Source organism: Peromyscus maniculatus, chromosome X, assembly GCF_049852395.1.
Source record: "Peromyscus maniculatus bairdii isolate BWxNUB_F1_BW_parent chromosome X, HU_Pman_BW_mat_3.1, whole genome shotgun sequence".
NCBI lineage: Eukaryota > Metazoa > Chordata > Mammalia > Rodentia > Cricetidae > Peromyscus > Peromyscus maniculatus.
The window spans coordinates 21,161,938-21,233,446 of record NC_134875.1 but is presented as its reverse complement, the minus strand read 5'-3'; the positions used below and the strand labels follow the sequence as shown (position 1 = coordinate 21,233,446).

The 71,509-nt window shown below is 42.2% G+C and overlaps 3 protein-coding genes and 1 long non-coding RNA gene across 5 annotated transcripts in view; 2 read left to right on the top strand and 2 right to left on the bottom strand.

The window, feature by feature from the left end:
• Positions 1-9,738, top strand: part of LOC102919483 (cancer/testis antigen 55-like) — a 17,107-nt gene extending 7,369 nt beyond the window's left edge. The window contains exons 3-5 of the mRNA XM_076562988.1: positions 3,046-3,187; positions 6,254-6,366; positions 7,132-9,738. Of these exons, the coding sequence (XP_076419103.1) occupies positions 3,046-3,187; positions 6,254-6,366; positions 7,132-7,323 (447 nt within the window). The 3' untranslated portion in view covers positions 7,324-9,738. The remainder of the gene's footprint in view (positions 1-3,045; positions 3,188-6,253; positions 6,367-7,131) is intronic.
• Positions 9,739-11,976: 2,238 nt separating this feature from the next.
• On the bottom strand, positions 11,977-47,183 carry LOC102918869 (synaptonemal complex protein 3-like). Of its 2 annotated transcripts, XM_076561701.1 has the most exons (10): positions 46,881-47,183; positions 31,279-31,372; positions 20,653-20,792; positions 19,976-20,039; positions 19,684-19,718; positions 17,164-17,281; positions 15,219-15,318; positions 14,697-14,795; positions 12,416-12,520; positions 11,977-12,293 (listed from the first exon to the last, which is right to left on the bottom strand). In XM_076561701.1, exons 2-9 carry the CDS (start codon positions 31,308-31,310, stop codon positions 12,437-12,439), a joined length of 672 nt encoding a protein of 223 aa, XP_076417816.1. In that variant the 5' UTR covers positions 31,311-31,372; positions 46,881-47,183; the 3' UTR covers positions 11,977-12,293; positions 12,416-12,436. The 2 variants fall into 2 exon arrangements, with proteins under 2 accessions (XP_076417816.1, XP_042125059.1); XM_042269125.2 differs by lacking the exons at positions 31,279-31,372; positions 46,881-47,183 and adding an exon at positions 25,753-26,034.
• LOC102919170 (mRNA decay activator protein ZFP36L3-like) lies at positions 41,983-44,757 on the bottom strand. Its single transcript, XM_076562072.1, has 2 exons — positions 43,643-44,757; positions 41,983-43,216 (listed from the first exon to the last, which is right to left on the bottom strand). The coding sequence occupies exons 1-2, from the start codon at positions 44,472-44,474 to the stop codon at positions 42,996-42,998; spliced, it is 1,053 nt and encodes a 350-aa protein (XP_076418187.1). The 5' UTR covers positions 44,475-44,757; the 3' UTR covers positions 41,983-42,995.
• A 1,945-nt stretch (positions 47,184-49,128) lies between the features above and the next one.
• LOC143270795 (uncharacterized) lies at positions 49,129-50,408 on the top strand. The gene is made up of 2 exons (XR_013048028.1): positions 49,129-49,427; positions 50,032-50,408. It is a non-coding gene; the product is annotated as an uncharacterized LOC143270795 (long non-coding RNA).
• Positions 50,409-71,509: the final 21,101 nt, after the last annotated feature.

Genomic DNA, 71,509 nt, shown 5'->3' with positions numbered 1-71,509 from the left:
AATAAGGTGGAGAACAATTGAAAAAGATCCCAGTGTGGACCTCCGACTTCCACACATAGAGGCATGAACATCTCCCAGCCACCGCTTCCCAGAAAACACACACACACACACACACACACTTCACAAGGACAGGATAAATCAACAGTTTCTCCTTCTAGACCGTCACATTTGAGCATGGATTCAATCACTCTTACTTGTCTTTTCCTAGGAACATAGCAACAGAAGTCCACTCACTCCAGACAGGGCACCAAAACAGACCAGTGTTTCTACCCAGGTCTAACTTGGGTATATAGTGAACTTATTGGAGTCTTACAGGGGGATTGGTTATAAGACAACAGGTGACTTCAAGTCAGCTCTGTCACCAAACAGTGCATCCTAGCATTCATTGGTGATGACTTCTAAAAGCTGCCCCCCTGGAACTCTCTGGACTTTCAATTCGGAGGAAATAGCTACAATAGGAGTCATTTACAATAAGACTAGGCACAAGGGGTGTGGAAAGCTGGGAGGAGTGGAGGGAGGGAAGGCTGTGGTCGGGATGTATTGCATGAGAGAAGAATAAATAAAAATTAAAACAATTAAAAAGGAAACAATAAATACGGGAACTGAGGGAAAAGTCATTTGCAAAAAAACAACATATGGATCTCTTAAACAACGCAAACACATTATGTCCCACAGACCAAATCAGTTCAGGTACAAGTTCATGCATGTAGTCTCCTTAATTTTCCCAGTTCATTCCATGCCCCAGGGAACTCTTCAAGAGGCAGGACAAATCCAGCTGGGTGCATTCTGGCCAATCTGCAGCATAAACTGTTGCCCCAGGATGGAGAGAGCAGCTTGAGCTCTGGGTGAAGCCCGAGGCTGGGGGTCAGAGGGGCAGGGATGAGTGAGGAGTAGGGAGGTGCTGGGTCTGTGCACTGGTGTTCTCTTCCTCACAGAGGACCTGATAAAAGAGCAAGACGCCCATGTTTGCAAGGTAACAAAGTCTAGTTTGCTGTCCCAGGTCACACGGGCGTCCTTGAGGTCGCAGACTGTGGTTGGCCCTGCATGGCTCACCATAGCAGCCTCAGCACAGCTTCCTTGGTGGCTTTCCAACAGCATTGCTTGCTTTTCCTCTTCCTTCAGCAGGGTATCACTCCCTACCAGGGCACTCAGGGGCTCTGCAGGCTTCAGGAGCCACAGCAGATGTGAGAGCAGGACCTGAGCTGGATCAGGAAACAATAAAGCCCAGGGACACTAGATGCTCATAGCGTGGGCTAGCAGCTGTGGGAGCTCTCACTGGAACATTTTGAGCATGAAATTCTGCTCCTGAGTGCTAATCCTACATGTATATATTTATTAGGCAAATAGGTAGTGTATTAGATTATAAGTTGTATGTCCAACTGTGTGGAGTGGAGCCACTAAAGTACGGCATTTCCTTTCTGTGGAATGTCATGTTATCTTTTAAAAAGTTAAAGCAAACTGACTTATTTGTGCTCATTTGGTTATATATTTACTACACATGTGTAATATTACATTTTCCTTTAAAATAGTGTATAGGTAAATAATCTGGAACAAGGTAGGTATGAGTGTTATAGTCGAGGGAAGAAAGTTACAGACCACTACACATGTAAAGCCACATGGGAGTCCTTTAGTAGCTGACAAGGAGAGCAGACTCTTGCCATAAAGAACTCTTGGCCTGAAGCCCAGGGGTACAGAGTTCATAAAGGCAAAAAACCACAGTGATACCATTGTCAGGTATAGGTCAGGGGGACCTTATTATATTAGTTTTGGTTATGCATTAAATAGATATTTTGGTTATACATCCAGGCTATGGTGAAAGTCATAGAAAGTCCCTAATGTGTGGCCAAGATTGATGTGACTGTTCAGGCAATTAGGGATTGAAAATGGCCTGAGCAGACACAAAATGGAGTCAGGGCAAGATGTTGTTATCTTGGTCACTTCATGAGAACATGGCCAGTGGTTATTGCATAGGAAAACGATTTCGGAATTATGTATCATTTTCTTGCTTTTCTATTTTTTATATTTTATATGCTGAACATACCTTATTTTTGTAATGAGAAAAATAAAACATGAGGTAAAGATGATTATAATCCTAAGAAATGAGAATTTAGATACCCTCCCCCTCCTTTTTTTTTTTCTTTAGATACAGTCCTAACTTAACTGTGATTTTTAGACCCTCCAGCCTTGGTTGTTTTCTTCCCTGTCATGGGAAAGTCGGCCTGACCCTGCTTAGTTTCCAAGATCACATGAGACTGATAGTATTTAAGGTGGTATATACCTCTAGATTTATTTTCTCAAATTTATCTTGACATTCTTTTGTCTCCCTAGATGCTCTGTTCTGGAATCTTAGTGTTCATTTCCCTCCTTTTTCTGGATTGATGCTGGCTTATCAATTGCAATCAATGTGGCATACCAATGCAAGATGCTAATGATAAGAGAAGCTAAAGATTGATTAGTGAAAATTGTGGCAACTCTATTTTCTTCTCAGTTTTCCTAATCTACTCTAAAACTACAGTAAAAATGATACGAAGCGGGCCGGGCGGTGGTGGCACACGCCTTTAATCCCAGCACTCGGGAGGCAGAGCCAGGCGGATCTCTGAATTCGAGGCCAGCCTGGGCTACCAAGTGAGCTCCAGGAAAGGCTCAAAGCTACACAGAGAAACCCTGTCTCGAAAAACCAAAAAAAAAAAAAAAAAAAAGAAAAAAAGAAAAAAGAAGAAGCCGGGCGGTGGTGGCGCACGCCTTTAATCCCAGCACTTGGGAGGCAGAGGCAGGTGGATCTTTGTGAGTTCGAGGCCAGCCTGGGCTACCAAGTGAGTTCCAGGAAAGGCGCAAAGCTACACAGAGAAACCCTGTCTGGAAAAAAAAAATGATACGAAGCTCAAGCATCATTCCATCAGCACATGCCAATTTATGTGCCAGTTGTCTATGATCATTATTTTAATTATTGAATAGATTTTTAGGGTAGAATTCAAAATTTTTAACTTCAGTTTGTTTGAAGTAACCATTTTTATTTTATTTATTTGTTTATTTACTATTTTCCAGGTGGATGCTTACTGTGATGGCCATGGTGATGACCCGTCAGCATCTCACATGACAGTGTCACTTGACTGTATCACCTCTCTAATAGATGATGCTGACCATATTAATCACGAACTATTTTTCTCTCTAGACATTGTCTGTAAAGGTACACTTCACATTTTTATTTATTTACTTATTTTCTGGTTCCTTTGAGACAAAATTTCTCTGTGTAGCCTGGCTGTCCTGGAACTTGCTCTGTAGACCAGGCTGGTCTTGAACCCACAGAGATTTGCCTGCCTCTGCCTCCTGAGTGCTGGGATTAAAAGCATGCACCATCATCCAGCTCGTATTTTTAAATTTAAAATTAGGTGTCACTCATTTGAAGTATTATGAGTTGGACTAAGGAATATCTTCAAATTTGGAACATGCTAATTTGACAAGAGGATTTTGTATTACATCTAAGACTGCAGTACACTTGGGTCTTTGGATGTATTGAACTCAGCCCCGTGCTTGTTAGGCAAGGTCTGTACTACTGAGCTGTGTTCCCAATCCGATACTTGGCTCTTATCAGTGGCACTTCAATATTTGAAGTGGAATGTTGGAGTTTGAAAATAAGGTACAGCAAGGGACATCAAAAAAATCTCATACTATAATTTGTTACATTTTAATTTATTTGGGTACACTAATATTTGTGCAGCTTTTTAATTTTGTAGGTATTTCATTTCTATTCTAACACTATTACATGAGTAAAAAGATATTTCATAATACTTCAAGTGCTTTAAAATAAGGCTCAGAAAAAGCCCTCTCTCTCTCTCTCTCTCTCTCTCTCTCTCTCTCTCTCTGTATTCAGTCTATTTGTATTTATTGTTTCATATCTAAAGCAATGATGTTAATTTAAAGAGACTATTGGACTTTTATTTGGCTCAATTGAGAGTTCTAAATATTGAGGGCAGAAGACAAAATATAGAAGGCTTCATTAAATCTTTATAAAAAAAGAGAGCTCATAGTATCATTGGGAGAGACAGACAAGTGACTCCATTAAAATACTCTGTATGAGCTGGGTGGCGGCGGTGGCGGCGGCGGCGGCGGCGGCGGCGGCGGCGGCGGCGGCGGCGGCGGCGGCGGCGGCGCACGCCTTTAATCCCAGCACTCGGGAGGCAGAGGCAGGCGGATCTCTGTGAGTTCAAGGCCAGCCTGGTCTACAGAGCGAGATCCAGGACAGGCACCAAGACTACACAGAGAAACCCTGTCTTGAAAAAAACCAAAAAGAAAAAAAAAGTCTGGATGCAAAGCAACCGTGGCAAAGCTGTAAGAACGGCAGTGAGGGCAGAAATTCGAGAAGGCTGACTGGGCTGTGCACTGTTCAGGCTGGACTTTATACCTTGCCGTTCAGTGTCTGCGCCTTTAACGATTAAGTTGGAGGACGAAAACAAAATGAAAAATAATAGTTTGATGCATAATGAAATGCAAATCTAATGAAATGTAAACTTGATACCTTTATTATTATAAGGCTTCCCCCCACCTTGAGACAGGGACTTCCTATATTGCCTAGTTTTGTCTCAAACTTCTAAACTCATGACATCTTCCTTCATCAGCTTTCCAGGTACCAGGCTAGATTTTGAAAGATGAATGGAAGTAAAAATAAATTCTACTCACTGTAGCTTAATCAGGTGCCATTTAACTTGGATAAAAAGAGTGATATTGTCCCAGTATACAGAGCTGCTTTCTACCTAACCTTTCTTGAATGTAAGAACCTGAACTTGATCTTGGTTGTTATCTCAGGAACCCTCCCATGATGACTGCTTGGTGGTGTCTAGAATTTTACAACATGTGTCCCCAGAAATTCTCACATTTCAGAGGAAAGGGTCCCTGTGATTGCTAAGTTCCAAAGATAATTGATTAGCCTGTCACTTTACTAAACAGGAAGTCATCAACTACAGGAAGGATGCTAGAAATACTCTTCTCAGAGTGGAAAGAACTTGCACAGGTTTGTAGTGCAAAGGATATGACTAAAGGTGCTGAAGAGAGCAGGAAGAAATGATGAAGTGAAGTCCCTGAGCTATAAATAGAGGATAGGTCCCAAGGCATAAGTGGGGAGATCTACCTTTGTGAAATGGAGTTAGTCATATTAGCAGACTTTTTTAGGGTAAGAAAGACTGTGACTAAAAAAGTTTTGCTGATCACTAGCACTGGAAACAAATCTTAAAGGCCCCAGCCAGTCATATATAAAATTATCATAATAAATGCTATTAAATGAATACTATGAAACCCAGTGAAAATGGCAAACAGTTCCTTATTGTTATTGTTATTATTATTATTGTTATTGTGTGTTGCTAGAAATCAAATCACATGCTAAGTAAGCTACAGCCTCAATAATTTCTTTAATGAGACACTAAAAGAAGGCAAATCCTGTAGTTTTGCCCTATACTGAGGAATGTTCTTTTCTTCCTGTTCGTTAGACAGAGATTTCACTACCTCACTTTGTTTTAGTACTGTTTTTTCTTATAAATGATACATGTATGTGAGTGTTATGCCTGAGTGTATGTATATACCACTGCTTGAATGCCTGGTTCCTACAGAGGCCCTGGAGCTGGAGTTACAGGCCTCTGTAGCCTCCATGAGGTTGCTGAACACTGAACCCAGGTCCCCTGCAAGAATAGCAAGTACAGCCGGGTGTGGGTGGCACACACCTTTAAACCCATCACTCGGGAGGCAGAGGCAGGCAGGTCTCTGTGAGTTCGAGGCCAGCCTGGGCTACAGAGTGAGTTCCAGGACAGCCAAGGCTACACAGAGAAACCCTTTGTTTAAAAAAAGAAAGAAAGGAAGAAAGAAAGAAAGAAAGAAAAGAAAACAGTAACTGCCTTTGACTGCAGAACCATTTCTTCAGCCCTTACCTTTTACAAAAATTGTGTCTATTTTTATTTATTGTGTATATGTGCATTTGTGTACACCACGTGTATGTGTGTGTGTGTGTAGGGGCACCTGCAGAGATACCAGAGGAGAGCACAGATAAGCCACAGGTGGCTGTGGGTACTGGGAGCTGAACCTGAGTCCTTTGCAATAGCAGTAAAATCTTTGGACCATCTGTCCAGCCCTGGGGTTCTAAATGTTAAAAATGTACTTTAGATGCAATAGAAACTGTGTCAGGGATAACTTCCCAGTAAATGGTGAAATGTCATATTCCCCAAATAAGATGCCCTTCTAACTTGATTTTCTCCCATGACTGTTACAGATTTTGAACCTTATAAGGGTGACCTGGTAGAAATTGAGTTTTCTGAGCAGCGAGACACACAGAGCAGAAAGGCCATCTTGATGAAGCCTCTGAAACACCATCATGTAAATGAGGTAGTTCATGTGCTGTACTTCCTTTGTGTCCTCTGCTTAGCTTTCATTTAGTGATCATTTTTGCTGCTCAGGATTATATTACAAGTGTTGGGAAATCTAAAATAATAGCTTTACCAAAATGAGCTTCTTTTCTTATTAAAAATACTGTCATTCTGAATGGAAATGATAAGAATGTAGTACATATGATGAAAATTGAAGTGTATACAGTTTATCTGGGAGGCATCAAAATGTGGTAAGAGCAACAAAACTAGAAAAACAGTGATGAGGTTTCTTGGAATTGTTAAGAAAAATGAGTGGAGTGTCACTTGAACCCCTCCGTGGTATGTGGGTATGATATGGGTAGTAAAAACTGAAAACAGGTTGGCTTGTACTCATTTTGTACCATAAGAAAAATGAAGGAATGTGCTTCTAATGCAACCGACAAAGTAGAGGAAAAATGATAGTCCACTTAACAACACATTCCTTTCTCACTCTTTGTTTTTCAAACAGTCGGCCTTAACTGGAAGTGAACAGTCGTTGTGGGTAATATTTAAAACAAAATTCTCTCAGCAGAGACCTGGTGCTCATCCTCAGGGACTGCTTTCATTGGCCTGAGGTTGGATCTGGACAGGGGTGTGCTTACACAGCACCTAGATGTTGCTATTGTGTAACGTAGGGTGGGAATCTATGATGGGGTGAAGGGGTCTGCTGGCTAGAGCCAGAGAGAAAAGGGGCAGAGTCTGTGACCATGATTTCTCCACTCATTGCTGCCATTTCTCATCCCAGGTTTGTGTTACCAGAGTAGATGGAAGAACTGGGGTGCTGGAAGACACCATCTTTTTCACCTTGGATTCTCTTAAACTTCCTTCTGGATATGTGCCTCAACCAGATGATATTGTCAATGTGGTTGCTGTGCAAAGCATTCAGTCTCAGTATTTGTGGAGAGCAGTCGTAATGGCCCCAGTACAAGGAACATAGGAACCAAGCCTTTTGTATTTCTTCTTCAGTGTTATTTCTATGTGTAGTGAAGGGCCTACTTTAATGCAATAGTTTGAATTAGTAAGCCAAAATGTATGTTAAATATGTTTTTACTTGAAAACACCCTAGTAATTTTGTTGGAAGTATGGACTCACTTTAGGAAGGTGCCTGATCTATTCAGAGACATACCCAAACTGGCTTTCGTGTACAGCAAAGGAACAACACTTCATATTAGGTTAAATTCTGTTTTCCATGGTCAGGAATGTATTATGTGCTGCTAGTGGCCTTGTTTGTCCTTTGAGTAACATGCAGAGGGAGGCCAGCAAGTGAATGTGTATAATTTAAAGACACAGATGCCTTCAATTCTGATTCCCCTTATGCTGTGTACAATGTTTACTTTTTCCATAGCATTTTTAATTTCCCACTGCCTACTCAGTTTGTTAAATTTAACACCAATCTAATAGAGCCCATCCTTCCATGTTAGAATGCTAGATTCATACATACAGGGTTTTTGCTTATCCATTAGCTTCTCAGCCAGTGTCTGATAGTTGGAGCAGACCACATATTATTAACTTTAATAATAATAAATGAGTTGTCTGAGCAGCAATACTTTTTACCTGTGGTTAACTTGCTGTTCAGTAGCTAGGAATGAAATCGTTACATATGCTATTAGTTGTTTACTTGCTGTTTTTTGAAACAAAAACATTGCTGTCTGGGGTGTGAATCAGCTTCCATGATCTCATTTGTGGGAGAAGTGCAGCCTATCCACAGACAAGAATTGCAACAAATCCAAAGCACCATGAAGGAAGGGGACATGGCTTACTCAAGCTGGAGGCTGCTTCTAAGATTCCATGAGATTCCTTGGTTTTTCTTAACAGCATGTACCCAGGTGACTGTACTATTTCGAAGCATGTATCAGTGTGAAGTATCACTGGAAAGGACTGGTGAGCTCTAACACTGTCCTAAGAGTTCACATTCCACCCTATGCCACTGGCCCTGAATAAGTTTGATTAGGAATTTGCCTTACATTTCTAGTAGGCACTCTGTTGTGGGATAATCTTTTTGTACACTGTAAAGATGTGTCTCTGCCTAAGGTACCTGGTTGGTTTAATAAAAAGCTGAACAGCCAATATCTAGGCAAGAGAGGATACGCAGGACTTCCTGGTAGAGAGAGAAAATTGGAGGAGGAATCTAGGTGCTCAGATATTGCTAGCAGACTTGGAGTAAGTTGGACATGCCAAACTGAGGAAAGGTAAAGAGCCACATGACAGAATGTAGATTAAAAAAATAATGGGTTAATTAAGTTATAAGAGCTAGGTGGAAACAAGCCTCAACTCAAGGCCAATTTTCTTAATTAGTGCAAAGTCTCTGTGTCGTTATTTGTGAGCTGGCAGTCCCAAGGAGAAACTACTATGCACTCCCTACGGCCCTGTGGATTTTACTCCACTTTACAATTAAGACCACAAGACTGAACTGGTTCAGTCTAAAGTAAATTCTTAGTAACTGTGTTATATATCAGACAGTGACCTAGGCATTGGAATAAAATCAAAAGCACCCATGTACAAGTTTTAATGGAACCTGACTCATGTCACTTGTCTCTTTTGTTTCTGACCCCAGGAGCCATAATATAGGAGAGGAAGGCAAGTGGACACTCCGAAAGCTCCAGGTCCCTGTGATTGTCATTTTTAAGCAACCCTACACCTTGTAGAAATCACAGTGAAGTGATGTGGCCCCTGGTGGGTCAAGCATGTCCCAATGAATGGCCCTACACCCAGGAGTATATGGGCTGCACAAATTGGGTCGAACTGGTTATTTAAAAAAGAGAGAGTATGAAGTTGAGGGGAATATGGGGATAGGGATGGATCTGAGAGAAGTTAGGGGAAGGAGTGGTGGTGAGCATAATCGAAATACACTGTAGGAAAGTCTCAAATAATTCGTAAAAATATTTTAAGTGTTATGGTAAAAACAATCATATTATGCTCCCTTGGTGGGATGAGTTTTGTTCTTCTGTACAGGCTGGAAATTTGTGTATCCCATTTATTACATTAATGAATGAGTGTTCTATTCGGCTTTAAGCTATTCATACCAAGGTACTTTCACCTATATCCTGAACCAGTATAATGTACTACATAATATGTGTCCCTTTATTTAGCTACTCCCTAAATTGCTCTTTTGGATGGTTTGGAGATTTAAGACTGAATTTTTGGCTACACAGATAACAACTGGCCATTTACATTGCAGCAATATCATTAACCCCGGCTTTTTAAAAGTTGGCGTTTAAGAAAACACAAAGGAGCCAGGTGGTGCACACCCTTAATTCCAGCACTTGGGAGGCAGAGACAGGCGGATCTCTGTGAGTTCAAGGCCAGCCTCGTCTACAGAGCCAAGGCTGTTACACAGAGAAATCCTGTCTTGAAAAACAAAAGCAAAAAACTTAAAAAAAAAAAGAAAAGAAAACAGAGGAAAAGAGGAAGGTGGGCTTACTGAAGAAAGAGTATTTTCAAAGACATGGACTACCATATGCCATAGTCAGTTGATAAATTAGGGAGAGTAACAAGCATGTACTTTATATATGCATAGTGAAGAATGATAATATACCTTAAGAAAAACATACTTACATTAATTAAGTACACAAAAACCACTCTAAAGTACTTATTTGACTTCTGTAACTATTAGTAAAACTTAAGAAAAAGACTCCTTTGAAATTTGATAAGTATTTAAGATTCCTATTTCATGAGGGAAATACAGCAGTGAAAAATGAGGCAGGAAAATAGGGTCAGACACACATGACTGTGAGTCATAAGGAGATTACAGTAACTGAAAAAAATAACATCCCTCTGACTGCCCCAAGGATTGTACAAAACCCTTCCAGCAAAGGACATTAATCACCTAAACAGCCAACAAAGAATCCACCCTTTCAGAGAACCTTTACTTTCCAATAAAAAGCACCTGGACACATAAAATGGGGCTCTTGAGCCCCACACTTATTCAGGTCCATTTTTGTTCTATGCAGCATATTTTATGTCTTTATTGTACTTCTAATAAATCCAGACATTAATTATCACTACCATGTGTCTTGCTCAAATCTTTATTAGAGATGAAAAGAACCTGGCCTTTTTGTCATGGGTGATCCGAGAGATTCCCTCCAGTAACAAGAGGGAGACAAGACATTGGATGGATCCCAGTAGCACAGAAAAAGGAATTAAACTGCCCTCTTAATCTAATTATGCACTAATGGTGAAAGACTATTCCTATATAGACTACACTAGTTTAGAAAAGGATAACGTGTGTGTGTGTGTGTGTGTGTGTGTGTGTGTGTGTGTGTGTGTGTGTGTGTTTTAAGTTGGAGAACATTCACTTTAAGATGAGGATGGGTTATATAGGAAAAAAAATAAACATGAAAATGAAATAATTGTTGCTTTCCCTCTAATGGGTTTTTGTTTAAACATTAACGTACGTCTCAAGTTTCACATTTTTAAAAATCACATATTTTTTAAGTTTCTCTGTAAAAATATACTTTTTTTTTTCTTTTTTTGGTTTTTCAAGACAGGGTTTCTCTGTGTAGCCCTGGCTGTCCTGGAACTTATTCTGTAGACCAGGTTGGTCTCAAACTCAGAGATCTGCCAGGCTCTGCCTCCTGAGAGCTTCGGTTAAAGGTGTGTGCCACCACTGCCCAGCTCAAAATGCATTTAAAAAGGCAAATTATTAAGCTATTTATGTTTGATAATAACAAAACTCCCAAACATTTGTTAACATTAATATTTGAGACTTTGAAGGAAATTTATTTTTGAAGATAGATGTAACATCCTTAAACAATGAAAAGTAGCTATACTCATAATATGTTTTGTTTTTGTTTTTCATGTTTTTTTTTTGTTTGAGACATCGAGTTTTACTCTGTTGTCCTGGCTAGCCTGGAAATTGCTTAGATAGATCAAGCTGGCCTCATACTCAGAGATCTGCATGCCTCTGCCTCCTAAGTGAGTGTTGGGAGTAAGGCGTGCATCACCCTGCCCTCATGATATACTCCTAATCATTACTAAGGACATGTGCCATTTAACTGCAGACCAATCCCAATGACATTTGATGCCCTGTGGAAATGAAATTCTTGAATGTCTTAAAACTAGTAAACAGGCAGGGCATGATGGTACATGCCTTTAATCCCAGCACTTGGGAAGCAGAGGCAGTCGAATCTCTGAATTCGAGGCCAACTTGGTCTACATAGCAAGTTGCAGGCCTAGAAGTCTGCATAGCAAGACCTTGTCTCAACAAACAAAAACAAAACCTAGTATAAATTCTCAGCTGGATTACTGTCTTAACTGTTTAACTCCAAGATATGAACACAAGATCTTTAACACGTGTTCTTAGAATGGGCTATGCAATTCAGTTAAGTATGGAAAATTGATTGGAAGGTTTTCTCCTTAAATAACAATGTAAACTAGTAATAGTTGTACCCACCTTCTGTCTCAGGTACTTTAGAGGGTGAGGTGCAAGGTTACCTGAACTTATATTTGAGCTTGTTTTTTAGTTCAGTGTTAGACGCCTTCATGGCAAACGTGATAAGACTCTGTCAGAAAGATGAAATAAAACCAACATAACTTTCTATACCTGACCTTTGTACCTTTGGGACTGATATACTAAATACTAAAGTCAATATCCAAACAAATCATTTTTATTGAAAATATTAACAATTTCATAAAGAAAAATTCACTGTAACAAAAGAATTAAAACCTTGACATACAGGCATAGTTGATACTGACATAACTGGATTTTATTAAAAATAAAGTAGGACAAGGTAAACAAGCTAATGACTAAAAGACCTTGCCATTTAAACTAGAATTGATCTTAAAGCATGACTCTTAGCTGGCATTTGAACTGCATCATTTAGGTTTAGGTTCCTTCTCCAAATATTCTTCCCATCAAAACAGCATGGATTGAAGAGACTGTCGAACATTAACCATCTCTTGCTGCTGCTGTTCAAGGAAAAGAGATAGTAAACAGGTTTATTTCTTAGTTCAGTGTCATTCATACATCAGAAAATAAAATATTTCTGTGCTTTCACTAATTCAACTTTCCAACTTGATATTCAACTTACAGATTCTTTGATAATTTTTCTTCACAGCTTATTCAGTTCTTCTTTAATTTCATTTTGGATACCAAGAAACATTTTGTCATTCTCCTTCTCCAACTCTTCCAAATTCTAAACATAAAAGGCTAGTTTAGTCCTATGACATTTTTCATCTCAAGTTTTAAATTTTAAAATAAAATTTAAAGAGAATTTTAAATATCTAAGTAATGTACATTATTTCAAGTCAAAAAATTCTAATACACAAAGATCCAAATTCCTACTGTTAAGATGCAAAATAATTCAGACATCAATCAAATATAATTATAGAAGATACAGTGGTACACTTTCCTCAAGAAATAGTTTTAGTGAATGTTAAGGTCAAGCCAGGACCAGGAGAGGGGAGAGTTGGGCTTACAGTATCAAAAACTTGGCAAGTACCATTGGGAGGACTGAGCCTGAAGGCTAGCATGTGCAATATAGACACTTTCTCTTACAAAAAAAGAAAATGAAAAATATAGAAATAGAAAGACCACAGGGTCTCCTAAGCAAACATCACAACTGTGAACATTTCTAGTAATTTTCTCAAACATAAGGCTACAATCTACTTAAGACAAAAAGTCAATGTAACATGATGTGACAATGAATTAAGAAAGGGAAAAATAATCTATAGTATGAGATCATTTTTCAGATCGTTAATAGCAAAATTTATATTTTTGTATTTTTGTTTTGTAACAGTATCTCACTTTATTGACCAGGCTACCCTCCAACTGTCCATCCGTCTTCAGCACTACTATTGTATGAATGTGCTATCCATTTAAAAATGATAGTTTAAATCTTTCCTAATCATTTTCTAATGAGTTATCCATCACCAACCAAATGACAAGTACAAAAGTGCTATGGAAAAAACAAGAGGATAATACACAATCACTCTTTATTTCCAGAAAAATAAACATTTAAATAAAAATAACACAACAACTTTATATTGGGAATGAAAATATAGCTTTCTGTAAATATAAAGTAGAAAGTGGGAAATGCTTACAGTTTACTTGACAAAGGAATCAATTTTATAATAAACGAAATGGAATTAAAAATATCTTAGGGGAAAAGTATAACCAGACAGCAGGTTCAGAGAAAACAATTATGTAGAGAGGTGTATTAATGGACAATTAGAATAAAGGTAACTTCAAGAGATTCATGGCATGGTGTTTTTCAGAATACACAACTGAAAGTTATTAGATCACAGGAAGAAAAACATGTTTTAAAAATACAACATGGCGAGACCTATGAAGGATGGACTGAAGAACAGGGGAAACAGCTTTCATAGTAGAAGCAAAGGATGATGAGAATATCAAATACTATAAGCTAAGATCTCAGCAATAGGAGTTAAAGAAACAACTAAGCATTATGGAAATTAAATGGTAAAATTCTAGTAATAACCGAATGTGAAAACAAAGGCTATGGAGAAATTTAAAATTATACTAAAGTTCCTCACTAATTGTAATGTTTGGTGATATTATATAGGAGATACCTTTATTAGTACTAAATAACAAACTGTTTTTGGGGAATATTAGAGCAAACAGGCAGGAGCTGTATTTGGAAAACACATAAAATAACTGTGTAGAAATTATTTTAAGGTTCTTTAAAATATTTATTTTAAAACTATTGTTTATATATCAGCTTACTAGCATATACTTAATTCTCAAGGAAGAAATTTGAATCTTTATTATTCTGGGCTAACAGGGCTATAAATTGATAAAAGTTATTTTAGCCACTGGAATAATTCTAAAAACTGACATGCTAGAAAATACTTGCCTACTGAATTTCCAAACAAAGTTTAATTTAATTTGGGTCCTTCCTGAGGCTGGAGAGAGGACTCAGTAGGGAACAGCACTGGATGCACTCCCAGAAGACCTGGGTTTGATTCCTGGCACCTACAAGGCAGCACACAACTTTCTGTAACTAGTTCCAGGGGATCCTTTGCCCTAACTCTTTAAAAAGTATTTCTTTTGAGCCTTTCCTATTTAATATATAGTAAGATTACAAAGATGATAGAAATGATATGTAGACTTTCTCTTTCCAGTTAAACAAAGAGCAATGAGTAAACTTGAAGTATGACTATTAATACATGTGAAGTATATAGCTATGCAAAATTCACAATTTACTATCTTCTGTCTTGAATAAGCACCATAAAACCATTAGAATGCTACATCTCTAATTACCACATCAATTCAAAATGGAAATGGCCTTATTCTTGTAAGGAAAAATGTGCATTATATATTTAAGACCATATTGTTATCACATAACATACCTTTAAGAACTGTTCATGTACTTGTTTAATTGTTTTCAGTCTCTGGTTCTGAACAAACCTATATTGTTGAAACATCCTTACTTCCTGTTGAAATTCATTCTACAAATACAAAAGGAAAAACTATATTAAGAGTTGGGTAAAAGTTGGTTGTTGTGGGCCTCACACATGCAAGGCATACACTGTCCTGAGCTACAGCTTAATCTCTAAAATTTTAAATTTAGAAAAAAATTATATTTTAAACTCAGAAAAAACATTTTAAAATGACTGCCTTTCATAATTTTCTTTAATAACCATTATGCATAAGTTTAAATTATGCTTTTATCACTAACATGTTATGAACCTCCTTCATTAGCTCCTAAAGTTACAGGCCATAAAATAGGCAATTATTTTCAAGACATCTTTTACTCTTGGAAATCTCAGTCTCTAGACAAGCCTGGGTTTGTTTTGCGCAATTAACACAATAATGGCTTCTCTATTCTTGAGATTTATTTATAGTAGATTAATTATAATTGTGATACCAACCATTAATTTTTTCTCGTTTTCTTTCAAGTTCTGAAAATCCAAATTCCATTGCTCAAACAGATCCATAAATGACTGAGCAGAGTCTTCATTAAGCTTTGCCCTGTAAAACATAATGATGTTACTTCTTATTCTAGCATGAAAACAACATTCAATAAAAAAATTGAATTGAAACACCATCATAGCATAAAAAATAATAGCAGTTTAAATAGTATGATGGAAAACTCAGAAGTGAAATTAGATTTTTACTGATTCCAGAAGTACTTTTTCTTAACATTAAAGTCCCCTCTCTTACAATGGCTTTTGAAAACTATGGAAGTTTTATCATACATATCTATTTTCAAAATAATATTATCTCCAAATAGTTTTTCATTGTTTTCTACTGAATATAGAGTCTTAAAAATATTAAGTGATTTACTGTGGTGATCTTGTGTTCCCCAAAATGTTGTGCACCCTAATAAACTTATCTGGGGTCAGAGAACAGAACAGCCACTAGATACAGAGGCTAGAAGGTGGCACACACACCTTTTATATATATATATATATATATATATATATATATATATATATATATATATATATAAATTATATATATATATATATTTAATTTTAAATGTCGAATGTCATTTCTTGAAGGGGGTAGGAGGTCTTAATTACAGGCTTACAGCACAATGGGAGGACCCTGGAGGGCAGAAGTTCGCTACTGATGTTTTACAATCTTGCATCTAAGCTGTTAATGCCCATTATTCAGGATACACAGACAAGGAACTTCCCTTAAGCATTCAGGAGGGTGGAACCTGGCAGGGAATTAGCATTGGGAGGATATGAAGGTCAAGGTCCGCAAGCAAGGCAACAGTTACCCAAAACGGGGGCCAGGGTCCTGCAGGTCCCCCTTTTATTTAAAAATTAGCTTCTGACTTGGGTTGTGTGGGACATCAGCAGGTCACTTTACCTGTCATGGAGACGCCTGCCCAGGCCACACAGGTGCACTGTCTTAGGTTGGTGAGTGCCCTCCCAGGCATTATCTGTCTCTGAATACTCATTATCATACTGGCTCAATCGTGTGTGAGCTGCATGGTTAATTGCTGCCAAAGATCTCAAAGTGGCACTGGGCTTACAATCTGGGCACACACACCTTTAATCCTAGCATTCCCAAGGCAGAGATCCATCCAAATCTCTGTGAGTTCAAAGCCACATTGGAAACAGCCAGGCATTTAATCCCAGGAAGTGATGGCAGGAAGCAGAAAGGTATATAAGGTGTGAGGACCAGGAACTAGAGGCTGGTTAAGCTCTTAAACTTTGAGCAGCCAAGTTCAGCTGAGATCCATTTGGATGAGGACTCAGAAGCTTCCAGTCTGAGGAAACAGGATCAGCTGAGGAATTGGCGAGGTGAGGTGGCTGTGGCTAACCTGCTTCTCTGATCTTCCAGCATTCACCCCAATACCTGGTTTAGGTTTGTTTTTATTAATAAGAACTTTTAAGATTCATGCTACAATTTACAAGCAAAAATACCTCACTAAGTTCCCCACTCCCCATTTTGGCACAGCCACAATTTAGTACAAAGCAAGAGCTAAGTGTTTAACATGTTCAAATTGACCTTTTTCTACATCAGTAGCCGTGGTTAACTATCTAACAATTATTAGATTCTATTCATCTAAACTTTATTCCACTAATTTCAAGACTGAATATAAAATACCGAAGAAGTAATAAACCTCCTCAATTGTTACTTAAAGGAGAAAAACATAATCTTCACTGGCTTCTATGAAGCAGCTCTATAGAGGCAGGAGGTCACAGAAGCACCTGCCTAGAGAAAACTCAAGTCAAATATTTTTACTAGAGACTCAAATAAACAGAAGATGACAGCATTTTTCTTAAGTGATTTACATCAATATATATTAAGAATAGGTACAAACATGGTTTTTAAGAAAAAAAAAAGAAAAAACCTTACAATGCGTCTTCATATGAATTCCAAGTTTGTTTCAATTTCTGGTCAATTCCTTCAGAAGACTCTTTGATATCTGTTTCCATTCTTTGTCTCTTAGCATTAAGAGCATGGTTAATGTCAGCTATATTAAAAATTAATGTTAATTAGAATTCAGTGTTGAAGAAAATTATTTGTTCCCACTTATTCAAGTAATTATAAATTTGAATAATGTTTATTCATCAATAACAGAAACATTTAAAATTAAATTTAAAAATAGCATCAATATGATACAACTTTCATATTTTGAACATCTAGGATTTTGGATTTTCTGACCAGGTCTGTGCAATCAGAAAATTTTATGAAAATATTCCAAATCCAAAACTCTGAAATCTGAAATATTTCTAGTCCCAAACATTTTGAATAACCATATGGCAATCAGGATTTTCCTAACTGAAGATGTTTTTATTTATTTATTTGTTTGTTTGTTTGTTTTTTTTCGAGACAGGGTTTCTCTGTGTAGCTTTGAGCCTTTCCTGGAACTCACTTGGTAGCCCAGGCTGGCCTCGAACTCACAGAGATCCGCCTGGCTCTGCTTCCCGAGTGCTGGTATTAAAGGCGTGCACCACCACCGCCCGGCTCCTGAAGATGTTTTTAGATGTTTTTAGATGACACAAATGAACTAATAAACAAAACAAAGGGGAAGTGTAGACTTTATCTATGAGAAAATAATTAAATAAAGGCTAACTATTTCAGAATTTATAAAACACTCTACACTGGAAGGGTACATTTGCCTGAATTCTTGTTAGAAAGCATGAAATAAAATAGCATATTAAAAATATAATCTAAAAAAGTTAATTAAATTATTAAAACTATTTGTGAAAGAGATAGTGAATGAGAAGCTGGGGATATAGTTCAGTTGGTAAGCACTTGCCTAGCATATCTTCTTTGGTATGCTTTGGTTATTATTTACACTTCATTAAGCCTTTATAGGGATTTTTACCCCTATGTACAGCAAGCAGTTCATATAAAAATTTAAATTTCAAATAGTCTGTAGTAGCAAAAAATGACAGCACACACTATTAGTTCCAGCACTAGAGCGGCAAAGGCAGGCAGTTCTCTGTGAATTTGTGGCTAGCCTGGCCTGCGTACCAATTTCCCGGCCATCTAGAGCTACATAGTGAGACTGTGTCTCAGTAAGAAAAAAGATTCTTTTTATCAGTTACTTTCAATAACCATAACAAATTTCTATTATAGAAATAATTTATAGTTTCTGCAGCTAAATAAAATTGTTTCATATAATAAATAAATGAAAGAGATAAATATGTGAAATATATGAAAGAGACAATCTCAGCAGTTATAATACAGTGAAACAACAGATTATAAAACATGTATCTTGACACCACTAAATACAGGAAGGACATCTTTCAAAGAAGTTGATTATAAGAGTAATGCTTAAAGGAGCCTAATATTAACTGTTTTCGTAGGTGTTATGTGTGGGGGGTGTTATGTTTTCATCTAGGTCTGTGCACCACAAGCCTGGTTCCCATTGAGTCCAAAAGGCAGCACTGGATCGCCTTGGGGGTGCTGGGTATCAAACTGGATTCCTTTGGAAGATCAGCCAGTGCTCTTAACTACTGAGCCATCTCTCCAGCCTCTATTAACTCTTATAAAACAGTACTGTCTCCTTGGTTGGATTTGTCTGTCCCTGTAATCCCAGCACCTGTGAGGTTAAGTCAAGTGATCTACAGCATTAAAGCCAGGCTGTGTTCCATGTGAGACTTTCTCAAAACAAACAAGTAAACAAATAAAAGTGAATATTATCCCTAAGAAAGCTCATGTAACTTATCCTTAACATATTTCTTAAAACAAGGTTTTTAGGTTCAGATTTTAAACCTATTGGCTATCCAATTTTCACCTTAGATTATAATTTATTAGAATGAAAACAGTAACAAGGAGTTATATTAGAAGCTTCAATTTTATACTGTCTACCCTAAAGAAAGGAATACAGTATAAATATTAGGAAATAAATTGAATAAAAAACTGATATAAAGAGTAAAAGAAAACTGACATATAGAAATAGTACACCACTTAGTCTGTTCAAAGAAGTATAAAAGCTTTTCCTATTTCTTCTTCTGAAATTCCATTGAAGTCACCTATGTCTAAAAGCATCATTTTTACTTCTCTCATCATGGAAAACTATAAGGAAGAATATCTATGATGCTAAATCACTAATATTTATAAAAATCTTTTGGCCGGGCGGTGGTGGCACACGCCTTTAATCCCAGCACTCGGGAGGCAGAGCCAGGCGGATCTCTGTGAGTTCGAGGCCAGCCTGGGCTACCAAGTGAGCTCCAGGAAAGGCGCAAAGCTATGAAGAGAAACCCTGTCTTGAAAAACCAAAAAAAAAAAAAATCTTTTAAATGAGAATAAAGCACATAGTATAAATGAGGAGGCGTATAGTATACTAGTTAACACATATTTTATGTAAATTATTATGTGGTTTTAAACAATTTTATAAAAATATAAATATCTCCAAAAACATACCTCCAAGTTTTCCAAGAACAACCTCTACCTTTTCCCTATGAAGAAATCACATTTTAAAAATATTAAAGCTAGCACTGACGTTCAGTAACAGAGTATTTCCCAAATATTCACAAAACCCCTGTTGTATATCAAACATAATGACAAACACTGTTTAATTAAGGATTTGTAAGATATAATAGTTTGGAAGAAACAGCAAATATCAAGTATTTTATATATACTAACTGTTACAATAAACAAAACAAACATTTCTTAAAGTACATTATTCAACAGACAAACATTTTTAATATATTACCCCATATCTACAAACAGTTCTATAGGACTTTTCTTCCCTTGTGAATCACTTGCTGAACTCTGTACTGTTGACAAGAAAAAAAATTAAATTAAATATGATTATTTTAACAAATTGCAACAAAATAGCATATTTGAGTTTCTTTCAGACATTTTGACAACTTAAGCTTTTGTATTAGATATATAAATACAAAATTTTCTTTGAAGGTTAGATGAAGTTAAATCATGATTCATGGCCTTTTGTCGGAAAAATTTTGAAGTCTTTTTGGGATAAGATTACATAGCAAGTTATGTACTATTTATTGATCACCATGTTAAGACTTCAAAGGCAAGAGACACTACATGCATTTCTAGAACTTCGATATGGGGATATGGAGATCAGATGAGAGTAAAGTACACAGAATAAATTAACAAATTTTAAGTGTATTAGATTCAAAACAAAAGAACTGGTGGACATTATCAACACTCAAAATTTGATACCTTTAGTTTTTATGTTATTATTAGTATTATTATTAGTATACACACACATCAGTGTGGAGGTCAGAGGACAGCTTCCTGGGGTAGATTTCTTTCCTTCTACTGTGTGGGTTCTGGGGATCAAACTCAGGTCTTCTGGCTTGCATGGCAAATATTTTTACCCCTGAGCCAGCTTGCCGGCCCCCACCATTTGACATCTTCTACCTTGAATATCACTCCTCTGTGAAGCACTGAGGTCTTGATCATCATCCTCAAAGTTATAAACTGAGGGCTCTCCCTCCACTGGTGTGCTTTCAGGCTCTTCAGAATCCCTTCGTGGATAGGGAAACATAACTGTATATTTTCTGTTTTAAAGCACAAGAAGAAAAACAAATCTCTCAAACCATCTGAATTCAAAGGCATTGTTTAAATAAACTGAGAAAATTATCATATACAATCAAGATGGTCTTATTTGAATAAACTGCTAACAGTTTTCTTGATTTATTGGATCCAAAGCAAAAAGTTTGGCAATTGGCAATGTAAAAAAGAAGTTAAGCTGGGCGGTGATGGCACAAGCCTTTAATCCCAGCACTCAGGAGGCAGAGGCAGGCGGATCGTAGGCCAGCTTGGTCTCCAAAGCAAGTTCCAGGAAAGGTGCAAAGCTACACAGAGAAACCCTGTCTCAGAAAAAAAAAAAGAAAAAGAAAAAAGAAAAAAAGAAGTTAAAACAAGGGTGGTTTAACTTTGACTACAAATGTTTGCACCTATCCACTCGATGAATTGAATTTTGGTCTCATTTTTGCCAGTTCTTAATGAATTAGAACAAATATGTATGGTTGTATGTCATTTTCAAAGTAAAATCTATACTGCTGGCAAAATAGACCACAAGCATGCCAAAATCTCCTCCTAGGAAATAAATCTTAAAAGGTAAAATTGTATAATGCTGGGGATATAGCCCACAGGTGCAGTTCATGCCTGGCATTTAAGAAGTCCTAGGTTCCATCCACAGCACAACCCTACCACTTGGGGTTGTGGGAGCAGTCTTAGTATTTGAGATACCAAAGATTGAAAGTTTAAGGCTAAACCAAGCTAAGTCAGCCTGGGCTACAAAGTAAGATCCTTTCTTACAAAAACAAAACACAGAAAAAGCTCAATGTGGTGATATACGCCTGTGATCCCAATATGCAAGAAGTTTAGAACAGAGCATCATCAGTTTTAATTCATCTTGGCTATACAGTAAGAGCTTTGCTTCTCCCTCTCTTTCGTGTTCTAGGCCATGCTCTCCTCACTCACTCCCTACTGTCTATCTCCTTCTAGTTCCTCCTGTGCTTCCCTACCTCTCCCGTTTTGGCCTCCAACTGCTCTCCTTCCTACCACAACATCCATATAGTACTGAACAAACTTACTAATAGTGGAGGAAAATGAAGAAGGGTCCTCAGGTTGTTTCTAATGGATCTGGGGCTGACCCCAGAAATACAGAGATGGCCCCCAGGCCATTCCTGGCCTTTCAGACCCTACTGAGGACCCCTTTCTCCTCCTCACCATGCCAGCTCCCCAGCTCTACCATGGCCCCCAGAACCTCTGCTGCCCTGGGCCCCTTGCCATTCCTAGCTCCCTATCTCTTAACGACAGTAGCTCTGGGGCCCCACACTCCCTATTTGCCCCTAGCTCCTTCCTCACACTGAGTTCTTCCTTGTCTCTAGCTCCTACATGCCTTTCAGTCCCTCAGTTCTTCTTCACTACTTCTAAGGACTCACAATCCATACTCAGTCTAGCCTGTCATTGCCCTCCATTCTCCTTGCCCCAGCCCCTCCCCAGAGACTCCATCCTGATAACCTCTTCCCAGCTCTCTTGACCTACAAGCTCTCCCTAACTATCTTCCTTATTCCTACCCTCTCCCCAGTTCCACCTCAGCTCATATACTCCCCAGTTTTTCCTCACCCTAACTCTTCCCCAGTAACCTCTCCATGGCTTTTCTTCACCCCCAGTTCTTTGCTTCTATCTGCCCCTCAGTTCCTCCTCACCCCATCTCAGCTCCTCCCCTAGTCCCGCCAAAGCTCCTCCTCATCCTTATCCCCTATTCAGGTCCTCCTCCCAGGAAACCACTCCTAGCACCTAATCCCCAAGGCTTGCCCAGATCCTGACCCCAGCCCTTCCTGAGCTTCAACTCCCCAAGCCCCTCCTCATCTCATTCCCTCCTTGGTCCCCATAGTTCCTCAGCCTCTTCTCACCTACAGTCCCTCCCAAGATCATCCTCACATCAATCATAGCTCGTTCTTGCTCCTAACATTCTCCCAGCTCCTCCTTACCCAGAACTTCTCCCCATCTCCTCCTAGCCTCCTAGCTCATCTTCACCAATAGCCAATTCCCTTGCTTCTAGTTCCTCCCCAGTTATTCCTCATCCCATGTCCTCCCAGCTTCTCCTATCCCCTAACCCTACTTACTATTCCTTACCCCAGCTCCTCCCCAACATCTAGTTCCTCCTTGTTTCTTTCATCTGCCCAGCTCCTCGCCTCAGCCCCTCCAAAGCCCATCCTCACCCCTAACTCCCAACTGGCTTCAACTGACACCCAGCTCCTCCTCACTCCTCCCCAACTCTTCAACCCCTATTTCTTTCTTACTCCTCACACCTCCCCAGGACCTCACCCCAAGTTCCTCCTTGCTTCTTACCTCTTCCCAGCTTCTCTTCACCCATAACCTCTGGCCAGCTCTGCCTCAACCCTGACTGTTCCTTGTTTCTAGCCCCTTCTCAGTTTCAACGGGTCACTCCCCAGCGACTTCTCACTCCTTCCCAATTCCTGCTCAAGCCATCATATTCTTTCTTTTTCCTGAAACCCTCCCCAGCTCATCCTTACCTCCAACCTCAACCCAGATCCTCCTCACCCATTAGCTTCTCCTTCCTCCTGGACTCTCCCCAGCTTCAACTCGCCCACAGCACCTCGTGAACCCTCTCTAGCTACTCCTCACACTTTTCCAGCTCTTCCTCCCCGATTCCCTTCTTGCTCCTCACACCTCCTCAGGTGTTCACCACTCCTAACCCTTCTTCAACTCCTCACCTCTAGCCCCTCCCAGCCCCTCCTCACTCCTAGCCTCTCTCCTCAGTTCCTCACCTCTAGGCCCTCGCAGCTCCTCCTCACTCCATCTCATCTCTCATCTCTAGTTCCTCCCCATTTCCTCCTGTCTAGCTGCTCCCCGGTTCCTCCTCTCCCCTATCGCCTCCCCAGCTCCTCATCTCAGCCTGTCTCTAGATCCTCCTCACCTCCGGAACTTCCCCAGCTCCTCTCCTCTAACTCTTCCCCAGGACTTGCTAACATCTAGCCACTGCCCACCCCTACGCAGCAATCCCTCGCTCTTTCCCAAAGCCTCCTCACCCTCCTGGAATCTTCATTATCCTTAATCCCTCCCCAGCTCATATTCATTACTTCTAGCCCCTCCACAGCTCCTGCTCACATCTAGTTCCTTCCAAACTTCAACTCATTCTCAGCCTGTCTTCTGCCTTCCCCTGCTCCTCCATACCCCTCCCCAACTCTTCAGCACCCATTTCCTCCTCGCTCCTCACTCTTCCCCAGGTCATCCTTATTCCTAGCTCCTCCCCACCCTCTAGCTCCTCATCACTCCTAACCTCTATCAGTTCCTAATCCCCAGTCCCCATTTACCCCTAACTTTCTCCTATTGTCTACCAGGTTCCTCCTCTTTCCCAACCCCTCCCTAGCTTCTGAACCCTAGCCCTTCCCCACCTCCTCCATACCTCAGTCCCTATTTCCTCCTCCCTGCTCACCCCTTCCCAGATCTTCTTCATCCCTAGCCTCTCCCCAGCTCCTCCTGGCCCATCATTCCCCAGCTCCTCCTCTCTAGTCCCTCCTTAACTCCTCTTTACCCTCCCTCCCCAGTTTGGACAGCCAGCCTCTCCTTTCCCCTCCCCAAATCCTCCTCACTGTATTTCTTCCTAGCTCCTCAAGACTCTGTCCCCAGCTCCTCCTCATCCCCAATTTCCTCCTTGCTCCTAACCACTCCCCTGGCTCCTTGTCACCCTTAGCCCCAATGGAATGTCAACTGGCTTCCAGCCCCCCTCCCTCTTCATCCTCAATCTAGCTGCTCTTTGCTCCTAGACCCCCTGACCCTCCCCGCTTCGAGTTGGCATTGGCGGGGACCTCCCGATCCTCCAAGTTTTCCTTCCTTCCACCTAAGCTTCAGCCTGCTCAAGGCCCAGTACTCCGCAAGGTCACCTCCTCCATTTTACTGTCAGAGGCCCCGACGGGGTTCACGGCCTCCTCCATTTTACTGTGGAGACCCCGACGGGGTTCACGGCCTCCTCCATTTTACTGTGGAGGCCCCGACGGGGTTCACGGTCTCCTCCATTTTACTGTCAGGGGCCTCGACGGGGTTCACGGCCTCCTCCATTTTACTGTGGAGACCCCGACGGGGTTCACGGCCTCCTCCATTTTACTGTGGAGACCCCGACGGGGTTCACGGCCTCCTCCATTTTACTGTCAGGGGCCCCGACGGGGTTCACGGCCTCCTCCATTTTACTGTGGAGACCCCGACGGGGTTCACGGCCTCCTCCATTTTACTGTCAGGGGCCCCGACGGGGTTCACGGCCTCCTCCATTTTACTGTGGAGACCCCGACGGGGTTCACGGCCTCCTCCATTTTACTGTGGAGGCCCCGACGGGGTTCACGGCCTCCTCCATTTTACTGTCAGGGGCCCCGACGGGGTTCACGGCCTCCTCCATTTTACTGTGGAGGCCCCGACGGGGTTCACGGCCTCCTCCATTTTACTGTCAGGGGCCTCGACGGGGTTCACGGCCTCCTCCATTTTACTGTGGAGACCCCGACGGGGTTCACGGCCTCCTCCATTTTACTGTGGAGGCCCCGACGGGGTTCACGGCCTCCTCCATTTTACTGTGGAGACCCCGACGGGGTTCACGGCCTCCTCCATTTTACTGTGGAGGCCCCGACGGGGTTCACGGCCTCCTCCATTTTACTGTGGAGACCCCGACGGGGTTCACGGCCTCCTCCATTTTACTGTGGAGGCCCCGACGGGGTTCACGGCCTCCTCCATTTTACTGTGGAGGCCCCGACGGGGTTCACGGCCTCCTCCATTTTACTGTCAGGGGCCCCGACGGGGTTCACGGCCTCCTCCATTTTACTGTCAGGGGCCCCAGGAATGCCAATGGGAATTTTGCCTCCCAGGTAAAATGGACCCCGGCCTCCCTAGAGAGGACGCACTCCTCCCCTCCTCATACTCCTTCCTTCTCACACTCCTCCCCCTACACTCCTCCCCTCCTCACACCTGAACTAACCCCCCTGGATGAACCAGGTTTACCGTTGCAACAAGTGACCACATTCACAACTCCAGTCTGCTTCAGCCAACAGCTCTGCTTCTGAGGTAACGGAATTTAAACCGGAGCCGGCTCAACCAGGAGCTTCGTTGATTGGCTAAATGCTGTGAGCATGCGTGTAAGGGCTGCTAGGCTCTTTCCAGAGTGGCAGAAATGCTGATGGGGGCGGGGCATCCTGTGGTGGGGAGGGGCCTTCATGGGTGGGGCTTGGGTATGGGTGGTGGCTGCTAGTGTGAGAGGCTGGGCTTTATGTGCAAGAGGCACGCCCCATGTGCAAGGGGGGGATTGTGGGTGGGGGCAGGGTAAAGCAAGCACACAAGGGGAGGGGCTTGGGTCGTGTGGGACAAGTTGGGGTGCACTAATGTGGGCCGTTAACCAGCCCATTAGAATCTTTTCAAAAAGTTACATTTATTTGTGGGTGGGACATAAAACAGCACTGTGTGAAGGTTAGAGGATAACTCGGTGGAGTCACTCCTTTCTGTCCATCATTTGGGTCTCTGGGATCAAACTCAGGTACTGACAGTAGAAACTTTTACCTTAAAACAATTTCTAACAGGCCTGCGGCTTCTCTGAAAATGGAAAGGTTTTGGGTCTTCCAATTGTACAAGTCACTGGTAGAGAAGACGACATAAACTATGAATAGGGAAGGAACTGAACTTCACGCTTTTCCCCTTGGCACAACTGGAAGAAATACATCCCCCTTCCCTGGGCTCAACTAGCAGTTTAGGGCAGCTCCGGGAACTATTTCCTCCTCCCTGCATGTACTCTACTTAGATGGCAGGGGACCCCTTGGATGAGAAGCCGGGCCCCTCCCCACTTCCACACAGAGAACAGGACCACGACATTGGGACCACGAGTAGTAGTCAAGCCACCAAGGGAGCCGAAGTGAGCACTCTGGCGCAGGAGGGGCGAGGAAGGTCAATTTCCTCCAGCAGGGATAAGAGAACAGGTACAGGTTTGGGGTTTCTCTGGGCAGCCTGGCTGAGTCAAAATAAGTTGGGCACCTCCTACAGACTAAACTTACCTCTGGACATGTTCAGACCAAACAATACCCTTTTTCCTTTTGGGTAGTGGTGTTGGGGTGCCTTCAGAGCACAGGGTAGCAATCAGTCAGAGAAGGACATTCCCGGGGCCCTGGACTATCTCAGATTGTGCACCCCTAGAAGTCCTCTCTAGCTGGTACACTCTTCCCTGCTCCTGAGAGTTCCCTAAGTGTTAGGATCCAGTCTCTTTGAATTTACTGGAGCCTCTAGCATACTACACAAAGCCTACGAGAGACGACCAGACTTTGATCTCCTTGATGGTGAATCCTGTGAAAAATTATCCAACTCTGTTCTAGGAACCTGAGGTCAAGATGCCCCAGCTAATGCAGCTTCTGTTAAACTGATGCTTGTGCAAACCTCCCCTCCCAGCTAATGCTTATCTTAGCTTCTGTCAAACTGATTGCTTGCAGCAACCCCCACCTGGACTCCCACTCGCCAGCGCCAGCAGCTGAGCAAGGCACCAGGATGTGCTTTTTGTCTTTAAGAAACCCCTATCCTAAACACTCGGTGTTACACTCAGGTCCTGAATACCTGAGGGTACTTCTAGCCAGCTGAAAGAAAGACTTTCAACTGACTAAAACTGTCTGAGTGGTCATTTCTGATGGGCTCCCTGTAACTGTGTGTGTGTGTGTGTGTGTGTGTGTGTGTGTGTGCGCACGCACACACGCGTGTGCACACACACACACACACACATTTTGACATAAGGATAAATGAAGAATGAACATAACTTAAAAAATCAGAACACTTCTGTTATTTGTAACTCATGCTCACTTGGTATTGTCAGATTTCTTAATTTTGCTATTTAAATGTATGGGGAAATGATATTTCTTGTAGTCTTTTATATTTCTCTAACCATGCACACCTTTGGTTCTAAAAACTTGTAGTGGCCATATGCTTACCTATTTCCTCAAAATACCTGTTGTGTTTTTTGTATTTAAAAATTGGTTGCTATTATACTTCTTACTGATGAATAGTTCTTGTTTCTGTTTTCTTGCAGTGCTTGTGAGCAAATCCATTTTGGGGGCATGCTAGGTAAGCACTTGCATCACTGAGCACCAGTTAATTTGGAGGCCATTATACTTTCTTTAGGTGATTGTCTATTCTTTCCCACTGGTGTTTGTGATTTTCTTTAAAAATTTGTACTAGATTTATTTTTCTATTTTATATGTGTATGTAATTTGCTTACATGTGTGTATATGCACCACATAAGGGCCTGATGCTCACAGGGGTCAAATCCACAGGGACTGAAATTACAAATGACTGTGAGTCACCACATGGGTGCTGAGAATCAAACCCCTGTGCTCTGCAAAAGCAGTAAGTGCTGTTAGCCACTCGGCCATCTCTCTAACCCTGGTGTTTGTATTCTTTATGTTATCATCTGCTAACTTGATTACTGTCTCTTTGAACAGTATGCTTTGAACATTTTCTTTGGCAGTTCTTACATATCTTGTTTGAGAGACTGCTTAGGGCAATGGTTTTTGTTTTGTTTTGCTTTTTGTTTTTTGTCCGAGACAGGTTTTCTCTGTGTAGTTTTGGTGCCTGTCCTGGATCTCACTGTAGACCAGGCTGGCCTCAAACTCACAGCGATCCGCCTGTCTCTGCCTCCCGAGTGCTGGGGTTAAAGGCATGTGTCACCACCGCCCAGCTAGGGCAATGTTTTTCTAGTTTTCTGTAGAATGCCATGTTATTAAGATGAGGAATTTCTTTAATCTGTAAATTACTGTAGGAAATGTAGGTATTTAACAACGATATTATTTGCAAGCAATGGCATTTTTCTTTCTTACTTTTCAATTCTTACTCCCCCTCCCCTTTGATTGTATGGACTAGGTGCTTTAGTATGAACTACTAGTTTATCAATATTTGATGATTCTTTTTAAACCCATTGTTAAGAACATACTTATGTCTGGGCATTGTAGCACATTCCTTTAATCCCAGCACTCAGGAGGCAGAGGCAGGCAGGTCTCTGTGAGTTCAAGGACAGCCTGGTCTATAGAGCGAGTTCCAGGACAGCCAGGACTACTCAGAGAAATCTCATATTGAAAAAAAGAAAAAGAAAAAGGACATGTTCTGTGTTTCCTGTTGATGATGAGGCCTTGTGTAGGTCTTTGGTAGTTTCCCCCTTTGAGTGTTTACTTTCTGCTTCTAATTTGCTATGAGACTTTTGCTTGTTCTTTTGTTGTGTTTTAATTCAGAATTATATTACAACTCACTGAATTGTATTTCTATATGCATTTGGATGATCATATGTTTTTTTCCATTTAAGTTGCTAGTGTGCTGAACAAAATTTATATATTTTCCTACGGTTAAAGCAAACTGATTGCACATTGCTAGATTTGTTCATCATTTTGTGCCTATATGTGTGACAGAGACCAGATGGATATTTTCTCTTATTTTGTTTTGTTTAGTTTGGAATTAAAGTTCTGAATTGCTTGCTCCTTTTTCTTTCCTCCAGTTTTTTTTTTTTTTTTTGAGACAGGGTTTCTCTGATTAACAGCCTCGACTATCCTGGAACTCGCTCTGTAGACCGGGCTGGTCTCAAACTCAGAGGTCTGCCTGCCTCTGCCTCCCGAGTGCTGGAATTAAAGGTGTGCGTCACCACTGCCTGGTTCCTTGAGGTTTTTCTATATTGAGGCTTTTATATTTTAATTGTGAATCTTGCCCCTTATTTTTCTCTTTATTTACCTTCCTTATATACCTTTTGTATGTTTAATTTTATTTTAGAAATGGAGATCTTTATTTTATTTCACTTAATTTTATTATACTAGATTACACAAAGCCATTTTACAGATGTATGTTATACACTTTGAGCATATTCCCCTTCACACCCAACTATTCCTCTTCTGAGCCTCCTTCCCCCATTAGATCCCCTTATAGCCTCCATTCTTCCTCCCACTTTCTTATTGTGTGTGCAGACATGATTTTATGGATTCATGATGTCTAAGACCCACAGATAACTGACTTCATACACTTATCTCTTACCACAATGGAATTTTTCCAGCCACCAAAAATTGCAGTTTTTGTGTTTGAGTACCTATCTTCTTTCCTTGCTTCCTTGTCTCATTTACTCCTGACAAAGGAATGCAAACACTGTAAGGCAGACAACATTTTCCTATAGTACGAGGATCTCATTTAATAATCACAGCATGCCTTACTACGAAGACTATCGTTACCCTATTGATTTAACTGATCTCTTTACAGGGCTGAGGAGATGGCCCAGTCAGTAAAGTCCTTACCATATGAGCATGAAGACCTGAATTCTAGCCTTAGAAGCCAAGTAAATATGCCAGACAATGCCTGTATTTGTAATCACAGCACAGAGAAGGTGGGGATGGGCAGATTCCTTGGGTCTCTAGGCAACCGGGTGACCTTGCTTTGGTAACCCAAGGCCTGTGGGAAGTCCTTTCTCAAAAAAAATGTAGACATTGTTCCTGGGAAACAACACTTGACTTCTGGACTCCACATATACACATAATACACAAATTTGTACATACTTAATACACAAAAAGATTCCACCTTTATTGTGCACTGTATTTCTGTGATCAATTTGTCAAGTATTGAATCCCCTTGATCTATTCATGTAACAGAACCACTGTTAAAACAGCAGAGACTCTTTGAGTCCCTTAAGGGGCATGTTCCTTGAAGCCCACTTCATGGATTGGTTGAGAATGTCACTGGCGTATTCTTTTTTTTTAAGACTTACTTATTTTTATGTGCATTAGTATTTTTTTTACATTGCCAAACTTTTTTTTTTTTTGGTTTTTGGTTTTGTTTTTTTTTTTGGTTTTTCAAGACAGGGTTTCTCTGTGTAGCTTTGCGCCTTTCCTGGAACTCGCTTTGTAGACCAGGCTGGCCTCAAACTCACAGAGATCCGCCTGCCTCTGTCTCCCTAGTGCTGGGATTAAAGGCGTGCGCCGCCGCCGCCGCCGCCGCCGCCGCCGCCGCCACCGCCGCCGCCGCCGCCGCCGCCACTGCCGCCTGGCCCCGTGCATTAGTATTTTTCCTGCATGTATGTCTGTGCAAAGAGTGACAGATCCCCTGGACCTGGAGTTATAGACAGTTGTGAGCTGCCATGTGGCTGCTGTGAATTGAGCCTGTCCTTTGGAAGAGCAGCCAGTGCTTTTAACCCCTGAAGCATCTTTCCAGCCCCATCACTGGTGTATTCTTGAGTTGCCACCTTACCAATAGCAAGATACCCTTTCTTGATATCTACTTTGTGGAAGAATTTGGGTCAGGTACATGTTAGGAAGGAAGAGCACAAGAGACTAAGGGTGAAGGAAGAAAATGTAATAATTCCAAATAGATTCAAAGTCGATTGATCACTATAGTTTCCATACAGTTCTTTACAACTCCAAACAGACTATCATAAATTAGCATAAACTCAAGTCTGTGGGGAGAACCCTAGCTTGGACTCCTAGCAATAGTGGATAAGTAGCCTGAAATAGCCATCTTCTGTGAATAGATTGGTACCTTGCCCAGTTGTCATCAGAGAGGCACATCATCCAGCAACTGATGGAGGCAGATTCAGAGACCCACAGCCAAACATTAGGCGGAGTTCAGGAATCTGGAAGAGAAGGAGGGGGAGAAAGGAATGTAGGAGTTAGAGGGGTCAAGGACACCACAAGAAAGCGGCTCACAGAATCAACTAACATGGGCTCATAGGGGCTCACAGAGACTAATCCTCCAACCAGAGAGCTTGCAAGGGATTGATCTAGGCCCTCTGCATGTAAGTTACAGTTGTGTAGCTTGGTCTTCTTATGGGATTCCTACACAGTCAAAGCAAGGGCTGTCTCTGACTCTTGTGCCAACTTTTGGGACCCTATTCCTCATACTGGGTCACCTTGCCCAGCCTTAATACATGGGGAGGTGTTTAGTTTTATTGCAACTTGATATGCCATGTTTTATTGATACTTACCCTGGATGGAGACAGAAGAGGAGGAGGACTGGGGATGAGAAGTGGGAATAGGGGTAGAGGGACTGGGAGGGGAGTGGGGAGAGACTGCAGCTGGGGTATAAAATAGATAGATTAATTAAAAAGAATTAGTATAAGCTCACTCTGTAATTTACAAGTACATAATGACCAGAGAATAAATTGTTATCAAAAGAATATGATATTAGAATCCAGCTACTGCTCAGGCCACAATACCTAGCATAGCCTTTCCCCTTTTGTAGATATAGGCAGGCCTCTCAGGAGACATAATCTTTTAGTAACAAACTTATACATGCCAAAATCTCTCATCTGGAGAAGTGAGTTTACATTAAAGGGGGTTATGGTGGCTACATATCCTTCTGCCTACCTGTTCCTTGCCTCCTGCATGGGAACCAGAGAGCTGGGCTATAGGCCTGTACTGTGAAACCTCCCTCATCCTCTAAAATGTATAAGACTTACACATCTGCCATGTGCGCCCTGATTTCCTCTCTTCAGAGTACCTGCCATGTTGTCTGTCTCTAGTGCTAGGGCCCTGAACTCTCCTACCATACTGTTGCCTATCTGTTTTTCCATGGTATTAATAACTTTTAAAATAAACAACTTACTTCCCAGTAATATGTCTCAGTGTCCCTCTCGAGTCCTGCCAAAACTTAGTTACTCACTATCATAGAGCTATATAGCTGAATGGAGGCCATAAACCCTGGTATTGATATTAAATTATTAATATTGCTGATGTGAAAATATTCCAGTGGTTTCTAGGTGGTCAGCCAACCTGGAATTCCTGGAGTAGACCACTTTGGTCACAGAAGTTATTTGGAAGAGCAACTGAAGTTAGTTTGCTGGTTTTGATTCAGTTTCTCATGAGGCACACAGCACAGCGCATCTTGCTATTTTATATCCTATTTGATGCCAGCTTGGTTACTAGAATTTTTGCTGACCTCAGTAAATGAATTAGAGGGTATTAAATTGGCAAAGTTTTTTCCCCCACAATTATTTATCTCAGGAGCGGTTACACTTTATTTTCTAATCCTATTCCCTGAGTCATTATTTGCATGCTTTTTTTTGGGGGGGCTATATTTGGAAATAACTTCACAAATAATCCTGAAGAAACACATAGGGTGGGTGGGGGGATCTGAATTCTCACCTCATTCTCTCCTTCTAACAGGCTATAAAACCAGGAGTAGGTTATATCACCTTAGCTTTGGGTGTCCTCATTGATAAAAAGCAAGTCTTGGTCAAGACAGTCATTTTGTTTTTGTTTTGTTTTGGTTAGTGTTTCATTTTTTTTGAGACAGGGTTTCTCTGTGTAGCCCTGGCTGTTCTAGAACTTGTTCTGCAGACCAGGCTGGTCTCAAACTGCTTGCTTTTGCCTCCCAAGTGCTGGGATTAAAGGCATGTGTCACCACCGCCCGGCTAAGCCAGTCATTTTGAAAGTCTCCCTGCAGGCCTTGTGGGCTTGGGGAGGGACTTCATGCTAGGACTAGGCAGCATGGGCAACATTCCTTCTGTAGCATACATTGCTACAGATTTTGTCCCCTCCCCAATTTGTGTTGAAACTTAGCCAGAAATGTAATGGTATGAAGAACTGGGTCCTTTGAGGAATGATTTAACATGAGGGTAGAACCTTTGTGACTGGGACTAAGTTGAGCTTAGAAAAAGCTCGATTCGGGGAAACCATTACTTTTCCATTCTGCCTCTGGCATTTGAAAACTGGATTTTCCTCCACTCCAGAAGGCGCCTTATTGAAGGTGTTGTGTTAGAAGCAGAGCAGCCCTTAATAGACAACTGTACTGCTAGTGAATTCAGTTTAGGATCCTCAGACCCCAGGTATACAATGAAAGAAATTTCTATTCTTCAAACACTATCCAGTCTCACATATTCTGGTATATTAGCCCAAATAGATTTAGGCCCATTCTGGTCTGCTATAGAATTTCACTGGAACTAATTATTTCACGGCTTTAAAGGATCCGAAGGCAGCTTACTCCTTACTTCTGTGCTAATAATATCGTTAGATAAATTAGTCTATGAATGTTTTATGATTCTGTTGTCTATTGTGATCACTATCATATTTCTAGTTAGGTGTAGATTCTGTAGAGACAAAAAGGCCAAAAATAAAAAGCAAAATTTCCCATTTTCTAAACCGTAACTGCTTGGAGCCTACCTAATGATCTGGATGCCTTAGACAATTAGAGACTAGCTTCTAATTGGTCCTGGTGTCTCACCCTAAATAGAGTCTCATGAAGGACATGACATTGTAAATGTTATTATCCCCAAATAGTGAGCTGCCTTCTTGAACTCTGTTAATAAAATCCTGCTCAAACGGAAGAGGTAAGGGCAGATAAATTTCCTCAACTGTAAGAAAAGGATCCAACCCTTCTCAGAGGAACACTTCTCTTTCTCTGAGACTTGCCCACTGCGTTCCTTCCACAGTTGTCCATTCTCTTTTTAGACATATAAATTTAATCAGCGGATTTTATTGTCATAAAGATTTCTTTATTTTGTTTTGTTTGTATGACTGTTTTGCCTGCCTGCATGTCTGTGTGCCGCTTGTGTACCTGAGGGCCACAAAGGTCAGATGAGAGCACTGGATTACCTAGAACTAGAGTGAGGAATGGCTGTGAGCTACCATGTGGGTGCTGAGAGCTGGCCCCAGGCATCACCGCGAGACCAACAGTGCTCTTGACTGCTGAGCCATTTCTCCAACCCTTAATGTAGGTTAATAACAAACTCATAGGACCAGCACAGAAGACAAACAACAGTAAAATTATGTATTTACATGTGGCACAACTAAGAAAAAATACAGTGAGTGAATGGCATCTACTATATGATAAGCACTATTTATTTGTTATCAATAAAAAGTTTGTTATTGTAAAATCCACATGCTGGCACTGTCCAGAAAAATTTCACAGGCTTATTTATTTGTTTGTTTAGATTTGTTTATTTTATGTGTACAGGTGTTTTGTCTGCATGTACATGTGTGCACCACGTGAGAGCCTGGAGCCTGTGGAGGTCAGAAGGGGGCATTGGATTCCCTGGGACTGTGGTTATAAATAGTTGTGAGCCACCATACGAATGTTGGGAGACCAGCTAGTGCTCTTAACCACCGAGCCAGGTCTCGAGCCCATAGGTTTCTTTCTAATAGCTATCAAACTGAACAGCAGAAACGTTCGCTATAACATTCTGACTTGCATTCATTCTTTACACTCAGCATTTATATTAAAGATTCTTACAAACCCAAAAGAGGGGAACTGCTGTTGATCTCCCTCTCCTCTTTTTCACCCAGCAAATCGTACGTGTATGTAACTTTTGACCCCGTGGGGTGGGGGTGGGGGAATATCTAACATTCAGAACTACTGATAACAAGCCAAGGAAAAAATATGAGAACGAAACTTTTCCCTTCATAGCAGATTCTTGAGACATTCACTACATACATAGCATGCTAACTCAATGGCTTTTTGGCATGATTGTTACATGTTTGGCCCAGGTAGCACACAGGTTGGCAAATTCCAAAGATGTTCCAGATAGGCCTCAAAGTTCAGTTCTGTTTTGAGGTCCTGAGCAATTTTTCTCACCAGATGCTGAAAGGGGAGTTTGGGAACCAGAAGTCCAGTGGACTACTAATAGTACTGAATTTCATGGAATGGCACAGTATCAGGCCTCTGATGATAAAATTTCTCAACTGTTCCAGCAGAAGAAGAGGAGCTTTTGTAGCCAATTCTTTCCTGGGTGCTTTACCAGGAGTAGATTTTCAAGCAGTCAGCTTTGTACAAGTCATAGTAGAGAACATCCCTACTTAGCCTTCCTTTGGGTGGAGAGGCAGTGGCTAGAAATATCCAGTGTTTATTAAAGCTTTTATGTCAATTCTCGCTATGAGAGACTATGTAACAGAACAGTTCATTATATCCAGATATCTGTTCTATTTAGCCACAGAATAAATTCTCTGCTTTTATTTTTTGGTTGTGAGCCTAGCCTTTAATGGCTGAGCCATCTTTCCAGCCCTAATTCTCTGCTTCTATAATACCCACATACTTCCTAAATTTGATTATGTGACACTTTCCATTCAGTACCTATCACCACCCCATCAAACAACATTCTCTGCTCAGAAAGAAGCTGCCCTGGTTAAGGGAGGAATTGCAACAGGGCGAAGACATATCATTCTGATTTGGCAGGAAAAGTGAGGTGGGGAGATGATATGGAGGTGTCAACTTGCCATTTCTTAAAATTGGTGGCACTCTAAGGAATGGTGGTGCCAAATGGATCTGTGCTGAAGAACACTCCTGGAGAGCTAAAACTTGGGACCCATGAGAAGAATTAGACCGTAAAGACAGGGGAAAGAAGCTAGAAGTGACAGAAGACATTCCTTAGCTTTAACCTTTACCATCAAGAAAGTAAAAATTGAAGATTCAGTGTGCAGACACGGCCTTGATAAAGGGCCAGTTCAGAGTGTTCTCTACCTCTGAACTGCTTTCTTTAGGGAAGAGTTTTTTTTAAAAACAAAACAAAACAAAACAATGAAAGGGCCTCTTGTAATCTCTCTCTTGCGGGTATGGGACATAAGGATGGATGGAATCAGTCTGAATGATGTGGAAATAGAAAAACTGAGTAATATAACTAAAACCTCCCCAAGACAAAGGTTTTATAACCTGAGACAACATGAAGGAAAGAAATCCCTGGCGTATATAACCTACTAGTGACGCCTGGTTTTCACTAGCTGAGTTTCCCACTAACATCAGGGACTGGAGGACGAATGAAGCCAGTGCAAGCATTATTGGAGAAAGTGATTCGTCTGCCCAGTTGGAGAGGCTGTACAGACTGTTCATTGGAGAAGGAAGAAAGACTGGTTCAGCAAGGGACTTAGCACTGGTGAAGACCTTCACGGGCTTGGCTCTGCCCCATCATAGGTGGTAATCTTTCTTAGTATAATGTGTGATTAATTTTTGAAAATTTCATAAATTCCAATATATTTTGGTCATATTCAACCCCATTCTTCCCCCTAACTCTCTCCTGGTCCATCCCCTATCTTTTTAACCCCTCCCAACTTCATGTCTACTTTTGAAAAAATTAAATCCAGTTACCCTCCTAATGTGAATAACACAGTGAATCTAATTTGTGTTCCCCATATACCCATGGGTATAGGAACATCCACTAGAGCATGATTGACCTACTAGGGGCCACATCCTTAAAGAAAATTCTTTCTCTCTTCTCTAACAGCTATCAGCTGTCAATAGGTCCTCAGCTGGGGGCAGTGGCTCATGAGCTTGCTGCAACCGTAGTGGAATGCTGACTGGCTTGATTTTATGAATGCTTATGCAGGCAACCACAGCTTTTGTGAATACGTGAGTACGTTGTTTTGTCATGTCCACAAGACACTGTTTTGTCCTACTCCTCCCTGACCTCCACCTCTACAATCTGTTTGCCATCTCTTCCATGACTGTCTCTGAGCCTTAGGCAGAGGGGATGTGCTGGCTAGTTTTATGTCAACTTGACACAAGCTAAAGTCATCTGAGAGGAGGAGACCTCAATCAAGAAAACATCCCCATAAGCTCAGGCTGTAGGCAAGCCTGTAGGGCATTTTCTTAACTAGTAATTGATGGGAGAGGGCCCAGGCCATGGTGGGTGGTGTCATCCCTGGGCTGGTGGTCCTGGGTTCTATAAGAAAGCAGGCTGAGCATGCCATGGGGAGCAAGCCGGTAAGCAGTGTTCCTCCATAGCCTCTACATCAACTCCTGCCCCCATGACACTGCCCTATTTGAGTTCCTGTCCTGACTTCCTTCAGTAATGAACAATGATGTGGAAATGTAGGCCAAATAATTTCTTTCCTTCCCAACCTGCTTTTTGGTCATAGGGTTTCATTGCAGCAATAGAAACCCTAACTAAGACAGGGGGTGTGATATTGATGATTAGACATGATCTTTGTAAGGTATAAGAGGCTATTTCAGATCTTAATGACATAGATTGACATTTGAATGGGGTTCCCAACATACCGAAGCATACCGGAGGGAGTAAACAACAACAACAACAACAACAAAGTAAACTATGGGACCTACTGTGCAGGTTACTGAAAATAAAGGGTGTCGAGATTTATGTTGATCTAGAGTTCCTAGGGTAAAACTGATGGAAAACTAAATTCTGTGCTTGAGAGTGTTTGGAAGGCTTTGAGACACCCAATGGCAGCTCGTCAAAAGGGTAAAAGAAGGGATGCTAAACCAGGGGTATACATGTGGTTCCCTCCTACTAAAGATTAAAGAAATTTCCTGGGATGAGAAACGTACCAGCTCCTTCTCTAGTAGGGTGGCCAAAGTGACCCAAAAGTGAGGGTAGCCGTATGTAGCAACCAGAAGCTCAGTGAATTGCTAATTTTTTGGTCCCTTGCTAATTGTGAAAAACACTTGGGTTTTTATAAACACTGGAGTCAAATGGACTTTAATCTACAGTAACCCCTAAAAGCATTGGGAGAAACAGGCAGAAGTTGAATATAAGAATAGAATAGTGCATGTGAAAACTACTAGGTTTGGTTCAGGGGTGAGCAGTCACCCCCAATTATATGCTATAGTGCACAGTTCTCCCCTGCAAGAGAATGTACTGGGAATGAACTGTTGCTGGGACACACACCACATACCCCCTTTGGAGAGTTTCTCTTGAGAATGTATAACTGTAAAATCAGTTATACAGAGCTAAATAAGGTACTTTGGCTATCCATGCTGCTGTACCTAATATCACTCTTTTGATAAAATAACTGATAAAAGTGATGGAAACTTTCCATCCTGTGTTGAACCTTTCTAATATATTATTTAACTATTCCATTAGTTCCTAATTCTCCAAACTAATTTTCATTCACTTTGAATGAACTTTCTGAATACTTCTCTTAGGTGGTCTTTGTTATGGGATAGTGACCCTGGAACTTGCTTTGGTATCCCATCCACTCTCTGTGAAAAGGTTTCATTACACTGCTGATATAATGTTAAACTTTGAGAGCCTTACAGGTTTCAAAAAGCTTGTGAAAAGACATACAAGTACACTTAAAGAAATGAAGATGAGACATCAATCTACACAGAACCTTCTCTGCAAACTTTGCCCACCCACCAAGTCGTGTGCAGGGCTTGGCACAGCCGTGAAAGTTTGGGATAGGGAGATCAGAAAGGCCTTTAGAGACGGACGGCCTTACTGACAGAGTGGCATTTTTAACAAAGAAGCAAACAAAGTGTTCTAGAAACAAGCCAGTTGAATAGGTAAGGAAGAATGAGTCAGAGAAAGGTAAAGTCATAGGCCATAAACCATGCCCCTATCTGGCTTGTTTAATGAACTAAAGGCCATTCTTCCCAGGGTAGAGATAAAGGGGCAAGTAGAACAGTCTAGATGTCAGTGAAACTCAGAGGACCCAGAGCTTTACTAGGAAAATGAAGGCTGACATTACCATTTAACTCAGCAAATGTGATAGCTGAGTATCTACTTGTTCTCCAGTCAGTGTTCACCATTGCCAACAGGCTAGTCTGGGCTTCCTTACAGACTGGAACTGTGTTTTGTACAGTCTTAGCTGTGGGCCTTGACCACATATGGTAAGAACTCGCAAGATATTTTCCCCTGTGTCTAGGAGATCTTTTCGTTCTTGTTTCCTTTAACCATAGCATGAGGCTTCTAGAGTATTCTGTACTTGAAAGAATTCTTACCACACTGCACTATTTCTACCCATGCATGTCTATCTTCCACTACCATGCATTCTGTGTCTTGCTTTATTAGTTATTTCTTCTTTCTACCTAGGCAGGTTCTCCCTATCCCACCAGTATCCAAAAGCTTCACCGCCTTGGATTTTCTGTATTATTTGTATCAATGTTTTCCTTAACATTAGCAGTCAGCAAAACCTCCCAGATAACTTGTAAACATGGTCTCCACCTCTAGAGTTCTTAATTGAATGTGTCTAGAGTCAGGCCTCAGAATGCCATTTCCTTTCTTTAGAATTCATAATAGTATTAATTTTGGTGTTTTTTGTTTTTTTTTTTGTTTTTTTTGTTTTTTTTTTTTTTTTTTTTTTTTTTTTTTTTTTTTTTTGAGACAGGGTTTCTCCTTGTAGCCATAGCAGTCCTGGAACTTGCTCTGTAGACCAGGCTGGTCTTGAGCTCAGAGATCTGCCTGCCTCTGCCTCCTGAGTGCTGGGATTAAAGGTGTTTGCCACCACCATTGGCTCATAGTATTTTAATGAAAAAAATATAAAGCATATATATCTTTGTAGCCAAAGGCAGAATGAATTATCAGCCAATTTTATATTAGGACACTACCATATGCATTTAAATGATTGAAAACCATTACTTCTTTCACATTCTAACATCTTGAATCAGGGCCTGGGAAAATAACAAAGCACCTGATGAGTATGTGTAAAGACTAGCGTTCAGATCCCCAGTCTCCATGTAAGTCATGTGGGCATTGTGGCCCCATCTGTAATCTGAGGCCCCATCTGTAATCTCAGGACTCAGGAGGCTGAGACAGAGATCCCTAGACCAAGCTGGCTAGCCTGAATAGCCAAAATGGCCATGTTTGAGGTAGAGATGGGGGTGGGGAGACAAAGTTGAAGTGTCCTGAAAGGGACACCCCAATAGCATCCTTGCCTCCTCTATTTCCCTCTTTAACCAAGTGGGAAAGAGATGAACACGGAGAGACCAAGCTTCTGTAATGGACATTCGGCCAGCTGGGTGTGCATTGCAAGCATCCCTGTATTGCAGGGACAGAGAGGAGAACCTGGACGGTGCTGAGTCAGATGTCCTCTTGGGCCAAGCAGAGAGCCTAGTATACTGCCCAAAACATGTTTTCCCCTAGTGCTACCAGATGCCACCACTGACTATGCCTGCTACTTCCTATTTCCTGTGGAGCCCAAGGCTAAGGTCTTTGGGCAGATACTTAAACCAAAAGATGACCCAAGAGACTGTGAATGAGACTAGTACAAGAATGTTGGCCTTCACAAGCAGAGCCCCATCTCCTTAGGGTCCTCTATACCCATCCCACCTTGGTAGCTGACAAATACCAAGCTGGTTAAGAGTACCACCATGAAGAGGAATAGCGTGAGTATTTACAGCCAGTGGTGAGAACTGAAAGCCTACACTCTGTGAAGCTTTTATACACACTTGGTTGCTTAGCCCCAGAGGGATGATGTTCTAACTATAGTAGACAGAGCCAGCCAGCAACCAGGTCCTGATGAATTTGCAGTCGCTTGGGGGTGAGAAGCTACTACTGTCTCTGGCCTTCCTGGTAAAAGGTGTGAAGTCACATCAGTAGGCAATCTTGCAGGCCTCTGTAGGAATAGTTGTAGCAGATTTCAAAGTAGTAGTCATTCAGTAGGAGGCAAGAGCAGAAGCTGTGCCCTGATCTCTAGGGTCTATGCTGCCCCTGGCAGATTACAGAATCCATAGCTCTAGCCCATGGCCCCTGGCTCCTGTCTCACTATTGAGGTTGTTTCAGCTCTCAAATTATTTTTAATTCCTGCATTAAAAGAGAAAAGCGAGGACTGATGAGATGGCTCAACAGGTAAAGGTGGAGGGCAAAAGAGGGCATCTGATCTCCTGAACTAGTTACAGACCTTTGGAAGCCACTGTACACATGCTGAGAACAGAACTAGGGTATTGGGGAAAATCAGCCAGTGTTCTTAACCATTGAGCCATCTCTCCAGCTCACATTTGCATTCTTACTTGGACAAGTCACCCACAGCAGAAACAGATGACACGGCTGTCTCATTCAGTAGTCACAAGAACCTTATGGAGCAGAAATGGTTATTGTCTTTATTTAACTGTGGATAAAGGCACTTGCTGGCAAGCCTGATGACCAGAGTTCAATCCCCAAGACCCAAGTAGTAGAAGGAGAGTATTTTCACAAATAATCTTTGTGGTCTTCTGACCTCCACACACTCTCACCCCACAAATAAATAACTTTCTTTAAAATCATGTGTTATTTTGACATTTATATAGACATGGAAGGAAATTAATGAAATGGTACAATATCTTAAGTTAATGGGTGGGGGTTTGTGGGGTCCTACTTCTTTGAGCTGTACTATTAGCTCGGGAATGAGTCTAAGAAAGGGGGAAGGGTCAGTATCATCAGATGTGTGACCACAGGGAGAACGCTAGCTAAACTCACTGTATCACAAAGCAAAACAGAAATACATGGACATGGGGAAGGGACCTGTGTGTAGGGGTCCCGACAAGGTTGGGAGGAGATAAGGGAGGGGGAGGGGGACAATAAGCAGAATCATTACACACATATGAGATTTTGAAAGAATGCATTTAATAAACTATTTTTGTTTATTTCCAGTAAAATTACCAAGTAAGGTTACAAAAGATATATATGACTATGATATAAGTACATACTCTTCACATTTTACCAGTTAATAATGGTAATCATAATATAACATAAGAAAAAATGCATATATGCTTTTCATCAGCTAAATAATCAGAGCGTGAACAGAACTCTCAGCATACACTCCTAACAAGACTACAAACAAATGGTTTTCTTCATATTGACTTGTGGCACAGCAGTGCAAATCAACTCAAAACACCTAAAACCTAAGCAGTTATTCTCCAACAATTTAAACGAACCTCTTCCCAGGGCTTCCAGAAAGCAGATGAAATAGTCTTAAGCTATTCATCCATTAAGTGGTGGCAATAAAGCCATTCTCAATTTTTGGAAGGCAAGCTTTTCTCACCCCCAAGACATTTATTGTTTTCAAAAATCTACAAAAACAACGACAGACTACAGAGGAGCTGAGGTTACTATCAAGGCATATTCTTGGCAAAAATAATGGATTCTAAAAGTATGGCAAGGTGGTAGCCAGCTGGCTTACTAGCACTTGTCTGAGACAAATATTGAGTCATTCCCTTCAAGGTAAAAATTCCCACATCTGGGATGCACCTAAACTTTTCAAGAGAAAAAATAAATGGTACTAGGCTGATGTTTTTTCATAGTGTCTCAAACTGAGACCTAAATAAAGGGTATGGGTTTTTATTTGTTTTATCTGCGCTACAACTGCACATTGCTCAACACAGTTTCTTGCCTTTTCTTTTCAACAAGAATTAAATTCCCTAATAACAATGAAAATAATAATAATAAAAAAACCCAAACAAGAAAACCGAAACAGAGGGATGGGGTCTCTTCCAACATAGAGTTCAAGAGCAAGCTTTCAGGGAGCCCCTCAAATCTGCCTGTGGCTTTGTCATCCCTCCCCCTCATCCCTGTATAGTCTCTCCCTCATCACTGGCACTTTTTTTTTTTTTTTGCCTCATTTATCAGAGTCTGAGAGGCGACTGAAGATGGGCAGACGACGGCTGGGATTGGTTCTGGGAGCTGCAGAACCACTCAGGCTGCTGGAGCTAGAGTAACTCAGAAGGCTGTCGAAGCTGTTGGTGCCCAACAGGGAATCCAGGCTGCTGATGAGCATGTCAATCTCTAGTGTCTCGGACTGGGCGTCTGGCGGTTGGGGGCCCAAGTGCGGCACAGGACCTGTGGCAGAGGTGGTGTTGGCAGCTACAGTTGCAGCAGGGGCAACTGTAGTGGCTGTGGCAGTGCCAGGGGTGACTAAGACGGCAGCAGCCATGGGGGCAAGGGCACTCGGGGATAAGATAGTGGCTGGAGGCGCCACGGCAGGCATCGGGAATTGCGTGGGAGCCACCAGACCCTGCTGCTGGCTCCGACAGTAGGCGGTGGCATTCGCATTAGCGAAGTTGTGGGGCTGGAATGCCACAGGCACAACGTAGCCACCCAACCCCTGGCCAAAGACTTGGGTATTGTTGGCACAGGTATTATACGGGACCCCACCACTGAGGGAGAACATAGCAGCCGCAGAAGCAGCCACAGAACCCGAAGCCACAGCGATACAGCACGTCGCAGGGATAGTGGCTGCAGGGTACGATAAAGGCAGAATCATACCTGAGCTCAACTTCTGGTAGTTGAGCAGCGGAGGCGCCTCAAGAGGTTGGTCTTGACCGGATGGTAAACCCGAAGAGTTGACAGAGCTGACGGTCTGCGATCCCGGCTCCGGGGTCTGCGGTCCCGGCTCCGGGGTCTGCGATCCCGGCTCTGACTCCCTGTTGAAGTCATCGGCGGAGCACGGCTCCCCGGAAGAGCTCTCGGAAGGGCTCTCGGAAGGCACAATTTGTCGCCCACTCCCGTTATGGATGAAGTGGCAGCGAGTGCCATAGGGGCAGAAGCCACTGCTGTGGAAGGTGCGACAAGGCTCCGTCTTGTACTTGGGGTGCCTTGACAGGGTACGCAGCTCTCGGGAGCCATGCGCGAACTGGCACTTGTGGCCATACCTGCAAGTGCCGCTTTCTTCAAAGGGCCGACACAGCTCGGTCTTGTAGCGCTCCGAAGTGACCGTGGAGCTAGAGCTACTCGCCTTCTGCTGCGGAGGCAGCCGCTGCTGCAGGCTATGCTGTCTGTTCGCTGGGTGGAACTGCCGCACAGCGTAGGCGCCTGAGGGCTCCCGGAGCGCTGTGCCGGTTGCCCCCAACTGGCCATTACGGCGGCGGCTGTTAGTCCCGGTCGGAAAGTTGGGGGAGCTGCTGAAGGCTCTGGGAGGCAGGTGCTGGAACATTTGGGGGTTACTGGATGAAGGTGGTGGGATGAAGCCAGGCATGAAGCTAGAGCTGGAAGGAGCTCCATTAGCGTGGAGCGCGCCGTTCAGGCAGTAGCCGGGCAGAGACATCTGGTTCCTGCGCATTAAGTCCATACTGTAGAAGGTCCACAGAAGTGTTGTCATGGTCTTTTGGGGCTCCACACAAAAAGGGGGGCGCCAAGACGCTTTGTGGGGGAACCAGCAATAACAACTCAAAACACGAGATAAAAAGCGCGAACATGGGGGGCAATAGGTGCCAAAAGTTTGTTCGTATCCCCGCGGGAGGGCCGATGAAAAAAGGAAGCAGCATGGGCTGCGCGTAAGACGCGCGGATACGCCACCAACTGGAGAGTGATGAGGAGTAGCTGAGATCTTTGCGCTTTGCTCCTTGCTCCGCACTCTGTTGAGTGACTCACGCCCCCTGGGGCGCTCAAACTGCTGGAACTCAGAAGCCGCGCCCAAAAGCGCTGCAGTCCTCTTTCCCGGACCTCGTGACAGGGGGAGGGCTCCGTTCTACTCAGCCTAAAGGTTTTGCGTTTGTCCTTCTAATATTTAAGCAACTAGACTCCAAATAAACCCACAACCCTCATCTTTTAGTAAAGAGCCCTCTTGTCTACACCCCCCCCCACCCCCTACCCCACCACTCCCGTTGGGCCAGTACAGACTTGCCGCCAAGCTGAAGCCCGGAACCCACACCGTAGAAAGAGAACTGATTTCTTCCAGTTGTTCAGACTTTCATATGTGTGTCACAGCATGTGCGCATAATCCACCACCACTCACACCCCAACAGACAAATGTAATTTTTTTTTTAAAAAAAATTAGATATTTTTGTTGTATTCATTCAAGGAGGAATTATGGTCTTTGAGATGGTTCAGTGGGTAAAGGGGCTTGCCACTAAACCTGACAACTTAAATTTGAGTCCAGAACCCACACAGTGTAAACTGATTTCTGAAAGTTGTCCTCTGACGTCCGCACTACCATCAGCATGCCCTTGTGCCCACATACAAACACACAGACTAAATAAAATAAAATAAATAAATAAATAAATAAATAAATAAAGCCATGTTGGGGTTACATTTTTCAGTGCGGTGGAATTAGGGCTAGTGAGGTGGCTGAGCAGGTAAAAAGACACTAAATAGATAAATAAAACCATGTTGGGGTTACATTTTTCTTTCTTTCTTTCTTTTTTTTTTTTTTTTTTTTTTTTTTTTGGTTTTTCAAGACAGGGTTTCTCTGTGTAGCTTTGCACCTTTCCTGGAACTCACTTGGTAGCCCAGGCTGGCCTCAAACTCACAGAGATCCACCTGTCTCTGCCTCCCGAGTGCTGGGATTAAAGGCGTGCGCTGCCACCACTGCCCGGCCTGGGGTTATATTTTTCAACGAGGTGGAATTAGGGCTAGTGAGGTGGCTGAGCAGGTAAAAAGACAATTGCAGCCAAACCTGATGACCTGACCTGGAGCCCCTGAACCCATGTGGTACGAGAGAACCGACTCCTCTAAGTTCTCTTTTGACTACCAGGCCTGTGCAGTGGCAAGAGGCACGTGCCCCTCACCCACCCAAAAAAAAAAAAAATAGAAAATGTAAAGTCATTTTTCTGTTGCATGCATTCAAGGTGGTAGAATTCGAGTTATCAAAATGGCTCTCAGTCTCTGTGAGCTCAAGGCAAGCCTGGTCTAAAGAGCTAGTTCCAGAACAGCCTAGGCTGTTACATAGTGAAACCCTGTCTTGAAACCACCCCCCCCACCCCCCCACCCCGCAAAAAAAAAAAAAAAAAAAAAAACACCAGATGGCTCAGTGTGTATTCGTGCTTGCTGCTAAGCCCAAAGACCTTATAGTTTGATCCCCAGTATCCAAAGAGTGGAAGGAGAGAATCAGCCTCTGCACTTTCACTGACCTCCACACCGGTGCACTGTGGCATGAGAACACAGACACACACAAATTAAATATATGTACTTTGAATTTTGAAGCTGTTTTCTGTTGTATGCGTTCAAGGTGGTGAAATTATGACAGCAAGCAGGCTTACCAAGTAAAAGGGTTTTGCTCCCTGCCTAACAAGTGGAGTCCAAGCCCTGAACTCACATAGGAGAAAAGGAGGATAATTTCACCAGGTTGTTTTCCGACACAAACAATAAACAAATACATAATTTGTAATAATAAAGGCCGATTTTTAGCTACATGCATTCAAAATGGTAGAATTAGGGCTGACTAAATGATTCAGTGGGTACTTGCCACCAAACTGATAACCTGAGTTTGAACCCTGGAATCCATATCGTAGGACTGAACTGATTCTGGTGTTTGATTTTCCAAGCAGAGCAAAATGTATTTATGCTCAGAAAAAAAAAGGGGGGCAAACTGCGTACTTAAATAGCATGGCTATTATATGTTTTCTGATAAAAAACATTTCCTGGGGAGACAAAACACACGTGTTTATTCACCCCAAATAGGGAGCCCATAACAGATTTAAACTACAGATACCATCAAAGTCCATCCTGGTGATCCAGTGATTATTATTGGGGTTACTTACAGGAATACAGGTGAGGGGTTACTTACAGGAGTAGAAATGACTCAAAGCCAGCTGCCTCACCGGAGTCCACCCCAGCCGGGGAGAACCTGGAGCACACTGCACAGCCTGCAGGCAGCTCAGCGCCATGGAAAATGCCTTTTCCAGGCGCCTCAGTTGCTGGAAACGTCTTCCAGGCAAGGCAGCTCCAGCTTGGCTAGTTGCTACATCTTCCAGGCAGCTGGTCTGGTCTCCTCTGAGAGTCTTCTTCTTCTTCTTCGCAGCTCAGCTTCCTTTCATCTCAAAAGGACTCGCAGCTTTTATTCTTTCCTCCGGCAGGGAGGGGCCTAGTGAGTGTGGTGGGTTTGGGGGACTTCTGGGAGCTCTTTTGAGTTGTTTACCTCCCTGCTTAAGGAGCTTCCTGAAGCTCTTTTGAGTTGCTTACCTCCTTGTTAAGGAGCTTCCTGCAGGGTGGAATGTTCAGTTCTCTGAGGAGGCTGTCAGGCAACAGTATATTAAAGGCCTTTGCAGTTTTATTAGCTATATTTTCAACAACAGCCTGCACCCTGATAATATGGCTTAACATATACATGGGAGTAGGGTACCCTCAGGGTCCGTCCTCTGCAAGTAGCTGGACCATAATAATGGATTTCACACTCAGCCATTCATTATCTTTCTAGTTGACAATTTGTAGGGCATGCCATTTACTTTGAGTCTCTCTTTCCTTGAATACTGAGACTTCCAAATGGTCCCCTCTGGTAAGTGGGAGCAGGAAGAAAGCTGTAGTGAGAGGCCCCAACACATGATCCTAATCAGTTTGGGGGGAAGTATAATCTGGGCTGTTTTCCCCAATAATTGAAGTTTTGTTTTGTTTTTATTTATTTAAGAAATTTTTATTCATTCCACATACCAACCACAGATTCCCCCTCTCATCCCTCCTCCCGCTCCCCTTGTTTTTTTGAGACAGGGTCTCATTATGTGGCTCTGAATGGCCTGGAACTCGCTGTGTTGACTGGGCTGGCCTCAAACCCACAGGAGGCCTCTGCCTCAGGGGTAGTAGGATTAAAGGCATGCACCACCATACCCAGCTCCAATAATTGAAGTTTTAAGGAGCCAAACCCCAGTAGCAGGACTGGAGTATCCTGTCTCATTATAAAGCTTGCAGGGATCCAATTCTTTAGTTTTTCAAGGCCATTGATCTCCCATATCAATTTCCTCACATACATGGCCAGAAGAGCCCTTTAGAGCCTGGCTATAGTCTCTGCCAGGACCAAAAACAGGTTTCTTGTTATAGTAGGGATGGGGAGTGGGCTACTTTTTATTTCCTCATAAAAAGAATAGAGGGCCTGGATTTGGCTTTATGGATGATAGAAACTCTTGAAATATAACAGGCTCTATGTCCATGCCCTGTTCCAATCTGCCAGCCAGTTTTCTTACGTAAGGATACTGAAATTAACAAGGTTACTGGGTCTCTAGTTGATAGTCTGCTGCAGCAGCCTCCTTTTGAAGGAGTACCATTTTGTACTTTCCCGGCCAGGTGCTCATGAAATGTACCCAGTAGGGACAGTGAAAATGTGCACTAGGGGGTGCATCTGGCCTGAATTGAGGGCCGCTCACAAATGTAATTATCATATAGCCTGTATGCCCACTCCTAACATAGTCCTCCCAATGGCTCAACAAAGTTGATCAGCCATAAACTATGGTTGCACACACACATGAAAGTATTTATTGACACTGGTTGTCCTAGGTTAGGTTAGAGAGGTGTATCTTTTGGATCATTTGTCCCTTGACCTGGGGGATGGCACTGAACCTCCAATCCTTCCTTTGTTGGAATGCACTGTGGATCAATGCATGTATAGTGTCTCCATGTTGACAAATGGAATAGGTGATTTTGTTATGCTCTCAGGGCCCCAAGACCTTCCCTTGGTATGAGAAATGGGTGTGATAAATAAAGCAGTATCACCCAGAGGGGAGGTGGTGGCACATGCCTTTAATCCCAGCACTCAGGAGGCAGAAGTAGGCAGATTTCTGTGAGTTCCAGGCCAACCTGGTTTACAGAGCAAGTTCCAGGACAGCCAGGGCTGTTACACAGAAACCCTGTCTCGAAAAACCAAAAAATAAAAAAATTAAAGCAGGGTCCAAGTAAGTCTGGCCCAAGTGAATTAGGTGAATACAGTGGATCTCAGAATGAGGGGGCTGGACCCACAAAGCAGGGCCAGATCAGTAGTAGCAAGAATTAGTTATGCATCTTATTAGTAAAGAGTGCTAATAGAAAGTTTCAAAACAGGACCAGTTAGCTGCCTGTTTACTCCAGACAGGGTATCAGTGACAGAAACAGTTCTAAGTTTACCCTTGTGAACCAAAGATTTCTTGGGGTTTCTTACAGGAACATGAATGACTCAAAATGCAGCTGCATCAGAGAGAAGCCCACCCCAGCATGAGTGTTGACTCACAAAAGCTGTGTCCCCAGGAGCTTTCTTCTCAACCTGCAGGCAGCCCCACCGGATAATCTCTTCCAACCAGCAATTGTTTACTTCTTTTCTAACCTTTGGGAGGGCCCCTGAAAACCTTACCACTTTCTGAGCTTCCCCAAACTTGTAAGTTTTCTTTAGTTCTGAGTTGCAGGATCCGCCATCCTCCCTACAGGAAGGAATGTTTCAGTTCTGGGGAGACAGCTACATAACATTAAAAGATGCCATTTAATTCTTACATTAGTCATTGTTTTCCAAAATAACAGAAACAATCAGAGATGTTTATTAACTCATTCACTGTTATATATTTACTATATGTATTTACTTTATTATTTACATGTTTATGATTTATTTTTTCTTCAATCAAAATTCCATGTCTATGTCCACCTTCTCTCTTTAAAAATTATTTCTTGGCGGTCTGAGCTGACATTTTCTTAATCCAATATTGGCTACCCTAGAACTTTCATTTGTATGGTGTAATTAACAAGGAAGTTTGAATAATTTAAATTTTTAAAAGCTAGGACTTTGTCTGGAGAAATTCTGGTGAGCCCATTAAATGAATGATACTAGAGCCACTGAAGCAAGGTTGTAGATGTATGTGCATCAAAGGGCAAAGAGAGACAGGCGCAAGCTTGTAGTTTGTAGTTCATGGCATAAAGTAGGGTATTATTTTTATAACAAATGGAGAGACTGTGACTGTTCATTAAAAACATGTTTTTATATTTTCCAGCATGGACCCCACGATCAGTAAATGCTAAGTGTGCCAGCACTCATCTGTAACCCTAGCCTTGGAGGAATGGAGATGGACAGACGCCAGGCAGGGCTACCTGAAGTGCAAGTGGAGCTGAAACAGCCAGCTCCAGGTTCAGTGAGAAAACCCTATCTCAAAAAAATAAGATGGACAGCAGTCAAGGAAAACACTTGATGTCTTTGTGTGAATGATTAAGTCACTGAAGGGAATTTTAGAAAAATGTAAGTTTGACTGATTTCAAAGAAATGTTTAAATACTCAATATTTGGTAAAACAAATTTTCATCCCTTTTTATGTATAATTATGAACGTTTTAAATGAGAAATAAAAATTAACAGCTTAGAAATGAATATAAAAATCAGGCTTCTATATATTTGCTGAACATCAAAATAAAAACCATTCTAAGCCATTAATGTTCGAAGACATGTGAAGTATTCTTAATCATTAAGTAAGAGTAGTTGTCATTTATCTGAAAACGGAGCCCAATATTTATAAATTTTGTTACTTGCATTAACCATGTTAGCAGTTTAGTTTGTTCCAAGACACAAATGTGCATTCTTTTAATGAATTTTTATAAATGAACAGGAAACATTTTCATTTCTCAGAGCAGGCTGTGGTAAGTAAGCAAATATATAGTGTTTATAAGATAGATTTTGTGGGATTTTTTTTTCTTTTTTTTTTCACATAGGGATAGAGTGGGAGAACAGTGAAAGAGATACCATGATAGAGGGAGACATTATGGGGACAGGGAGAAACCTGGTGCTAGGGAAGTTCCCAGGAATCCACAAGGATGACCCCAGCTTAGATTACTAGCAATAGTAGAGAGGGTGCCTGAACTGACCTCCTCCAGTAATCAGATCGGTGAATACCCTAACTGTCATCATAGAGCTTTCATTCAGTAACTGATGGAAGCAGATGCAGAGATCCACAGCCAAACACCAGGTCAAGCTCCAGGAGTCCAGTCAGAGAGAGGGAATTTTTTTTCTTAAGAACAATGTAAGCACATATGTCTCACAGTACCTACATAGGATTCTGAGATCACCTTGAGCCTAGACATTGTAGACCCTCCTGGACAACACACAATACAATAAGTGCGTAGCTCAAGATCAAATCAAATCAAACCAATGTAACCTTCTACTCTTGTATCACGTACCTTTGGGAACTGATATAACACTGATGTCAAAATATAAATTTAAATAATCTTTATTGATAAAAATTAATTAACAGTGTTAGAAAGGAAAAAATCACTACAATAGTGTGTGGAAGTTCTGTACAAAGGAGTATTTGCTACTTACATAGTCATTTAGATTTTATTTGGAAGTTAATATGAAGAGGCTCTTGCACTGAAACAAGTTAATTATTAAGAACTACAATGTAAACTATTTCTATTCTAAAGACATACCCCTTAGCTAACATTGTAATTATGTCTCATTACTCTGGCTCAAGTTCCTTCTTAAAAGAATCTTCAGAATAAAAATTGAAGAGCCAAATAATTGCAATCACTCCTAGAAGGAGACAGCAACAGTTACCTCATTTTTAGTTTACTGTTACTCATGCTTTCATTAGTCTGAAGTTTTACAAGACAAAGTGTACTTTAGAGTTTGCTTCATGAGTTTGCCTTGAAACACTGAAATTTTTTTAAGTTCACTTTCTGCATTAGTAAGCAGATCATAGCTGCTCTTCTCTGAGTTCTCCAAACTCTAAAACAGAAAGACACTTCTTACTAAACAAATCCCAAGGATACAAAGATGAAAGATTCTGCAGAAATGATATACAGACTTGTTATGCTTAGTTAAACAGAATAAAGTGTTAATAAACTAGGAAGTACATTTAAGGTCAAATTCCCAATTTACCATTTCATGTCTTGACTAATTACTACAAAACTTTATTGTATTTGGAAGTTTTCCTGTGCCCTGCCCAGTCCACAGCCGCTCAGATCCAAATAAACACACAAAGGCTTATATTAATTACAAACCATATGGCCATTAGCTCAGGCTTATTACTGACTAGCTCTTACACTTAAATTAACCCATAATTCTTATCTATGTTTAGCCACATAACTTGGTACCTTTTCTCAGTTCTACCTTGTCATCTTACCGCCTCTGTGTCTGGCTGGTTACTACTGATTCTGCCTTCCTCCTCCCAGAATTCTCCTTGTCTGCTTGCCCCGCCTATACTTCCTGACTGGCTACTGGCCAATCAATTTTTTATTTATCGACCAATCAGAAAAACACATTTTTCATAGATGTTTCTGTGGGATATTTTCATCAGTACGTATAGCAGTTCATAAAATTTTTGATGCTTCAGAAAATGTTTAGTGCTGTGGGATGGTCTGTGAATACCATTGGTTAATAAAGAAGCTGTTCTGACCATCATTCGGGAGCTTTGAACTGGAGTCTTCTGCAAGAGCCATAAGTGCTCTTAACAGCTGAGCCATTTTTCCAGACCAGTCTTGCATGCACTTTATTGAGCGAGGGCATTTCTCCCAAAAGCTGTTTGCTTTCACTGTTTTCCTACCTGTGCACTGTTAAAAAAGAAAAAGGCTAAACTTGAAAAGAGCAAAGAGAGCTCTATGGGATGGTACAGTGGGAGGAAAAGGAAGGGGGAAGTTATGTAATTCTAGTATAATCACCAAAAAAGGAAATAATTTTAATGGTCATTTTTGTACCCTTTGTGTCCAGAAAAAGAAAATAACTGACATAGTTTTTACAGGGACTACTTTAGTCTTATAAGTTGATTAAGAAAATAATGACATCCTGATGATTTTGCAGCATCCTAATGAGAAAGGAACTGACTTTCCCCACTAAGTAAAAAATAATTCGGAATTATGAGTATGTGTGCCCACATGTTCTTCTGAGTACACATATGTGCTCGCTCTCTCTCTCTCTCTCTCTCTCTCTCTCTCTCTCTCTCTCTCTCTCTCTCTCTCTCTCTGTGTGTGTGTGTGTGTAGGCGGTTATAATGCATAGCCTCATCATTCTCCATCTTAAATCTTGAGACAGGGTCTCACTGAACCTGCAGGTCACCAGTTCCACTACCTGGCTAGCCAGCAAGCTCCAGGGATCTCTCTGCCTGTCTCCACCTACCCAGCATTGGCCTGCCAGCCTGGATTTTTAAAGTGGATTCTAGGCTCCCACTTTAAGTCCATATGCTTGCAAGGCCAGAACTTGACCAAAGGAGCCATCTCCCTAGCCCCTCTCTGTGAGTTTTGTTGTTGTTACTGCCATTGTTTGCTTGTATTTCTCTAATCACTCCTAAGATTAGGCACGCAAACCGTTAGTGAGGATTTTGTTCCTGTTTTCTCAAAACAGCTAATTGGTTTTTGCTCACTTTACAGTTCAGACTTAACTGTATGAGTTGCATAAATCAACTTTGGATTTGTGGTGCTTATTGCTGGTTTTTCACCACTGAAGATCAAACTCATGTTTTTTACACTGCACTCTACCACTGAGCTACATCATCAGCTGATTTGTAGTTCTGTATGCTGAGTATTAGCCCCTATGTGTTTTAAAGAATACTACTGTGAATCATAAAATTATTCCCCTGTACTATAGGGTCTAAAGGGATTTGGTGCCCTCTTCTGGCCTCTTTGGAACATACCAGGCACACATTTGGTACACATAAATACATGCATTCAAAAAAACCCTGCACACAAAACGTAATTTTCTTTTTTTGGCTTTTCAAACAGGGTTTCTCTGTGTGGCCCCAGCCATTCTGGAACTCACTCTATAAACCATGCTGGCCTCGAACTAGGAGATTCACTTGTCTCTGCTTCCCAAGTGCGGGGATTAAAGGTGTAACCACCACCACCACCTGGCAATAAATTTTAAAAAATTAAAATAATCTCCTATGACTCTTTTCCTTCTGCTGGGTTGCCTTTTCCAGCTTCGGTGTGAGAGCATCTGCCTGGTCTTATTGTATCTTGTTTTGTTGTCTCCTGCAGATCTGCTCTTTTCTTATGAGAGAATGAGTGGGAGTGGATCTAGAGGAGAGGGGAGGTGGTGGGGAGCTGGGAGGAAAGGAGGAAGGGAAACTGTGGGCAGAATTTATTGTATGAGAGAAGAATCTATTTTCTTTTCTTTTGGAGGGGTTGGTTTTCACATTTTTATTGGGGGGCAACAAGGTAGGGTCCTCATCCATCAGCAGGATTATTTGCAGGTTCTTCAGCCTTTCTAGGTATGGGAACTGAGGGTCCTGGGAGTGGCTGGGTACATTAGGCATGTTCCCATTATCTTGCACAGGCACTGGGTAGTTGTTGGGTGGGTGTGGCCTGGTTGATCAAAACTGCGTACTTGGTGTAAGGGCTGACTATGAGCATAATTATAGCAAGGCCCAGACACCACCATCACTGACTCCTTCACTGAGGCATCTTGAAGGAAGAGAGACCCCTGGCTATCTTGGTCTTTGCCAAGAAGAATCTATTTTCAATAAAAATAAGTAAAATAAAATAACATATTCCCTCATAATGTCCGTAAGAATTTTATTTTCGTTTTTGTTCATCTGAATTTTCATGTGTGCTATCAGAAAAGAAACCAGTTATTTTAACCTTCATATGGAAACCAACTGTTGCAGGAATTTCGGGGAAGCTGAATTTTCTCTAGTCCCCAATGTGAGCACCATCATTTTTTTGCAGCCTTTTCCCAGTTAACACCCACTTTGATGGTGATGTCTATAAATTGCTCAGGATGTATCCCTATAAAATCCCTCTTGCATTTGGGGCTTCCAGTGAACATCTGTTATCAACTGTTGGCCAAAAGCTGTGTTGACCACTGTCCAGTGCACAGGGGCCTCCGGGTCAAAACAGGTGTACTGTCTTTAACTGTCACAGAGCTGGTCATACAATTGGTTCAGGGACTCATCAGAGCACTGAGTGACTCTTCAAATTTTGACCAAGATTATGACTCCACAATCTCCATTCTGAACTCCTCCAGCCTGACTTTCATCATTCTTAGAAGTGCCTGGAAAACCTCTGGTGTGTTGGGTTACATTTGGGACACTTATCAGGAAGGAAGGTGTCGGCAAATCACTTCAGGTTAATAGTGTTTGTGATGCCTGAATGATCAGCAAGGCAGGCGCTGCCTAGTAGACCTTACACTCTTTCCTCTGGAGGTAAAAAGGGCAATCAGGAGCTGCTGGCAGTTGCCCCAAGTAAGTTAGTGGCTGTGCATAATGGTAGACATGAGGAAGAGTGCTGTCGGTTGATTTTTCTACTCTTTTGGGGCCCCACCACCCAGTTCCCACATAAATACAGAGAGGCTTTTCTTACTTTTAAATGCCCTGCCATAGCTTGACTTGTTTCTAGCCAGCTTTTCTGAACTTAAATTACCCCATCTACCTTTTCCCTCTGGTCTTTTCTTTTCTTTTCTTCTGTGTATCTTATTCTCACTCTTACTCCATGGCTGGCTGGGTGGCTGGGTGGCTGGGCTCCTGGCCCCCAACACCCTCCCCTCCTTGTGCTCTTGCTCTTTCTTCTTTTTCTCCCAGATTTTCTCCTTCTATTTATTCTCTCTGTCCGCCAGGCCTGCCTATCCTTTCTCCTGCCTAGTTATTGGCCGGTCAGCTTTTTATTAGGTCACCAGGTGTTTTAGATAGACACAGTAACACAGCTTCACAGTTAAAACAAATGCAACATAAACAAAAGTAACACAACTCAAAATAATATTCTACAACACTTGATCATAACTTGTGGCTGCTCTAAGTATGGTGGGGTGTGATGTCACTAGTTCAGGAGATCAGTAGTGGTGAATGCCTGATAAATATAATGAACTGGGTCTGGTCTGAGAATCCTGTCCTCCTGGAGGTTGGCTGGCCATGGAGTTTGACACCACAGGCACGGGGCACTCAATGGCTGGTCACTGGGAAGCCTTTAGGGACCTGGACCTTAAGCATACTGAGGTGGAGGATACCCTCCAGCGGTCTGTGGAAAAGGGGCCAATGGCAGCTGTGGAATGAGCCGTCAGACGGGAAGTCAGGATACAAAGCAGACATTGGCACTTTGTTCTGAATTCTGAGCGTGGGGATGGCCACCCTCAGGGGGACGTGTAGATGGTGGAAGTTCCAAATCTTGATCCTCTAACTGGAAGATAGGTGGCTTTTTCAGGGTTGAAACTCCTCTTAGAGATCAGGACAGCAGTGGATACCCAAGAGGCATGGAATTGAACTCTGTCTTGTGGGTAGAGGGCCAGACTACACCAGGTATTGATGAAAGGAAAGTGGTCCAGGTGGCCTGGCTCCCTAGTGCAGGCATCCTTCACTCTGCAGATGTTGGAAATGTCCAGGAATCTTTCTAAAGGGCAGGAAATGTGGAAGGAGGGCCAGTTAACTTCACAGAAGGTCCTCCTCAGTATAGGAAGGACTTTGGGGGGGGCGGGGTGCCACCTCTCCGAATACTAAAAGTGTACTCTCATCTTTCTGTTTGAAGTAGACCTGGGTCTGGTCTTTCATTTCTCTGCACTTGCATGTTTGGTACACTATCACAGGAAGAGGATCCACAAATAAAGACTATGTTTAACAAATGGAATAGCTGGTAGAAAATAAAAGATACTGTAAAAAAAAAACTTTGGAAAGGCATAGAGAGACTCAAGCAAGAAGGGGAGCTGTAATGTTAAATCCAACCTGGTCACATTTGCCTGCTCACTCCTGGAACCTTGAGTTAAATGCTTTGCTTCTCTATGCTGCTTAATGGCCCATGAGGACACTGGTAACACTGAAGCTGCTCCTCCTTAAAGAAAATGATGCATCTACCCTAAGGGCAGGGCTATTTCTTTGCTAAAATCATGTTCCAATAGGGCATGGTTTTGAATTAACAAGGTACCTTCCTAAAATGAGTTCATGTTCCTAATGAAATCACCAGGATGTTTAAAAGAAGAGTCATAGTTCATTTCTTTGGATTACATGCTCATTGTGTTTTATTAACCCAGAGCCTTAGAAATAATTGTGAATTACAAGGCTTGGTCAATATACATTTCCACTGGGATCATTGATACTGCTCTCCAAGAACAGTGTGGTTGAATGCTGTCCACAGCAACCACATTCACGATGTCATACAATCCCGGAGTATAATCTGTAGGCTTCTGGAGGGAATCCTCAGTAAAAAAGATACAGGATTCCACCACACCAGTTTTTCCATCAGTACTGGTAACACAAACCTACGATGAGAAATGAAGGCAATGAGTATGGAGAAGCATAACCCACCACAGATGGACCTCAACAACCCCTTGGCTCTACTCAGCAGGTCCTTAAACCCATCACTGATTCTCATCCTTGACACACAGGGAATGCCTGGGTACTGTGTTATCACAATGAGTCAGCATCCCACCTCATTTCTATTAAACCACAGAAATAACACAAACATTGGGTGAATTGTGAGAAGATGTGCCCTTCATGCTACACAATGTGATTTCACACTCTGCCTCCCTGACTTTACATCTTATTCTCAGGCTGTACTAGACAAGGTCTTACCCATCCTTATAAGCAGGCTGAACACCTCAAACCCAGTGCACTCACAGTTTCCCCACAATGGCCACACAGCCAAGACGCTTTTGAAATGTTTTTCACAGAACACCCTAACGTCAAGTAAAGCACAAAAGCTAGGAGTTAACAGTGTGTATATTCTACATTATTTTCTGCTTATTTCCTTTTCAATCAGTGAGTGTGTCCACTTTGGCAGGGAATACACTAGAAGGCATACCAAACAAAATCCTGGGCAAAAAAGTAACCAGGAAGGAATAGGCAGCTACCTGCCCATGACAAGGGCAACATGGAAGCAAATTACCTCATTCATATTCTGGGAGCTTAAGGGGCTCACGGTGTGGATGTCCATGTTTGACGTGCCTGTCTTCATGGAATACTCAACCAGCAACAAGTCTCCTTTGTAAGGCATGAATTCTAAAACAGCCAAGAACATTAGAAGTGTAAATATTATGGCACTCAGGTCATGTCACAATACCTAAGACCCTTCATCAAGGCGATATGCTGACAAACATTTCCTGAATGCAAAGTAACTTTTCCAAATACTTACACAGACATCTCAAATATCTTCCTACAGGAAGGGATGCTTAAGGCCTTTAAACACTGGTTCTTCGACAATGATTTAGTCACAGACATGGATAACTAAAAACTGTGTGTCTCAGGGTGAAAGTTACAGATAGGAATACTGGATTTTCTCATCAAGTGGTCATTTTGAGATCTCTTTTAAGGATGGAAGCCAGGTACACAGTAGGATCACATGCTTCAACCTTGGTACCTAGGCTAGGGACAAAATATGAGAGCCTATCTGATGAATATTCTGGAAAGAGGACACAGGAAGAAAGAGGCCTATCTGCACCTTTGCTCTGAAATGGTGGATGTATTTTCAAGATAAATGTCTTATACTTGTGTGATGTTATCATTGATGATATTTTGCATGTATCCTGATGCAGTGGCAGAAAGATTATGCCCTCAGCACTCAGAAGAGTCAGGGATGGGTTTGCTAAGGTCATGAACAATTCTCAGATGCATAGTGAGTTTCAGATAACTTAGAGGAACCCTGTATGAGAAATCAAAACAGCCAAACCAATCAATTGAATAGTGAAAACCACATGGATGCATGATGATGGCACTGGGGGACAGGACCGCTATGTGATACTTAAAATATTACCCACTTTCCCCATTTTAATCATACCCCACTTTCAATTTCAAGGACACTTCCCACACTCTTGTTCTTTGCTTTTAAAACTATAAATCTTACCTCCAGAAAACAGATGGACAGGGAAAGAAGTTTCCTTGTCCATATAGATGCTGTCCTGTGTGACCGAGGTGACACACTTAATACAAAGTTCTCTGTCAAGTTCTGATTGCTCAGTACCATCAACAGTGTCAGTCATGGTTTTCACCTATAAGAGAGGGAGACGGTGGTTCAAGATAAAATAAAAATTACAGGCTGGAGACTGTACAGTTACCAAGGATTCCCCATGAAAATAATAGCATTTTAAAAAGTTGACCTAACAGAGTTGTAAGGGTGTTTGCAGGACATAGGACTCCATGTTAGAGACATGGTCTTTATTAGTCATGCCAAAATAGCACTCCTGTGGCAGAAATCTTCTAAGCAACTGTTCTCAAACCTAAACCATACATTTCCCATTAATGATACACCATTGGCCTGAGATGATGACATCAATTGTGTCTGTGCTTGCTCCATGGATTGCAAGTGCCTTGCAACTGTGAATTTCACACCTATGTTTAATGCTCTTACAAACTCACCTTCTGACCTTAGAAAGACAGGGCTCTTGGTTTCCAGGAACTCAAAATCCAATAGTGTAAAATATACTTCTAAATAAGGTGTAGTCATGGCTGTAACTCAAATTAATTTTTAGACTGACATTGGTGGTGTAATGTGAGGAAATGGTTTTTGCAGGGTATTTGAAGGAAGAGAAATGCGTTAGCTGGGAGATGGGAGTGGAGCAGAATAAAGTTGACAGAGACAAGAACGAGCAGAACAATTTTGGAGAACAAGGAGGGAGAGCATGTTTTCCCCTATCTGGACATGGGTGCTGAAGCAGGAGATTAAGTGTAAGAAATGACCCCCATCACAAGAGATTGCCAAGGAAAACCAAGCCCAGGAACTTATCACACACACCAGAGCAAAGGAAAGGTGGAACTCCCTCCATTTGAACCACAGAACAAAGTGTACACCTATCACTATGACGGCAATTGCCCCCACTCACCTGTTAACTGACACTTGATGTGTTAGCCAAGGATGGACATGGACAAACAACCAAACAAAGTCCCTGCATCCTCAGCTGAGATCAGACCTTGCTGGTGATAAGGCCTACTTATCTGGCTTTTCCAGCCCCTCTGATTAACCTTGGTGTCATCACTCAATCAGTCCACCCACTCTTGAACCTGGTAAATATTCTGTTTTTTGCCTCTGCATCTGGACATGCATCTGTATTTTTGATGAAAACACCCTGGTCCACAACAATTGATAGTACAAAAGCAGCTCCTTCACTAAAGCAAGTTTCAGTTTCTGTTCTTACCAATAAAGACTGTATTTACATTTTTGAAAAACTATTTTTTTAAATTTATTTTACATCCTGACCTCAGTTTTCCCTCTCTTCTCTCCTCCCAGTCCCTCCCTCCACCTCCCCTCTGCCCTTCCCCAATTCAATCATCTGTTTCTTTTCACAAAAGGGCAGGCCTCCCACGAGTATCAACAAAACATGGCATATATAGTTGGAGTAAGACTAAGCATTTGCCCATGTAGTAAGTCTGGACAAGGAATCAGAGGAGAAAATGGGAAATAATCTTGAACATAATGGCATAGGAGACAACTTCCTGAACAGATATCCCATCTTGCAGTCACCAAGATCAACATTTAACAAATGGGATCTTATGGAATTGAAATGTTTCTGTAAGGTAAAAGACACCATCAATAGGACAAAACAGCAGCCTACAGAATGGAAAAAGATTTTCACTAACCCCACCTCTGACAGAGGGCTGTTTTCAAAACTATACAAAGAACTCAAGAACCTAGATATCAACAAACCAAATAATCATCCAATTAAAAACATGGGGTACAGATCTAAACAGAGTTCTCAACACAAGGATCTCAAATGGCCGAGAAAAACGTAAAAAGATGTCCAATATCCTTAGTCATCAGGGAAATGCAAATCAAAATGACTCTGAGATTCCATCTTACACCTGTCGGAATGACTAAGATAAAAAACACAAAGGACAGCTCATTCTGGAGAGCATGTGGTGCAAGGGGAACACTCCTCCATTGCTAGTGTGAGTGCAAACTTTCTACAGCCAGTTTGGAGGCCAGCTCCACTACCCTTGGGCATAAAACCAAATGATTCTCCATCCTACCACAAAGACACATGCTCAACTATGTTCATAGTAGCTTTATTCATAACAGCCAGAACCTAGATACAATCCAGATGTCCCTCAACTAAGGAATGGATAAAGAAAATATGGTACATTTACACTGAAAGTGATACCTGGAAAGGGAGGTGCATTTGGGGGTCAGGTAAAATCCTGGCACAAGGGAATCTCCCAGGATTCTACAAGGATGACCCCAACTAAGACTCTTAAGCAATAGCAGATAACGTAGCCTGAACTGGCCATCTTCTGTGACCAGATCGGTGCCTAGCCCAATTGTCACCAGAGAGGCTTCATCCAGCAACTGATGGAAAAACAGATGCAGACCCACAGCCCAACTTGAGGTAGAGTTCAGGGAATCCTGCAGAAGAGGAGTAGAAAGGATTGTAGGAGCCAGAGGGGTCAAGGACACCACAAGAAAACTCACAGAATCAACTAACCTGGGCTCATAGGGGCTCACAGAGACTGACCCGACAACCAGGGAGCCTGCGTGGGACTAATGTAGGCACTGTGCATGTATGTTACAGTTGTGTAGCTTGGTCCTTTTGTGGGACTCCTAACAATGGGAACCAGGGCTGTCTTCAACTCATTTACTGGCTTTTGGGACCCCACTCCATTTACATTTTTTCCATCCATTTGAAACCTCCTGAAACACTGCTCCAGCCTCTTTAAACAGTTGTGCTCATCATGTAACCTGTATTTTCTGTGCATTTACATATTAATTGTGGTGTGTTATATGAAAATTAGGAATAGCAATTAAGACTGAAATAAAAAAAAAAAAAAAAAAACGCCGGGCGGTGGTGGCACACGCCTTTAATCCCAGCACTTGGGATGCAGAGCCAGGTTTATCTCTGTGAGTTCGAGGCCAGCCTGGTCTACAGAGGGAGATACAGGAAAGTTGCAAAGCTACACAGAGAAACCCTGTCTCGAAAAACCAAAACCATAAAAAAAAAAAACATGTAATCTTGTCCATATTACCAAAGTAAGCAGGATTTTCTTGCAAATTGCTGCCATTAAAACTACTGTGTCTTATGAATTTATTGTTATTCAATAAATTCTGACATTGTGAAAGACACAACTGTTCACCTATGTTCCTGACAGAGTACATTAATGACATAATATTTTTGATATTTTTAAAATATTTGAAAAACAAAAAACTGTAAGTTTTAAAAAAACCAGTGGGAGAACACATTCCTATTTTCCTAGTAAATATATTCTTACAAATGTGGAAAGGTCTAGGATGGATCTATGTTTGAGAAGAACAAGAAGTGAAAATGATAACTTTATCATTAAGATGATAATTCAAAATAAGATCAGGAGCCTGCTTCCGGTTTTCAATTTTACCATGATTTTACAATAACAGTCTTCCAGTGTTTTCCAATACTGGCAAAGGTATCTTCTGTGGCCTACTGTTGAGACTCTCAATTGGAACAACATAAGTAAGAGTAATTTGACAATAGGCATCAATATGTAAAGAGTTGAACGGAAGTGATGATTACAGAACCCACATGGAGGCTCAGCACCTCCTCAGGCAGCAGGAACACGTGGTACACAGATGCACACGCAGGCAAAACACTCATGCACATGACATAATAAAAAGAAATCTAAAAAATTAAAGTAAATAAACACATACACTTCAATTGACATAGAAAAGAGTGTGAACAATACAGTCTTTGACATATCAATTCTTCTAGTTTGGATACTGAATATAAAATGGCTGGCCACTATATGATGGAAGTTGCAGGATTATACAGAATCATTTCCATGTTTTTCAAATATTAAGAGAACTGATACAAAATATTTAGAAACAGAATAAGCATCACTGCATTCAAATTCTATAACATCAAATCCACTAGGCTCAGAGAAGTGGGATGTCAACTTTGACCATACATCATCATTTTCTTAATCTTTTTTTGGTGAAAATTTTATTTTTGCATAGAAGAGAAGTTTTAAGGTTATTAAGTTTATGGTCTAAAAAGAAAAGCCAGGAAACCCTTTTATCTATTTTCAGCAAGAAACTGTACATCTCTAATTTTTTATTCATATTTACAATGTAATTTGATCAAAGTGTTACTAAAATGCATGATAGTATCACACTTTTCTTTTTTCCTCTTATATAATATCATGACCACAGTTTCCCCCCCTTTCTCCCCTTCCAATGAGGCCTCCATCCACTCCTTTCTCTTTTCTGAATCTTTTTGAAAAATGGGTTTTCACCATGTAACTCTGGCTGTCCTGGAACTCACTATAAGGATCAGGCTGGCCTTGAACTGAGAAAATTGCCTTCCTCTCCTTCCTGAGTCCGCACCACCATTCCCATCACACACAGTGTTTTGAATGAGAATGTCCCCAAGAGACTCAAGGTGTTTGAAAACTTAATCCCTATGGAGGGACTGTTTGGGGAGGTTTAAGAGGTGTGAATTTATTGCAAGAGGTTTGAAAATGTAAAGACTAGCAACATTTCTAGTAGTGTCTCTGTGCATTGAGGCTGCATTTGAAGAGGTAAGCTCTCAACTTCCTGCTTCTCTTACCATACCTGCTGCTTGCTGCCTACCGTCCCTACCTGCCTTGATGGACTCACTCATTTTTCTAGAACCATAAGAACAAATAAACACACTTCCTTAAGTTGCTCTCATCATGGTATTTTATCACAGCAACAGAGAAGTAAATAATACACCAAGAGACTCTGGGTGAAGTCAGGCATACCTTGATTGCTTTTTGGATATGAGTTGTTTCGTTTTCTTCCACGAGAGCAATGACACTTGTCCCAGTGTTCAGTGGGACTTTGCTACACAACATGTCAGTATTGAAAAAGATAGATTCATTAATCCAGCCACAGTCGGTACACAGGGTGGTCACAATTCCTCTGACAGTCTTCAACTTGGAGATATCTATGGCACAGATAAACTAAGGTCACAATGGTTCATATCAAATGCAATCCGTCTCCACACAGAAGTCCTACTCTGAGCACCTGTGTAGATGTGAGCACATATCATCACTTCTCTGACCATAACAACCGTTCCTGGGCCCTAAGATTGTGACCACTGAATGTCACTTCCACAGCATCTGTGGGTGGCCTGTCCCAGTAAGAGTACAAGTCCTGCTCAGGAAGCCTCTTTAAACTCCCATTACTGCTGGTATATGCCTGTCTCAGCAGCAGCAGCAGCAGCAAATGCATGACCATGGCTCTAAATTCACACCGAGCATTAAAAGATATGTGCAGATGTAAGGACATGTTTCCAAATTGTCTTTTATTCTTAATGAGCATAATGTGTAAGTAATGTTTTGGGAACTGGCTCCAGTATCCTGCTGGGACAACCGGCCACCTTCCTTCATGGTACCCTCCTTATGACTGACTCTGCCTCCTGGCTTCAGATACTTGTGTCCATGGGAAACAAGGCCAAATTCAGTCTCCAGTGAGATGTTCCCTTTTCTGGGGAATACACAGAGGTGTCTTGCAAGAGGAAAGGGGGAGAGACAGTACATCCCGCAAAGACTTGTGTCAAGTCTTCTTTGAGTTGTTCTACATACCCTCCTGCTTTGGCTCACCAAGGGAGCTTGGGGCACAGTTCAGTGTTGGCCTAACTCTTGGGAACTCAGGGACACCCTCATGCTCAACAGCCACTCAGGATGGTGGCAGGTCCCTCCTGCCATCTGTGTCCCACAACACCTCATGGTGGAGAGAGACCCTTTTCTGAGGAGTCCTTTGAATGACAGATAAAGGGACTCCAAGAGGCATACCTTGAAGTTGTTCCTGTGGTGTTTCTTCAGACCCTGTCTTCCACTGAAAGATAGCTGAAATTCGCTGCCAAAGTCTCTGCATACTGGTGTCACCACCAGCCTGGGCAATGCCGAGGCTTGCGAATGAATCACTACGCCTGATGTTATGAATCTCAGGATCTGGCCCCACTTATCTTCTCCAGCCTCTGTGAGATGGTAGTGACCAGCTAAAGGGCAGCCCTCAGGAATGACAGGGACAGGGAACCACCCTGGCTTCTGGCAGCTCCCTTCAAGCTCCCAGGGAGAGTCCACCTCTTTCAACTGCCCAGCCAATGAGAGTCAATGGGATGTTACATCACTGCCAATGAGAGGCACTGGGAGGAGACTTTTGGCCCCACCCACCCATTGTGAGTTCATCAATATGAAGGTCCCTGGAAAAATCTGCGTGTAGGTGTGCCCTTGGGGGTACTCAGTTTGGATGTAAAAGGGTCTCCTTCCTACGTTTTCGATAGAACCAGGGTTTTGTCTTAGGAGGTGTGACAGAAACCTGTGTCCCTGCTCTGACCCCCAAAATTATGCTTGATGATTAACATAAGCACTATCCACATTGTGGCATTGTTTGAATCAGTGATAGAGTGTGTGTGTGTGTGTGTGTGTGTGTGTGTGTGTGTGTGTGTGTGTGTGTGTTGGTCTTCTGTAATTTAAAATTTTGAGGATAGTGAAGCCTTATCTAATTATTCTCTATCAATAAAAATCGGGAGTCAGACATTGGGGTAAGAACTTAAAAGAGCAAACAGGGGAGCTGCCACCAGTCACCTCCTACCTGTTTTGTTCCTTCCTCTAAAAGGGTCGAGTTCCTGTCTCAGCCCTGCCTTACTACTTACTGTCTCCTGTCTACAGTCCTCCAAACTTCTATGGATAATTTTGGTCAGCTAGTGTCTAGCTCTGCCCTCTGACTCTAAGCAAGCTTTATTTGTCAGAACACAATCAAAATATCACACGTTTCCCCCTTTTGTTTAAATAAAAATAGAAGTTTTTAACTAACATGGTAAAACTATATATAATAAGTACAATAACTATATACAATATATACAGGCAATAACTACATTAACAATGTCTAGTCCATTTGCATTTGACAAATTCAGAGAAAATTCTCCATTATCTATCCTATCTTGGTAAGCCTAAAGTGTTGTACCTAAATCATTTTCTATCCTAATTTGTATTACCAACCCAAAACTATCTCTTTATGTCTCTCAACCTTATTCACTTTACACCTCTTTTATGAGTTTCTTTTCTAAAATTTGTAACAAGGAAAACTATAACTATAACTATCTAGTCTTCAACTCCATCAGAGACCTGAGAAGGATATAATATTACCTGAGTAAACAGGAATTACAGAGCAAACAACTCCCAAAACTAAGGAATGACAGAAACAGCTGGCTGCTTGGACAGTCACTCGAGGTTCCTCTGCAATTTTGGGGGATCCATCTTCTGCCTACACGCCTAGAATATCTGACAGATTTTTCTGTGAAGCAGGAATTTTGAAGGACTGTCCTGCCTTGTCTTGGCAAACTTCAGCAGCCATTTTCTTTTGTGACCTATCTGTCAAATTTGGACAGTATATGTCAGCAGTTGAGGCAAGGGCAGTTTCTTGGCCAGTTGCTAACTTTTACCACAAAGAAAATAAACCCCATATGGTGTTTCTTTGATGCCCATCATCTTCTCTGAAGTAGACTGGTGCTGCTGGGCTCAGACATGTTTCATTGTCATAAAAAAAACCCTCATGTAGCCAGGCAGTGGTGTCACCTTTAATCCTAGTTCTTGGGAGGTGGAGGCACATGGATCTCTGTGAGTTCAAAGCCATCCTGGGCTACAGAGTGAGTTGCAGTTAAGGCGCAAAGCTACACAGAGAAATTCTGTTTTGAAAAACCAAAAAAAGAAACAAAAACAAAAACAAAAACAAAAACCAAAAAAACCCCTCATGTTATTAAAGCATCTTGAATGCCATATTCTGTAGATCTCTGAAGTGTTTGAAGACTACTTATCTATCTAAAATACCTAATATGACTACAAGTTTTTTTTTTTTTTTTTTTTTTCGAGACAGGGTTTCTCTGTGTAGTTTTGCACCTTTCCTGGAGCTCACTTGTTAGCCCAGGCTGGCCTCGAACTCACAGAGATCCACCTGGCTCTGCCTCCCGAGGGATGGGATTAAAGGCTTGCGCCACCAACGCCCGGCTGACTACAAGTTTGATTGCAATAGTTGGCTATTAACCTGCATTTCTTTATTATCCTAAAAAGACTGTAATAATAACTTTCAATTACTGGAAATTTATATTCATTGTTAAATGAGCCGATGGTGTTTTATTCAATGTGCAGGAATAGAGGGTAGGAACTGGGGATGGGGATAGGATTGGCCAATGGCTTAAGCTAGCATGGGCTATGAGCAGAGAAGCTGAAGAGAAGAATGGGTGAGAATCCCAGGAACAGAGCTTGGGTTGCCCAGGATGTGGAGGGTATGTCACATGCTGCTGAACCACTGAGGATGACGTTAGAACAGACAAGGTTGTTTAGGGTTAAAATCCACTGCAACTCATGTCATGTGGAGCAGTACTTAAGAAAGAGAAGCGAATACAGGCTGTCTGCTGAGGCATTAGGACTGAAGGAGGGGGCAGGGAGCAAGTAAGGGCTGGGATACTTTACCTTGTGGTCCTTAGATTGACAGGGAAAAGAAATGGCTGGTGGTTAATTGTGTGGTTTTCAACAAAATGTACTTCTAAACTTCAGTAAAAATAAAAATGTACAGATAATCTGGGCTGCCTGTAAAACCAATGCAATCAATGCAACACACACACACACACACACACACACACACACACACACACACACACACACACACTTTGGCAGTCAGCAGGAGAGTTCCTTGGTCTCCATTGGAAACCATGAGAAAGATTTTCTTGGTGATTTGCTTTCCAGTTAAATATTTCCCTCTAAAGTCCAGGAGGAACTCTTTGATTCAGTCCGTCACCTTTAAGCCTGGATGGAGTCTCATGACTTCTGGAGCACAGTAGCCTCCTGCCAGCATTCCTCTTGTATTCTGGAAATTCTAAAGCCAAAGCAGACAGCATTGGTCAGGGGTTCCTGGTGAAGTCACCCCAACCAAGGGGGAAACTGTTGGGGAGACTTCCCTTGTCCAAAACAGCAGGCTGAGTGAACTCTGAGACAGTTTGTGGTGAAGTTTCCAAGTGCCCTCCCTCTTCCCTCTAGCACGCAATAGCAGAGCCCTGCTGGACCTTGTTCTCTGACCTGCTCAGATCGACATACGTGGAGGGGCTGCTGCGTTCTCCACATGCAGTGCAATTACCAGACTCCGGCAGGAAGAACGGGAGCCAGTAGAAGCCAGGGGAGACGGGGGAGAAAGGTAGACTTCATCAAGGAGGTCAGCGGTGCTACTTGAGAGTTCCACCCACCCTCTGAGAATTTATTTTCTATGAAACACATTAACAGCTGCCATTTCCATTCCTTCTCTCAGCTTTTGATGTTGGAAGGGGAAAATGATGGACATATGTCAGCACAGATCAAAGTGATGAGTCCGTTTTCTGCTTCGTTCCCAGAGTTCCATTTAGCCAAAGAATATGAAGATCTGGAACCTCCTGGTGAAGAACCCCCAGAACAGCTGCTGGCTGACACCAAGGAGCCTGAGGAAAACCAGAACCAACAGGAGATGCCAGGGACCTCCAATGAAGGACAGGAGCCTCTCAGCTCTGGAGCCCATACACAGGCTCCTCCCCATGAGAAGCCTTTCTCTCGTGAGCAGTTAGAGCTATGCTCAGCTCACCGGCAGCAATGTAATATTCACCTGGAAATTCAAACAGGAAAGGTAGCACAACAGGGTCCTAGAGATGGGCCAGGGTCGTCCCGTGGGTCAGACCGCTATGGGCCAGGGCCCTCCCGTGGGTCAGACCGCTATGGGCCAGGGCCCTCCCGTGGGTCAGACCGCTATGGGCCAGGGCCCTCCCGTGGGTCAGACCGCTATGGGCCAGGAACCTCCCGTGGGTCAGATCGCTATGGGCCAGGGCCCTCCCGTGGGTCAGACCGCTATGGGCCAGGGACCTCCCGTGGGTCAGACCGCTATGGGCAGCAGTTCATTTCCCAGAAGGATGTTCATGTGTGTGCTCTGTCCAGCAAGTCATTTACTCAGGTGGCAACTGTCAGTGAGCCAGAGGCAGACTATTTTGAACAAGAAAGACGGCAATGTAGGCTATGTAAGAGGGAGTTTATGTATACCTTGGGCCTGATAGAACATGTGAGGCCTCAGGTAGTTTCCAGATCTCACCAGTGCCCCTTCTGTGGGAAAACCTTTAGAGGGCAGTCACATGTTATTGCACACCAAGTGAGACACACTGATGAGAGACCATTTCCATGCAATCACTGTCTGAAAAGCTATAAACACAAATCCAGCCTGCTGAGACACTTAAAATTCCACACAAGGGAGAACCAAGCCAAGGCGAGCCAGGGTGCTCAGCGTGCCCCCCACAACGCAAGCCAGTAGATCACCCACCTGCAAGCTTTACAGCACAACTCCCCAAGAATCTGTTCATGGAAACAGGACCAAAGAAAAGATGCTGCCTCCTAAGAGCCTTCCCCTGCACTGGGTTGTCTCAGAAGGACGGTGGTGTTTGAGCTTATTTCAGAGAGGAGCTTTGCTTTTAGCGAGATGCAAAGCCCGCCTTCCAAGGCTTACCAATACTAGGATAGTCCCCTACTCCCCACGGTCCTGCATGTGCTTTTCTGGGCCTGGTAAGATCTTGTTTGCCTTTAATACGAATATTGTTTATTCCCAAGCAGTACCCATTTCACAAATACTGTGATAATGACATACAGATTATATGCATTCTTCATACCATAAATGGAAAAATATTGACATGCAAACTTGTACTGAAGTAAGTTGTTAGTAGCTGTGAATGTCAAATTTTCCTTCCTAGTGGAAATGATGGTCTCAGTTAGTTTTGTTTTGCTTTGGCTAGTAGTGAACTCCAGGCCTTGCACATGCAAAGCAAACACTCTTACCACTGAGCTCCATGTCTAGCTCAGGTAAGGTTTTGCTTTTCTTTACCAGTGATGGGGAGTGAACTTAGGGCCTTGAGCTTGCAAATCACACACTACCACTGAGCTCCATCTCTAGCTCAGGTAGTTTATTTTTGTTTTTTTCTTTACTGGTGCTGGGGAGTGAATTTAGGGCCTTGAGCTTGCAAATCACACACTACCACTGAGCTCCATTCTAGATTAGTCAGGGATTTGAATTCTTCAACTCTAACTGTGGTCATTCTCCATTAATTTGAGGTTATAGTTTGTCCTGTATTCATGGTCTGTGACTACACTTTTTGTTGTATTTCCTCCTCTTTGGTCCAGGAACTGACCAATGCTAAGCCTTTGCTGATAAGTTTTTGTTAATCCTGGAATTTGATTAATAAACAAGTTTCTCTTGCTGCTTTGTGTCGTTTTTGTTTTCTTGAAGACTTGTATCCTGTGGGTCAGAACAAAACCATGTGATGTGCCCTTGAGGAGGGTGGTCTGGGGACTCTGAGAGGATTTTCAGGTGTTAAATGCATGCCTGGTAGCTGGTACCCTAGCAGGATAGTGCTGTTCCTTAGGTAAAATGCTCAAGGTTTGGTTCTCCGATACGTCTGAGTACCAAGATTTTTTTCAATATCAAAAAAGAGCAGATTTTTAACATGCGATTTGCTTTTAAGCTAGCTGTAGTTTTAATACAGGACAAACTATAACCTCAAATTAATGGAGAATGGTAAGCACCAAAGGCTCAATTTTGGACCTAGAAGGAGCCTGTCCTCTAAAGCTAGTCATCTAATGCCCAGCCTCAGGAGCCCATCCTTGCCTTTCATCCCCAATGTGGAGGGAACTGTGGTATTTTCTAAGGAGTTTGCAGTCGGAGCCTCCGGAGTTAGCAGGGCTTGCTGCTCAGCTTAACAAGTTGTTCATCTGGAACAAGGGAAAGGTGGGAAAATCAGTGCCCTGATGGCTCAAAGCAAGTCTCGAACATTGTTGCATTCTGCCCCCTGGTGTCCGAAGTCCCTGCTGCACTCTGAAGGGAAAGGCATTCATTCCTCCAGGAAGCTCCAGGCAGTTGAGTTGCATTCCTCTGTTTGCTGTCAGACCTAAGCCCAGGGCCTGGACTGGCTATTCTTAAGTAGAAGCAGGCTCACACTCCAGGCCCCACTTCCTGCTTCCGTCTAAGATCTCTGCAACAATGAGACTCTCTTTAGCTTTGATGCTGAGAGGTGTCAGCCCCATTTCTCACATGTTATCCGGTCCAACGGGCAGTTACAAGAATTTCCTTCTTGCATCTGGTTGTTTACCAATTGTGTGGTCAGAGAGAATACCTCAGATGTCTAGCCTGGGCTAGGTTCACATGGATAAGGACAGGGAACGTTAAGATAAGGCATGAATATGTGTTCAATGTCTGTCTTTAACTGATGTCGAATGCTGAACACAAGAACCGTGATTGGTGAGGTGACTTCAAACAGTAAAATACGAGGTCCATCAAGAAAGCCAAGGGCTGCCTGCTGGCCCTGAGAATAACCTGAATCTAACCAGGACTGGCCTTTATAGAATGTGTTCCTCCATGTCTTTCCCACTATGACTCCATCCTAAGAAATGAGGTGTGGCGACAGGAGGCAAAGAAAGACAGGAGGTGGATGAGAGCTGGTCAGTGGCCATGTTCTGGGATGCTTGTCTACCCTGTGACTTCAGGATTTTAGCATCACCTGTGAAGCAAAGAAGCCTTCGCCGTACACAAGGCAGGAAGAGGGAAGGATGGCTGTGCCTCCGTCTTCAGGGTTTACATTGTAAAGCTGAAACACG

Bases quoted from the DNA above. Each gene is read 5' to 3' on its own strand.
- LOC102918869 (XM_076561701.1), bottom strand. From the start codon at position 31,310: ATGATGTGCCTCTCTGATGACAACTGGGCAAG. The intron at 19,719-19,975 runs GTAATATATTAA...ATTTCTTCATAG, and splicing joins GAACTGTTTGTAGATATGGG to GGAAAAGGTAGAGGTTGTTC. The intron at 14,796-15,218 runs GTTGGTATCACA...TTGTATTTGTAG, and splicing joins AAAACGAGAAAAAATTAATG to AATGAATTTCAACAGGAAGT.
- LOC102919170 (XM_076562072.1), bottom strand. From the start codon at position 44,474: ATGACAACACTTCTGTGGACCTTCTACAGTATGGACTTAATGCGCAGG. The intron at 43,217-43,642 runs GTATGATTCTGC...CCTCTGCCACAG, and splicing joins CTACCAGAAGTTGAGCTCAG to GTCCTGTGCCGCACTTGGGC.